Here is a 71,942-nt window from a genome sequence, read left to right on the forward strand (position 1 = left end):
CAGAGAAGGGGCTACCCTCCCACCACCACTGAGCTCTGCTCGACCCTGCTGACGTTTTCTTTCTGTTCTTGTAGACGTTAGCTTAAGAATGGGCTGGGATGGAGAGGGAATGCACTAGGGAGGGGACCCTTAGTGGCCTTGAGGACTCCTTGCATTTATAGAAAATGAAAAAAGAAAAGAAACTGGGTCCTTTGTGAAAGGACCCCCCTGAGGCGGTAAAGAGGCTGGGACGGCACCCTCCCCGTGCTCTGCAGGCCGAGTGTGTTCTTGGACATGTGATGAGAGCTAATTTTAGAAAAGTGATTCTTGAAAGAAAATGACTCCTGAAGGCTATTAAGATCCATGAGTGCCTCACTATAGCTCACACACTAAATCTTCTTTATTATTATTTCAGAGCTAAAACAAATACTTAGATTTAACTGAGACAACTTCTATACACAAAAAAAGGCACGAGTGTTTCTCCAACCAAGAGAAAAGCTGGCCAGGTGGCAGTTGTAGCAGACGCACCAATCAACGTGTGTTAAAAAAAAAACTACATTCAAGAAAACCAGTGACCAAGCTTGTCAGCCTCAGGGTGTAGGAAGGACATCATTCAAACGGGGCAGCCCGGAAGTAACTTCCTAACCTTTAACGAAATGAGAAGGTATTAATCCACAGCTGCATCGTACGTAATGTCTGTCTGTGGTGGTGCTTACATTTCATAATTTCATTGGACAGCTTGTCATAAATTGTGCCTTTTGGGGAATGTGATTTCTTTCTGAATGACTTGAAGAAACGCTTAAATGCTCTCATGCTCCTCTAACATCTGTGCAGCAGTGGGACGCGTTTCTTTGAGAGTTAGTAGCTAAGATTTGGGCAGCGGAATTCCGGAGCAGGTAGAACCATCAAAATGATTTCTCACAGTGGGTCACTTTTTTGTTTTGTCTCTAATCATTGTCTCTGTGTTACCGTACAGGCTTCCTAGAGGCTTGGCTAGAAGGGCGACAGAAAGTGGGAGAAAGGTGCGATCAGAGAAAATTGGTTCAAGTAGGCAGAGACCATCCACTTGAAATCTGTGCCCTAGCACGGCCGGGCGGTAATGTTGGAATTGCTATGGGAGAGAAGAGAAAGCCACACGGCACAGACGAGGCATCTAACCTTGCCAGTCCTCTTCCCGGGAACCTGGCAGGACCTCGGAAGCCTCAGTCACTGTCTTCATCCCCGACGAGGCTGCATGAACCCGTGATCGGGGGCCCATTTTCATCATCGCCTGGGGGCCTCTGTTTGTATCTCCCTGATGCAATTTATGTCCCCCTGCTGATGACGGAATGGAGCGGCAAGGGTAACAGATGCTACCTGTTTGAGCTGTATCATTACAGTATTTCAGATGTACTGTGCTAGTGGGGAAAGGTGTGTCTTTTCTGTTGTTTATCCAACATGTCTTCCTATTAGGCTCTTCGGTTATTTTAAGGAAAAGACTGGTCCACGGCTCGGACTTTGACGGCATCCTCCACCTCTCTGTGTCCTGGATTTTTGCAAAGATGCTGGTGACTGGGGCCACGATACATGTCATGATTCCTACAGCATTTTGCTAGCAGAGGATTTGCGCTGCCTTGAGATTTCCTCGTTTGGGAGGATGTTCCCGTAATTGACAGGAGAGGTTTGCAGTGACAGAGGGTGCTGCTAACAGTTGAAGCCTCACCCGGAGCGGGGCTGCGAGCCCACGCCTTCTGTTATTACCGAGCACCAGGCAGGTCTCACCTGCTGAGAAGGCATCCTGTGCCTTGGTATGCTGTTCTTTTCTCAGCGTTCAAGGCCTCACAGACCCTGCCCTTTCCATCTCTCAGGGCACCAGGTGGAGGGGACCCCGTCTCCCCCAGAGTCCTGGCCCCTCACAGCCCCATCCGTCCTGCAGGGCTTTTCCTTTCCTCCCTCTGAGTCCCCGTACCTCCTCTCATTACTTCGCTCCCTTTCATGTCTCTCATCCCCCACGAAGGAGACAGCTTCTCGAGCCTTCGGCTGGGAGCCAGACGTTTCCGTGTAAAGCAGGCTCTGTGTGTGAGGCTCTGAGCCCTGCCCTGAGATGTGGCGGGTCCCCTCCCAGCCCAGTTCCCGTGGCCTCCTGACCCCACTGAATGGAGGCAGCTGGGGGTCGGCTGGCCTAGGGTGCGCTGGCCCCCAGCTCCTCCCGGCAGGTCAAGGCTTCCCCCACCGCAGCCCTGGGTACACGCCCCACTTTGAGATTTAAAAATAGTCTCTCAAGCGAATGCTGGAATAAGAAACCTCTGTTTCCTATTCTTTAGTGATCCACCAGGATGAGCCTCAGAGCTGTTCTCAGTGCAGGCAGCCAGGTAAGAAGGATTCCAGCCAGAAAAGACTGCCTTTTAAATTAGCTACTACAACCTTGCTGTGCTGTAATGATTTCGTCTTTGTCCCAGTTCTAGGGATGGAGCTTCTGAAACCCTTGAATTTCCTGACTTACAGGAGTGTCTTTGTCATGCTACTGAAGTGACTCTTGGTGACCCCCAGGATGGGGGCCGATCACCAGAAAGGCAAACCCTGTGATGAGGGGCTTTGGGCCAGCCTGACCTCTGGGGATGGGAGGGGAACTGGAGTGCGAATTCAGTCACGTGGCCAACGATTAGCTCCGTGATGTGCGCCTAACGAAACCCCAGCATAACTCGGGGGTCCACTGCTCAGGAGAGCTTTGTGGTTGGTGAACACATTCATGTCCCAAGAGGGTGACGTTCCTCCACACCAAGGGTAGAGGACATGGAATCTCTGCCCTTGGGATGAGCCCCACCCAGACCTTGGACTCTGTGTAGCCCTTCCCAAAAGACTGTGATCATTCGTTTAGCGCTTTCCTGAGTTCTGCGAGTCTTTTTAGCAAGTTTTCAAACCTGGGGGTGTCATGGGGAAGCCCCCAGATTGGTAGCCACACAGTCAGAATGTTACCAAGTCCGAGCTCACTGCTCACTGCACAACAGGCCCATGAATCGGAGACGAGGTGCCGAGGCAAGGAATACGACTTTATTCAGAAAACGGGCAGAGCGAGAAGATGGCAGACCAGTGTCTCAAAATAACCATCTTATCGGGGTTTGGATGCCAGTTTCTTCAATAGAACAGAGAGGGGGAGAACATGAGGAAGTAAAGTGAAAAGGCCGTAAGACTTGCAGATATCCCCTGGAATGGCCAGCCTCGGGGAGGCTGTGTTCATTTGTGTTCATTTCTTCTTTCTTGCCGCCATCCGCAGGTGGACAGGGTCCGGATGCTTCCCTGAACAAAGGCACTTTGGTTTAACCTTCAGGCAGAGGGGCGGGGTTCCCCAAGGCAGGCCACTGTGTACAGTCTCCTTTCAGTGAACAAAGGCAGCGGAAAGCGAAGGTGAAAGTAAAAGAAACAGAGCCAACATGGAGTCAGATTTGACTCTTCCCCGTTGCAAGAAGCGCAGGTGGCCTGGGGACCCTGCTTCAGGCTGGTGTCGGAAGTGGGGGGCAGTCTCTTGGGACTGAGTCCTCTCCCCGTGGGGTGCCCGCTAACTGCAGTGGTTGGTGTCAGAGCTGTGTTGCACGGCACTCAGCTGCGGAGGAAGCAGGATAACTGCTATTAAGTGTAATTTTGTGCTTTCTAATACAAATGTTGAAATCCTGGAAACAGCTTTTAGATCGTCAGGCTGGAGCATCACAGTTTGAAGCACTGGCTCCTCAATGGACAGGTTTAGGAAGATCATTTAGCAGGTTCTGCTCAAAGTGTGGTCCCCAGGCAGTGCCCGCCTGCATACTGCTCATTGATGAGCTACGGACAGAACTTGGTGAGCCCTGAGAAGCTTTCCCAGCATGGGGACATTGCCGAGACGGTCAGGAATGGAAATGTGAAAGTATTCAGATTGCGACAGTGTAGGGCGAGAATGATCCTTCCCCACAGACAGCTTAAGAAGGCGTATTTAGAATAGATGGCCTCGTCTGGCACAGTCAGATGGAATCAGAACTTAGTGTTAAAAGTGTGAGCAGATGGGGCTTCCCTGGTGGCGCAGTGGTTGAGAGTCCGCCTGCCGATGCAGGGGACGCAGGTCCGTGCCCCGGTCCGGGAGGATCCCACACGCTGCGGAGCGGCTGGGCCCGTGAGCCATGGCCGCTGAGCCTGCGTGTCCAGAGCCTGTGCTCCGCAACGGGAGAGGCCACAACGGTGAGAGGCCCGCGTACCGCAAAAAAAAAAAAAAAAGTGAGCAGATGGGTTTTTATGTGCTATCTGCTGCTTGTTATCTCTGTGGCTTTGGGCAAGTTACTTAACCTCTCTGGGCTTCAACCTCCTCATCTATAAAATGGACATCGCAGTATTTCCTACCTTACTAGGTGCTGGGAAGACCAAATGAGATAATCCAGAAAAAGTATTAAGTGAGCACAGGGTCTGGCACGGAGCAAGTAAGCTGCTGGCATTCTTTCTTTCTTTTTGATTTATTTATTATCTATTTATTTATTTATTTTATTTTTGGCTGCATTGGGTCTTTGTTGCTGCACGTGGGCTTTTCTCTAGTTGCAGCAAGCGGGGGCTACTCTTCATTGCGGTGCGTGGGCTTCTCATTGCGGTGGCTTCTCTTGTTGCAGAGCACAGGCTCCAGGCGTGCTGGCTTCAGTAGTTGTGGCACACGGGCTTCAGTAGTTGTGACTCGCGGGCCCTAGAGCGCAGGCTCAGTAGTTGTGGCTCACGGGCTTAGTTGCTCCGCGGCATGTGGGATCTTGCCTGACCAGGGCTCGAACCCGTGTCCCCTGCATTGGCAGGTGGAATCTTAACCACTGTGCCACCAGGGAAGTCCCTGGCATTATTTCTTGTACGTTCTTTTTTTGGCATCGTTGTTTCTGGCTTCCTTCATGAGACCACGTTCTGTATATGGGTTTGATGTCTGACTGCGAGGGAAATCTACAGGCTTGCTTTCACGTGACTACGGGGTAAAGCAAACACTTGTTAAGTAGCCACAACTGAAACAGGTCACTGAATGTTGCTTTCACATAACCCCTCGGAGGGGCTGGACTGTTGGATGCATTCTGGGTTCCCCTCATCTGGCATTGCTCCAGTCGTCGTTTCTGATGCAGCAGATCAGCTCAGACTTAGTGGCTCAGAACAGCGACCTGTCACGATCACTCCTGGTCCTGTGGGTTAACTGGGCTCCGCTGGGTTCTCACTTGGGGTCTGACGTGTGGCTGCAGCCAGAGGCTGGCCAGGGCTGAAGTCATCTGAACGCTCCACTGGGCTGGACTCCGAGGCACTGAGAGGCTGGGGCAGCTGGGCAGCCCGGGCTTGGCTGGACCTCTCTCGGTCCACGTGGCCTTTCCCACGCAGCTAGCTCGGGCTTCCTCACTGCATGGTGGACTCGGGTGAGAGAGACGTCTGTCTTTGCTGGTGGCTACCTCCCCCACCGTGAGCGTTTTAAAGGCAGGACGTGGAAGCTGCTGCACCTGGGCCTGGTACCCGGTCAGAGCCCCTCCCCTGCTCAAGGCGGGGAGACACAGACTCACCTCTCCATGGGAAGAGGGCAAAGGACCCATGTCCGTCTGTAACAGGCATGTGGGCTTCTCACTTTCGCACATCTTCTTTTCCACCAGAGACGGTGTATAGCGTCCCCAGGTGACTACACTGCCCTAGGGATCACCCACTTTGATTTCAGTTCTTATGTGAGTAAAACCCCTGCCCTTGCATTACGGTCTTGTCGTCACCTGCCTCCTGGTTTTCCTGGAGGCCTGGAGGTGGGGGAGGGTCCCCTCTACGAGCCCCTCCCATCAGACGGGCTTCCGGGGTGTCTGCTTGTTGCTGAGGCCCCCCTTACTCCACTTCCTCCCTCCTTCCTCCCTGCCCCCCACTCCCCTGAAAGCCCCTGCCACCAGCACCTCACACAGCACGTGGCCCCGACTTGCCAGTAGGCCCCCATCCCCACCCCCAAGGCTGGAAGGGCAGCTTCCCAGCCTGGTTTCCCCCCAAATGGTCTCCCCACTTCTTCCAACACCGTCACCAACACACAGCTATGCACACCTGCAGACACACAGCTCCCACCCTCGACGCGCGCGCGCGCACACACACACACACACACACACACACACACACACACACATCATTCTTTCAGCCAGTACTTATTCAGGGCCGGCCTGTGCTGCGCTCTGGGCTGTCCAGCTTAAAGCTCCCGCAGCTCACTTAGTATTCCTTATGTTTGTCCTTTTCCAAGGCTTTGCTTGCATTACTATATATGTAGATCAATATATAATAGTTTGCATCTAATAACCCCAGACTCCTAATCCTTCCCTCCCCGTACCGCCTTGACAACCACAAGTCTATCCTCTATGCCTGCAAGTCTGTTTCTGTTTCATAGATAAGTTCATTTGTGTCGTATTTTAGATCCCACATATAAGTGATATCATATGGTATTTGTCTTTCTCTTTCTGACTAACTTCACTTAGTATGATGATCTCTAGTTGCATCCATATTGCTGCAAATGGCATTATTTCGTTCTTTTTATGGCTGAGTAATATTCCACTATATATATGTACCACATCTTCTTTGTCCATTCATCTGTTGATGGACATTTAGCTTGTTTCCATGTCTTGGCTATTGGGAATAGTGCTGCTGTGAACATAAGGGTGCATGTATCTTTTCTAAGTAGAGTTTTTCCTGACAGGAGTGGAATTGCGGAATCATGTGGCAACTCTATTTTTAGTTCTTGAGGACCCTCCATACTGATAGGAGAGGCCCCCTGTGAAGACTGGCTCATATAGGGACGGGGGAAAGAGCGAGGGCCACTATGACGACTCCGTGATCTGCTCTCAGCCGCGTTAGGTGCGTTTCTTATTGATATTTTGTTGTTTCCTTTAGCGCCAAGCACTGTGCTTGCTACCTGAGTAACAAAAAGGCGATCATCGTGGGCTGAGCCACTGAGTGGAGAAGAGGGTCCTTCTCTCTGACTCTGTTGTATCTTGTCCTTTCATCTCAGCCTCCTTCCTCACCCTTTCCCAGCTGGAGGCTCGCCTAGCTCTCTCATCTCCTCCCTTGTTTAGAACTTTGACATCTGTCCCTTTTACTCCATCAGAGGCTCATGGTGAGGGCGATTATCTGGGGGCTGCTTTGAGGTTCACAGACACCTCGACATCACCTTCCCCTGCAGCCGCAGTCCCTGGGTCATCGCTTACTGGGGCCCTTCTGGAAGTTTCCCGTGAAACGCAGAGCCCGCCGTGCTGCTGTACAGTATCTGAGCTGTGAGCCTGTGGTGGTCTGATGAGAGGTGCGAGAGGGCGGACTCCGCTGAGCCCTCCGGCCTGCTTCGCCAAACTGGAATCTGTAACCCAGCTGCGGGATGGGACTTGCTGGGATGGGCCCGGGTTAAGCAGCCCTCGGTGGGGAGGTGGACACATCACTGAGACGCCTCCAGAGGTTTTCCAAGGTGCACCCACCGCGTCTCCCCTCTCCCAAGACCCTCAGCTGAGGTGGCGGTGACCTCGGCTGGCCTCGGCCGGCAGCGGCTTGAAGCAGGGTTTCGGTTCCCAGCCAGGGATCGAGGTCGGGCCGTGGCAGTGGGAGCACGGACTCCAAGCCACGAGACCTGTGGTCAGTGACAAGGCCCTGGCCCCTCGGCTTTGCAGAAAAGAATTCCCACAAAGACAGAAGGTAGTGAAACAAGTAGAGTGTTTATTAGGAGGAAGAGGGTAAAGTACGCGTGGATAGACACACGGGCGGACTCAGAGAGAGAGTCGTGCCCTCGTGGCAGTTGGGATCACTCACATGGGGCATTTCTTCCGGGTTTCCTTTGGCCGGTCATCTTGCTTTGCCTGGCTCTGAGTCCGTATCTGGTCTATCTCAGGGTGCTCCCCGTGTGTGTGTGCATCTCTTAGCCGAGATGGATTCTAGTGGAGAGGCCTATGGGTAGACTTGACATCACTCCCTTTTTGACCTCCAAAGAGCTTTCTAATCAGGGAGGTCTCCTGACTTCCAGAATGAGGAATCTGTGGTCTCTTCCCTTCTCTCTGGGCAGGGCCCAGCCTCCTGTCTCGATTGTCCTGCTATTCTCGTCTGGGAGTATCGGGCCCCAGGGGACAAATCACTTGCTTACCTTGGGGGGCGGCATCTACGTCCTGCCTCAGTGGGACCCTTTGTCTTGCAGATGTGAGGGTGGGGGGCGTGTGACCCCCGAATGTGGCCGAAGCTCCGGATGACCCTGGATTCTGATGCCCCTTCTAACCCTCCTGAGACCCTCTAAAGAGACTGTCCCCAGCGCTGTCCCGCGCGCCTCACCGTGACACCCGGCTGTTTTTCAGGTCCATCCCGCCTCCCGCCGCCTCGGGACTCCAGGTGCTGACCCCGCAGACCTGCCATGAAACCACACTTGAAGCAATGGAGACAAGGAATGCTCTGCGGGATATTCGCTTGGGGTCTCCTCTTTCTGGCGATCTTCCTGTACTTCACCGACAGCAACCCTGCCCAGCCCGCGCCCAGCTCCTTCTCCTTCCTGGAGACCAGGAGGCTGCTGCCCGCGCAGGGAAGGCAGCGGGCCATCATGGGCGCCTCGGAGGGCCTGCCCGAGGGCGCGGACGCTCGCAGGGGGCTGCCCCGCAGACACCCGTATGGCCCCCTGCACGCGGGGCCAGGCGACCTGCGGGCGTGGGCCCCAGACGGCTTTGAAAATGAAGACGACTTCCTTTCGCCCCAGACGGGGAGAACATCGCAAAGCGCTTTGCCGCCGGAGGACGCCGCTCCGGGCACGTCGGGGGGCCCGGAGGGAGCTCTGTTAGCGCGCCGCGCCCGGGGGCGGTGGGCGAAGCGAGGGGCCCGGAGGCAGAGCCGGAGCGCGGCGCCCGGGGTGGGCGAGGACGGGCAGCGACTGTACTCGTCCACGTCCCGGGCGCTCCTGCGCCGGCTCTGGAAGGGCGACGCGTCGGCGCGGATGCTGCACCCGCGCCTGCAGAAGGCCATGGGCGCCTACCTGCGCGCCAACAAGCACGGCGTGAACTTCCGGGGGCGCCGGGCGGCCGGGCGGAGCCGCGCGGAGCTGCTGTGCGCCCTGCGGGGCCGCGTGCGGGTGCGCACCCTGGATGGCAGCGAGCCGCCCTTCTCGGCGCTCGGCTGGCGCGCCCTGGTCCCCGCCGTGCCGCTCGGCCGGCTGCTCCCGCGCGGGCTCCGGACCTGCGCCGTGGTCACGTCGGCCGGCGCCATCCTCAACTCGTCCCTGGGCGAAGAGATAGGTGGGTCCCCGCGGCCCCCCGCCCCCAGGGTGGCCGCTCCTGCGCTGTGTTTCCGGAAAGTCTTAGGTCTTCTTCCTTCCCTGGGACTGAATGACCCCCGGCGGGTGGAATCCCAGCAGAGGTCTCCTTTGCAGAGACTCAGAGCAGAGACGGGCATCCTCCCAGGAGCTGGGGGCCCGGGAAAGGGAAGCCCGCGGCCCTCTCACCGGCCCGGTCTCAGGACCCACCTCCTGCAGAGCCCACGTTGTGCACTGACAGCTCCCAGCCGAGCCTGCACCCCTGATGACCCCTTAATGTGGCAGGAGCAGGAAGGAGCGCAGGGGAAACCCCACCGGGCGACGAGCCTTAAGGGGCAGCTCCAAACAGGAGTTTGCAGGATGATAATTGTCACTCGTTCAAGGACTAAATCCCTGTCCCTGGGCTCTGCGGAGAGCCCGACAGCTGGTGAGAGCATTGATCTGGTGGGCACCGTCACCTCCAAGGCTGGCACACACCCAGCCTCTGGGCCCCAGCTGCAGCCTGGGCTTCCATCTTCCCTTCTGTACTGTCTTCAAATCCATTCCTGAGCCCTGGAGAACACCCCTGTTAGTCTGGCCTCTCGAGGGAAACAGACCGGTGGGATCCGTGTAGAGAGAAAGATTTATTTTAAGGCCTTGCCCCTGCCGTCCTAGCGGCTGGCAGATCTGAAGTCTGCAGGGCAGGAAGGCAGGCTGGCTGGAGATGCAGATGAGAGTTGATGTTGCTGCCTGAAGCCCCACATCTGCGGGGCTGGCAGCTCGGGAGGGCCCCTGCTTCCCCGGGAACCTGCAGTCTAGCCTGATGCCCCTGAGTCCCCTCAGTGCCCAGCCCACCCTGGTGCTGCCCTCACACATCCTCACAGGTGGCTGACCTGGACGTGACCTTCAGGGGGCACTGCCCACTTGGTAGAAAGGAATCGTTGTTCCGTGTCCTCGAGGAGTAGCCGATACTCCAGAGCCGTCTTGAGATGGGGCGACACCCTTATCATCAGGTTGCACAGCCCAGACCTCCTCCCACTGGCTCTTGGGAATGAGGCTGAATGCGAAATTTTTAAGAAGTTGGAAAAACAAGGCCCAGGTCTGGACTCGCAGCCTGGGGTGTCAGTGTCCCCGAGCTGACGTTAAGTAGACTCGTAATCACGCTGTGTGTGTGTCACACAAGCTTGCGGCCAAGCCGAGTCGCGGCTGCTACCAATTAGGAAGGAGCATTGGTTCAGAGGCCCCCAGGGCCAAGTAAAGCCACACTTCTCCCTGGTTTTCGAAGACCATGATTAATCATGACAGAAGGAATTTAAGCAGCTTTAGAGCAGGTGGTGACTTGCTTTGGGATTTTTTTTTTTTTTTTGCTTTGCTTTGCTTGAAGCCCCACTGCATCATAGCTGCACATTGCCTTGCGCTCACCTGCCTGGGAGAATTCCCTTGCTCTTTATTCTGGTGTAAATACCCCTGACCGGAGTCTTGTAAACTCTCCTCTATTCAGAATTTGGAAGAGAGTGTGAAAGAGACTGGGAGTTCCCCATTTCTGGGGAACATGACACGTCAGTTATCTTTGTTAGTTTCTAGTATCCGCATTTAATTGATAGCGTCTGCACTTATACAGAGGTTCACGATTAGAATCGTAGAAAGGTAACTGAAGAACAAACACACTCAGAAAATTTTTTAAATTCTCTATTGTTTTGCCTCAGTTCCTTTGAGTCCAATTTTATAGCCATCGATACCTTTTTAAGAGTATGTAACGTAACAGTTCAACCCGTAAAGACAAGAAGTCTCGCTTTTTTAGAAGCTGGCATCTCTCAGCATCAGCCCTTGTGCCTGCCATGTGCTGACATTTCTCCTTCCGACTCCCCTGAACATACAGAGGCTTATCAACACACAGTTGTTAACACCTCTCCTAGTGAGAACAAATTCACAGAGCAGAGTCCTTCAGGAAACTCAGAAGCGGGCATGCTGTACTATTTAGCTAACTCTGTCTTCATCCCTAAGCATCTACTTGTGAATCGGCTAAGTGAAGATTAGAAGTCTTGCACGAGGTTGTGGTTTTATGAAAAACTGAGGGCAGAGCTAGAAAAGTTCCTGCGGGTTGCCCCATCTGCCCCCCCTACCCTCCCTGCCTGAGGGCTCAGCCCCTGCCCCCCCCCCTCCTGCCAGGGGACCAGGGAAGCGCCAGGGTTGCAAGTGGCTCTGCTGGCTGCTGCCTGGGCAGTGCCGTCCTGTTTCCCAGTCCTGTTAGACTGAGTCATACGTTGTAATTGTTTAAACACCTCCACTTTGAATATGTTATTGGAAAGCAAACTGAACTGTTTTGGAAACATGGAACATTCTTTTCTAGAATGGTGAGATGATCTTTTTTCAGCCATTCCTGTAAATAATAATAATTTGGTAGTGAGATCAGTAGCAGCAATCCCGTGGAAACACACTGCAGATGAGAAAAGTACTCTGAACTTACAGCTGTCACCTTGAATGGGAGGTCAGGATCTGTTACCTGAAACTAGGATTCTGGGAAGTGTATGGGAAATGGGAGGGTAGGGAGGAGGCTGTGTAGGGAGGGGGCATCTTCCCGTAGCGAGCTTGGGATTTGGCGTCCTGTTACCTTAAAAAAGCAAGAAAGCAGATCATATAGTCATTCAACAAGCATGGGTCCCCAACTCTCCACTAGATACTGTGCTCGCCACTAGTGATAGAAAGATGGATGAGGCCCATCCCTAACCCTCAGATCCTCAGCTTGCTAGTGGGAAAGACAGACTGTAAACAGACAATTCCAATATCACGGTTAGAAGGACAGAAAGATGCGCAGACAGACAGGGAAGACATGACCGCGGAATCCCACCCCACCGCGAGGGCAGACGTCTGAGGAGGGGAATCCAGGCCAAAGGCCAGCAGAGCAGTTGGATGAGAAACAGCACAGTGTGTGGGTGATAAGGGCTGGGGACCACTATGGGCTGGGGGTAGAGAGCAGACAGGTAAGTTGGACGGGTGGGCAGGAGGTCAGCCACTTCATGCTCTTGGATGTCATTCCCCAGAAATTAGACTTCTCATAATGATTGTAATAATAGATAGCACTTAGAGGGTGTTTACTGCAGGGAAGTTCTCATCCTCAGTGCTTTTATCTATGAACAAGCCTTGCGATGCCAAGTGACAGACACGATTATTCCTGTTCTATGGGTAAGGAAACCAAGGTACCCAGAGACACAGAGGGTAGAGCCGGATTTGAACTCCAGTCTGGGTCCCCGAAACTCCAGCTCTGGCCCCTTGGCCTCGCGGTGCAGAGGTACTGAAATCTTTGGAGCAGAGGAGTGATGGGTCAGTGTTTCATTTTGGAAAGATTGCTCCAGAGCCTAGATTGGAGTAAGCACGTTGCAGGAGCCCCAGTGAGGTGAGACAGACCAGGGCGGTGGGTTTGGGGGAGAGGAGAATCATCTCTTGGGCAGGCCATTCCCCGTTCCCCAAAGACAAGGCGCTGGCTGCCCTTGCAGATTCCTGCGCTCGGGAAGGGAAGGGAGCGGTGGGGACGCAGTGCCCAGGACTGGGCAGGGATTTCGTGCTGCTGTGCCTTCTGGCTGGCTGCTCCTTGCAGGGTTTTCATCTTTCCTCAGTGATGCTCTTAGCCTGGCTCTGCTCTCAAGGTCAACGGGAAATGGCTCTAGCCTGGAGATGCCGTCTCCAAAAATGACGCTTTGCTTTCTTCCCCTGTGCTGGCTGTCTGATCATTCCTCCCTCTCTAAATGTGAACGGACAGCTTAGTTTCGCAGGTGGTTACCTGGGAGAAGCACGCCCAGGTGCACATTTACGAATGTGTCCATGTGACGGGCTCTCTCAGCTCGTCGTCCCCACACGCCCCCTCCCATCCTGGTCCCTCCTTCTCCCGGCCAGCTGGGGGAAGTTCAGTCTCGTCCACAGCAGCCCCGTCCCTACCTACCTCTCTGTGTCCTCCATGAAACTGACCTTTTAACTCTTCAGCCTCATGCGACTTCCAAAGGAGTGAACCTAGATTACCTTTCTGCGCCCTGTCCTTTGTCAAGTTGTTCTAAGGCTTAAAACACACCTCGGTGTAGAACACCAGCTTTTAAAAGCTGGGACATTGTCCGGGGTGATACGATTCATTAGGAATTTCTACGTAATCAATTAGAAATGCACCCACTGCTTGGCAACCTCAGTTTGTTCACCTTACCTCTAGACGGAGGCTGTATCTAAGGGTGGCGTGGTTCAGTGGGAGCACTGGTCCAGCAGTGCCAGCATCCTGCTTCCTGCCCTGGTGCTATCCTGGTTACCTCTGAGTGCCGGGAGGCCCCCCTCACTCCTTGCCTATGGGAGAGTTGCCCCAGGTGAGCAGGTCACATAGTGTCTGGCCTTTCGGGGGCTCAGAAGGTGAGAACAATTTTCATCATAGTACTCGGAGGTCTTTTTAACTGTTGACATCGGAACGGATGATGCAGGAGCAACAGTGGATAAAACTGCTTCTTAGCACAGATCGAGGCAGTGGTACCCACTATACTAGTCCTCACGGGATGTTTTCCTGCCAAGCTTAGCAGTGAGAGCAAAGCATGCCAGCTCCACGTATGGATGTCCTTAATGAAGCAGTACAAATGGTTAGTTTGATGAGAGTTCAGCCTTTGAAGTACATGTGTTTTTAAGACCAAATGGGAAATAACATGAAAGCATTTCTGCCAACCAACCCCCGACGGAAGGGCACCGATGTGATTGAGCTGTGAGTGGCACTAGGCGCTTCTGTCACAAAACACAACCATACTTGAAACAGACTGACTGATGGACGCACTTAAATTAGACTTAGGCATTTGGCAGGCATTTTCTCAAGAAGGAAGGAAGGAAGCCTCGACTTTCAGGAAAATAACTGACAGTGTTTGTTGCCAGTGATAAAATTAAAGCTTTCAACCCTGAGCTTGGAGGCTTCCCAAACTTAAAAAGTGATGAGATCCGTGGCGACATTAATGATATTTGATACTTTATAATGAAATGCTTCAGTATTTGAAAGATCTGCATTACTTACTGAACTGATAGCTTCCAAATGACCGCTGCACAGTGTTACAAAATACACATGGATGAATCATCCTTTATTTTTTTAATTGAAATATATTGGGTTGGCCAAAAAGTTCGTTCGGGTTTTTCCATAACATCTTACGGAAATTTTTGGCCAACGCAATAGTTGATTTACAATGTTGTGTTAGTTTCTGCTGTACGGCAAAGTGATTCAGTTACACATACATATATATATATTCTTTTTCAGATTCTTTTCCATTATAGGTTATTACAAGATATTGAATATAGTTCCCTGTGCTATGCAGTAGGTCCTGGTTGGTTACCTATTTTATATATAGTAGTGTGTGTATGTTCATCCCAAACTCCTAATTTATCCCTCCCCCACCCGTTCCCCCTTTGGTAACCATAAATTTGTTTTCTGTCTGTGGGTCTATTTCTGTTTTGTAAGTTAATTTGTATCATTTTTAAAGATTCCACATATAAGTGATATCATATATTTGTCTTTCTCTGTCTGACTTACTTCACTTAGTGTGATAATCTCTAGGTCCATCCATGTTGCTGCAAATGGCATCATTTCACTCTTTTTATGGCTGAGTAGTGTTCCATTGTATATATGTGCGACATCGTCTTTATCCATTCATCTGCCGATGGACAGTTAGGTTGCTTCCATGTCTTGGCTGTTGTGAATAGTGCTGCTGTGAACATTGGGGTGCGTGTGTCTTTCTGAATTAGAGTTTTGTCTTTTCCAACTAAATGGCCAGGAGTGGGATTGCTGGGTCATATGGCAACTCTATTTTTAGTTTTTTAAGGAACCTGCATACTGTTTTCCATAGTGGCTGCACCGACTTAACGTTCCCACCAAACAGTGTAGGAGGGTTCCCTTTACTCCACACCCTCTCAGCATTTATTACTTGTAAACTTTTCTTTTTTTAACTTTTGGCCGTGCCGCACTGTGCAGCATGTGGGATCTTAGCTCCCTGACCAGGGATCGAACCTGCACCCCCTGCAGTGGAAGCACAGAGTCTTAACCACTGGACCACCAGGGAAGTTCTTATTTGTAGACATTTGCATAATGGCCATTCTGGCCTGTATGAGTGGTACCTCATTGTAGTTTTGATTTGCATTTCTCCATTAGCAACTGTTGAGCATCTTTTCATGTGCCTGTTGGCCATCTGTATGTCTTCTTTAGAGAAATGTCTGTTAGATCTTCTGCCCATTTTTTGACTGGGTCGTTCGTTTTTTGGGGTTTTTTTTGATGAATCATCCATTTTAAGAGCAAGATTAACTAATGGATTTTTTAATGTAACAGCACAAAAATTGATACTGTTTCACATTCCACACTGCCACTAACCTTTCAGAAACTAGCTCTTGTGGAGTTACGATGAAGTATCAGAGGAGAATATTCCTAGTCATCTGGAAAGACTCTTGAAATACTCCCACCATTTTCAACGATATATCTTGAGTCTTCATATACTTCAACTAAAGCAATATATTGCAGCAGATTGAATAGAGAAACAGGTATATGAAACCAACTATCTTCTAAAAAGCCAGGCGTTAAAGAGATTTGCAGACATTTAAAACAGTGCCCTTCTCACTATTTTTCGAAATGTAGTTATTTCTCATAAAAATGTATTTTACAGATAAATTAATAAATAAACATTTACAAGTTTTCTGTTTTACTCACTAATGTGATATATTCTGAAATCTGTAATCCAGATAAACAAAAGGCCTCTGGGTTGTCAGTAATTTTCAAGAGTGTAAAGGTGTCCGGAGACCAAAAAGTGAGAACCGCTGCTTTGGGTGTTTGACGAATCAGAGATACGTGATCTCACTTCTCACTCTCTCACAGACGGGCTTTCTTGTTTGCTCCAAGTTAAATCAGGAACGTGCATGGGGTTTTTGAAGCTGAAGAAATCGCATAGAAATTCCCTATCGCTGATTTAACTCTGCTTTCAGCCCTGTTTCTGGGAAACACATTAGACTCCACAAAGCAGTCTAGATACACACATATGTCTCGAAATTTCCTGTGTAAAGCATGTCTTTAAAGACCGTGAACACATACCAAGTATCTAACTATAACTTAGAGGATAGAGGGCCACTTGTAACGGATTGATGTGTTTTTATGTTTATTTGCCCCCAGCCAGGATCTCATCCTAAGTAAATAGGATGCCAAACAGTGTGTGTGTGGGTATCTGAATCTTGTTGGGGTCTAGTTAGCTTCAGGTATTGAAAGGTTTGCTTTAAGATATTTTCCTAGATTATATGCTGATTTTTATGCAGAGGGAAAAAAAGAAGTAAGTTTGTCACTTATGTGCCCTCAGATTCCCACGATGCAGTTTTGAGATTTAACTCTGCTCCTACACGTGGCTACGAGAAGGATGTTGGAAATAAAACCACCGTCCGCATCATTAATTCCCAGGTAAGATGGGTGGACTGTTTTATAGGTAAGTAGCTTAAGTGGGTGAATGAAGAGAAATCAGCCAGTTATCCATGACCACGACCTTGCTTATTTCTAAAAGTCTTGTAATTATAAAGAATTAGGAAAAATGCAGAGAAATGGGAATTCGTGTGTGCTGTGAGTAGCAAAAAAGAGTAAATAAGATCAAAAGGAAAAATCAGAGTAGAGGTACAAATATATATGCATATTGCATTTTGTGAACTGAGGAAAAGAAAGGTAAACGGAGTAAATCATGGGGATGGAGGGGAGAAAAGCAAAGGAACAGAATTCAAGGGTCAGAAGAACAGCTCAGAAACTTTACTTTGTTATTGAACATTTTAAAAAGGAAAATATGTCTTTTTTGTATGTTCTCAATGTTTTCCAAAATTCATAGCAAAATTAGCCTCAGAACAAACCACAATTTCTAGAGTTTCAAACGGTATAAAAAAATGGGGTGATGAGCGATTTAGGGTGCGTTTGTTGCAGAACCAAAGATCAACTTTCTTCGTCGGGCTCTGGGCTCACAGCCTACAGAGGTGAGAAACAGGCCCCGGTTTCCTGAATTCAGAGACGCCACTGATTGAAGATTCCTCATCTGTCTGATAACAGCTTTTAAGACAGGGGAAGATAAGCCCCAGCAAATTAAAATACAGGTCCCTTGTGAGATACTCCCTAACTTCAGAGATACTAAAATACAGGTCCCTTGTGAGATACTCCCTAACTTCAGAGATACTAAAATACAGCTCCCTTGTGAGATACTCCCTAACTTCAGAGATACTAAAATACAGGTCCCTTGTGAGATACTCCCTAACTTCAGAGATATTAAAATACAGGTCCCTTGTGAGATACTCCCTAACTTCAGAGATACTAAAATACAGGTCCCTTGTGAGATACTCCCTAACTTCAGAGATACTAAAATACAGGTCCCTTGTGAGATACTCCCTAACTTCAGAGATACTAAAATGCGAAGCAAAAGAGGGCATCTCAAACAGTGTGGGAAAATTCCATCTTAAAAAGGAAGCAAGTCAAATGCATCCTTTTCCCCCCAGACTATAGTTGACAAAAGCTGATTGGCAGGTGAGACTGAAGGACTCACTCAGGACCAGAGAGGGCCCCAGAGCGGGGACAGTCAGTCTCCTGGCCTCTGGGCCCAGTTTGTCCTGAGGTTGGCAGTCGGTAGGCCTTCCAGGCCTGCAGCTGTCGTTGGCGGGGGCTACTCAGCCGGGAGCTGCATCGGGAGCTGGGGCCTCTAGGTGACTCCAGGGCTGCTGCTGTTTTCGGTGGCGCTGATCTTAGTTCCCCGGCCAGGGATTGAACCCAGGCCCTCGGCAGTGAAGGCCCAGAATCCTGACCACTGGACCGCCAGGGAAATCCCTGGTTCGTTTCTTAAAAAAGAAAGCCCTCCTTTGTCTAAATATCTCCTGAGTGCCTTAGCATGTAAAGCCTGCCTCTCTCCCTCCCCCAGAAAGTCTGAGGAACATTTGTTTTTTCTTGCTCCAAAACTCCTTTTTAACATTTTTGCCTCTTTTTAAAATGTAATTGTGAAGGCCCAAAGCCTCGTTTTGAAATGATTCTGCTACGTATTTGCAGATTCTGACCAACCCCAGGCATCACTTCATTGACAGTTCATTGTATAAAGATGTCATCTTGGTGGCCTGGGACCCAGCTCCGTATTCTGCAAATCTTCACCTGGTGAGTACTTCCTTGGTGCCCCCACCCTTGAGGGTCAGACAGCGCCTTTGACCGATACATAATGGGAGTAAGTCAGGGATTAAACTTTGACGGGCAGAATGAAACCAATTGTGGGTGCGAATTAAATTCACATATGTTCACACGGTTTGAGTCCCGGTTGCAGTAGCACCCTTGCTGAGCGAAGTCCCTCTGATGCTAAAGTATTTTTCTGGAGGATTTAAAAAACAAAAATGTACAATGTCTAGATGTTCAGAAAGTCCTAGCGACACCAGAGCTTGGGCTGCTTAAACTCCGAATTTTTCCATTGTGAGATGGTTACATCACCTTTCAAGTAGTTACAAGACCTTTTGAAATACATGGGAAGTTCTTGGCAAGAAAGGCTAACCTCTGCGAATCCTTATTATTGAAATGGAACGTGTCACGGGCTTTCCCTGAGTGTGCCCCTCTTGGCTTCTGCCTCCAAATCTTTTTAATCTTATACGATACAGTGTAAAGGTTATTACTAGCCATCAACATATAAGCAAGTTACCGATACACTCACGGCCTCTCTACTTTTGGTGAAGCCTGGCGTGGAGAGCCAGCGCACTTGTTCTGAAAGGGGGCTGGGAAGATCGGTTAGTTTTGCCCCGTGAGCGAGGCTGTCAGCTGTGCCAGTGTCTGTGGACTCGTTCTGCCGTGACCCGAGAGGATGCCAGCTTCCTAAGATGAATGTGGGAACAGAGCTCACCCCACCAGGGGGTACCTATCCAGGAGAGCTTCCCACAGTCGATGGTCCCTCTGGAAGGAGCATTCTGTCACCATGCAGCCTAAGACAGAGGCTGGACACATACCTGGCGTGATTATGACTCTTCTCAGCCAGGGGTTCACATCAGCATCATCACTGTTCAGAGTATCCGTCAGAGCCCATTTCCCAGGAATCCAGGCATATCCAGCCTCCATGTGTGGGGTTTTTGTTTTTTTTTTAAATATTTATTCATTTGGTTGCACTGGGTCTTTGTTGCAGCAGGCGGGCTCCTTAGTTGTCGCATGCGAACTCTTAGTTGCAGCATGCATGTGGGATCTAGTTCCCCGACCAGGGATCGAACCCGGGGCCTCTGCATTGGGAGCACGGAGTCTTCAGCACTGCGCCACCAGGGAAGGCCCCCACGTGTGTTTCCGAGAGTGCTCTCTGGTTGATTCTCCTACACACCGTCTACTGAGAACCGGCATCAAGTGGGTGTTTGCACTTGTCAGCTTCCTTCCAGCCTGAGGTTCTGTGGTTTTAAGTTCTGACAGCTTTCTTGCTGTTGGTGGACCCACGAGAGGCTGTGGCTGCTGGCCCCTGCTTTCCCTCTCCCTGCCCCGGGGTTTGGGGGCACAGTGCACTAAAGATGATCTGGCCCATCCTTGTCAAAATTTTTAAAGCCACAGACCCCATTCAACCAGGGGCTGTGCCTTGGGGTCTTCATCCAAGCCCATCTTTGCCCGAGGTGTCTGTTTGAAAGGACTGTCAGAGCCCCGTGAGCTGAGCCTCTCCCCACACACCTCCAAACCCCATTTCTCGGTGGCATCTGAGACACTTCTGAAGCCTTGTTTTTTAAATCAACCTTATTGTTTACTTTTTCCTTACAGTAATTTTTGTGTAACCGATGTAAGTGCACATTTTGATGGGTAGTAGCAAGTGTATACAGTCCTGTATCCAGCACCACAATTAAGGAACAGAATCTTTCTGCTGCTGCAGCGTCCCCTGCGCCCACCCATCCGTCTCCCAGACCCGACCCAAGACCCAGGCAATTACTGACATCTTTCTGCGCTAGAGATTAGATTGGGAAAACATATTTCTGAAACACAGCGATTGAAACTATGGCCATGGGCCATCCGGCCATGTTTTTTTGTTTCTTTTTTTCCTTCCTTTTTTTTTTTTGTTTTTTATTTTCTTCTTTTTTTGGGGGGGTGTGCCCCTGTTTTTGTAAATAAAGTTTTATTGGAACACAGCCTCGCCCATTCATCTTGTACCCTCGGTGGCTGCTTTCCAAGTAAATACACAGCAGAGCCCAGTAGTAGCAGCAGAGACTCTATGGCTCTGAAACCCTGATGTGTTTACTATCTGGCCCTTTCCAGAAAAGTCCAGTGACCCCGCCCTAGCCCTTCTCCCTCATTTTACTAAAGAATAAGGCACCAGTCCCCCAGGCTAGACCTCACCTCTGTACTCACCCCCTCATCCAGTGTGGAAATGCCTGCAGAAGAGGGGGTCCGCATCCCCTCCCAGCCCGGCCCCTCAGCCTCTAAATACCCCGCGACGTGGGCGCTGCCCGGCTTTTCACGGCGTGGTCCTCTGTTATTTTTTCCTCTTAGTGGTACAAGAAGCCGGATTACAACCTGTTCACTCCGTATGTTCAGCACCGGCAGAGAAACCCAAACCAACCGTTTTACATTCTCCACCCCAAGTTTATCTGGCAGCTTTGGGACATCATCCAGGAGAACACGAAGGAGAAGATCCAGCCGAACCCGCCGTCCTCGGGCTTCCTTGGTAGGTGGATGCCGGAAGGTGGGATGGCTGGGCAGCGGGGTGAGGCTTAGGGGTTAACAAGTATACATTCATGCTAGATGATAAGAGCGCCTACAAGGTGGCTTTACAGGGAAAACAGATGAACTGAAAACAGCGCAAAGACACTGTCCCAGTTCCCAGTGGGTTGTAACACGCGCCCCAGCCCAACATTTCCAAGGGTGAAACGAGGACTGCTTTACCTTCCTTCGTGACGGGTGGGTCAGGATGGGCCCGGCTGGGTGACCCCTTCGTTCCACAGGCCTCGTGGGGTCACTTGCAGGTATTCAGCTGTGTCATGGGGTGGCCTCACTCCCCTGCCTGGCCCCTCGGCGGGGACAGCTGGGAGGCCGGCTCAGCTGGACTGGTGACCGTGTGCCTGCAGGCGGTGGCCTCGCGGGAGTTGGACCCTTGACGGAAGCTCAGGGCTCCTGGCAAGTGTTCCAATGACAGGAAGTCGAAGCTGCGGTTTCTCAGGGTGGAGGCCTGGGGACTCTCTGTGGGTCACCGAGAGACTCAAGGGCCGGAGACCCCAGGGCCACCTGGGACCTACCACCCACTTGCGTGCACATTGCTGACGTGGGCCCGGATGAAGGATGGGAGTTTGTGGCCAGAGGACCACACCCCAGACGTTGCAAGTTTCCTGGTAGGTCTGGGCTTTGCGTAGCCGGATTCTAGAGCCATGTCCCACTGTCTCCAGCAGACCCGCCAGCTGCAGTCTGAGAATGGACTTCCTGTAACGAGGGCATCACACTAGGCTCTTGTGTATTTTTCTGTAGCCAGGCTCCAATCCACAAGTTTGTGGTCTTAACCCACTTCTCTTCCTGTGTTTCAGCCTCTTGCCCCAACATTTCCTTGGTTTTACCCGAATAGGGTAATATTAAGGGAGGTCTTAGATCCCCTTGGCCATATGAAAGCTACAGTGGAACCAGAGGGTAGTAACTTTGTCCATAAACCACTGCTAATGTTCTCCACACTAACCGGTGAATTTACACCCTGCCCCTTAACTCGGGTGCACAGTAGGTCCCCATGACTAAAGGAGCGTTTGTGGAGGTGACACGGGGTGGTGAGGGATGCAAGGCGCCAGAGTATCCGAAGCGAGGCTTGCGGGTTTTGAAGCGGGTTCGAGGTACTATAATTGAAATATTTTACGCAGAATTCGAGACAGATTAACGACGCTGCGTGCTGTGTTCCTCAAGCGTAGCTCCTCCCACCCATTTTATGTCATGCCGTCAAGATGCTTTGTTTCCAAGTCACTTTGCGAAACCCTAAGTGCTGGAGCTTTTTTTGTTTTGTTTTGTTTTGTTTTTTGCGGTACGCGGGCCTCTCACTGTTGTGGCCCCTCCCGTTGCGGAGCACAGTCTCCGGATGCGCAGGCTCAGCGGCCATGGCTCACGGGCCCAGCCGCTCCGTGGCATATGGGATCTTCCCGGACCAGGGCACGAACCCGCGTCCCCTGCATCGGCAGGCGGACTCTCAACCACTGCGCCACCAGGGAAGCCCAAGTGCTGTATCTTTTGTGCGGTTTCACGGACTCCTGCGGACTTAGGGAAGCGCGTGTAACGGGGGTGGAATGAGGCTGAGACAGCATAACAGGACGCGGCCACCTGATCAAGCCTCTTTCCCATCCGTGCCTCCCCGTGAATTCCTGTGGCCGATATCTGATTACAGCAGGAGCTTGGGAGACCAGTGAGGGCTGTCAGGTACCCTTACTGTCGACCTGCAGTTTGCAAGTTTCCACTGACATAGTCGCAGCTGGAGAACACTATTTCCTCACGTGTTGAAAGAAATCCTGCCACCTGTGGACAGCTTCCTTTCACAGCTGTTTGCTGAGCGTTTGTTTGGAGTTTTCAGGGGCTGCTGCTTGCCTGGGTGGCATCTTTTCCGGAATGAAGGGGACTGCGGTCGGATGTCACTGCAGGGGTGGCGGCTGGGCTGAGCGACAGTCCTTCTCTGCTGTCACTGGGTTTCCAACCATGGGCGAGTCACTTACTCGTGTGAAAGTCCCTGTGCTCCTGAGAGAAAAGGGAGTCACAACACCACCTTTCTATCAGGCCGTTCGCAATCGTTATTTTCCAGCACCGTCCTGTCCAGTATAGCGGCTACCAGCCACAGGGGGCTGCTTAGATTTCAGTTAATTAGGATTAAATACAAGGAAAACTTCTCTTCCTTGGTGCACGAGCCCCATTTCAAACTCTCAAAGCTACGTGCTCCCGGTGGCTCAGTCCTAGGCAGTGTAGACGGAGACCGTCTCCACCACAGGGAAGGTTGTAAAGGACAGCACCGCTGCGTCCTGCTGACCACAAAAAGATGAAAGGGAGCTCATGGAGAAGGTACCAGGGTCCCACTGGACACTGCCCTGTGGGTGGGGACACACGTGATAGAAGATGTTTGCTGTCATCAATCAGGTCTCCTGAATTTAAACTCCCAGCAGTATGAGTGCTGAGCAAAGGGTATGGCGTGTCGATCATCGTTGGGAAGCGCCGACTTACCGCTTTTTCTTTGAATTCTGACCAGAGGCCATATTTGTCCTTCCGGGCCACAGAAGGACAGCCTTACAATAGTAAGTGCATCAGAGACGTATGCCGTGAACCATCCGCTTCTCCAGAGCAGCAGTGAAGGGATTCTTACCCCTCTGGCACTGCACATGTATTTTTTAAATTAGAAGGAAGTAGCGCGGATCCAGGCGATTTCGATGCTCCGTGGGACCGGTTTCTCTGGAGCAACTCCTTCACGTTGTTAGGACCCTCACCCTTAGCCCGCTGGGAGCTGCTTGTTCACACATGAGGGACATTTCTCTTTCATCCCCAGTTGGATACTGGAGGTCTTCTCTCGTTCTTTGGTACTAGGAGGTGGGTTTTACCGCACCGTGGCCTGCATGAGGACAGGGAATCGTTTCCTTGGAATCCCATTGTTGCGGTGTAGCTCTCATGCAGACGGATGTTGTCCTAGAAGGTCCGTGAGCTCGTCTGGGGTCCTGCAGCCTGGCCGGATGGTTTTGCCACCTGAGGTGGTGGGGCCTCCAGCCAAGCAGGAGGCCCAGCTTCACCCCCCGGGGCTCGGGGCTGAGCGTCGTCAGGCAGACGGGCCTGGTGCACCGGCCCGACCAGCAGCATAGAGCAGGGACTCCTCTAGCCTACAGGTGACAAGGCCTTTATTGTACAAACCACCAACGCCTCGTCCTGCCTCTACTGATTATATCATAAGTGATGTTTCCAGAATTCACCGATGCAAACGCTATAATTTCAGCCTAGTTAATACATGCACAAGAATAATATGCTTAAAAACCAGTCATAACTTCCTTTCCTTTCCATTTTATTTTGAGTTTGGGGTTCTAATTTTCCGATATATCATCCAAACTCAGATGTTAACACAAAAGAGTAACACATTAACCCAAACTAATAAGCTACTTAACATCCATATTTGTGAGTGTGTCAAATCGATCACATATGGTGCTCAGGAAGTTTATTAGTTACATGTTTTACATTTAAATTCACTATTCACATTAAACAGTGAATCCTGATCGAATAATACAATATAAATGAGCTAAAAGCTTGGCTTTCCAGTATTATTTACACATTATATGATTTTACTTAATATAGTAGATGCTTCTTAAATTATTTTATTTCATGAAATGCAAATTTCCAAACCAGCTTTTAATTACAGATATTTTCTGGAATTATCACTTAAAATGTCATTTGTGCTCCTTCAATAATCTTAAATATAGTTCTCATAATTTTCCATCTTATGATGAATTTATGGGGAAACCACAGAATACCTGCTAGATTTCCATTAGATCAGCATATTCGATACGCTTAACCTTTCACCCTCACCCCTCATTCAGAAACATATTTTGCAGTGTTTTATTGGACAGTCTCAGAAATTTCTAGTTTACCTCACATGTGATTATGTTCAAGTGTTACCTGGAATGGATGAAAGCCAGTATTTTTCCCGTCACTTGCATTAGGTTCTGTTTATATCCATAGCTTATTTTGCTCCACGTTAAAAGGATCCGTTCATCAAGGAAAAAATTCTCTTACCGTGAATGATTTGGGGTGTTGTTACTTTAAATATTTTGCCAGGTGCAAAGTAAGACAATTTTCGTTTGAGCACAATCAAGGTAAAAGGCTCAATGATTAAACTCTGCTGGACTCTGACGCATATCAAAGGCATCTCTATATGTGCACAGTAGAGTTTTAGAGGGAACCTCATTCATTCAGGATCTGTGATCATCTGAACATGGGTGGAAGTTTGCTTTTTATCCAGGTTTTGGACAAATAAATGAGTGTACATACTGCTTGTTATGCTGAGTCATAGCATGTGACATTTTATTAAGACCAGTGGAAATGCTTTTTAATTGGTTCGATAATTACATTGAATTACACAATATTTTAAAACCCATAATTTGGCAAATGAATGCCTCTTGAGTCATAATTGCCCAGGAAAATTTGCACTTTTTTTCTTCAAATGAATCCCTCCTCATTTGTAAAAACTTAACATTAACTGAATTATGTTCAAAGATTTTTAAGCACTGGCTGCACACCCATTTTGATTGGCTTCGAAAAATACATTAGAAAGTGTCTCAGTATTGATCCGCCCATCAAAAAGTCCGGCTCCGCATTGAAAGCAGTAAAATTTTATTAGTGATGAAAGCAGTTACTTTTTGGTAGTCCATAAACAAAATTATGTAACATAAAAGTTCCTTAAGTGATGGTTTAAAAAATCCTTTACTGAATAGCACAGCCTTAGATGGTCTGTATTCATTTCGCTTTCTGGGTAATCCTGAGCAGTCCTAAGAAAGGAAATGAAAAACACACAAAAAAACATTTTTAGCATAACCAGCTGTGAATTCCCCGTGTCGGCTTGGCATGGGGAAATGATTAGGAGCTAACGTGATACTGTGAATTTCCAGGTATAAACGGCATCTGTGCAGAAAAGAGCCACCATGGCAGGCCTGACTGCCTGCAGGGTTGCGGGGTTGGCCCTTGGCTGGCATCTGGGAGCCTGGGTTTGGGGAGGCCCCCTTAAGTGCCAGGGTGGGTCACTGTGCCCAGATGCTTATGCGGCAGTGGGCCCACGCCCAGCACCTGCTTCCTTCCAGAGTCTGGAATGCTGGTGTGCGTCCGGCACAGCAGGCCTGTAAGAAATCATCGGCTGTGTGCTGCGTCTGGTGGGGCCTCCTAGCGAATCATCAAACCCAGAAGTGAGCTGGGGCCTCCCAGCACGGTACCTTGTCAGTGTACCTCAGAGAACATCTGAGGACCACGTGTTGGTGTTGACGTCACTTGTGGATGACAGGGCCCAACATCACAGCACGTCAGACGTTGTTCTCAGTACGGTAGTTAAGACGCTTTCTTCAAGTTGTCCTAAGAACTGTAGGCTATGAGCTTGCCACCTACTGTGAAACTTAAAGTTTCATTCTTTAGTTGGATTTACTTAGTTTTTTCCTTAAAGAAACTTTCTCCAAATTCCCAGTTTTCAGCACTGTGCCCAGTTGAATACACGTGTGAGTTTAACTGAAGAGGCTTCTAACCGTGCTTGACAGCTCTGGTCTCTCCCGGTCTGGTCCCAACCCTATCGGTCCCGCAGTCTCTCCTCCCCATACACATGCCCCGAGCTGTGCCAGGACTGTTACACCCCTCCTGACACTGAGGTCTGCCTAGGCCCCCTTTGCAATACATGAAGAAGTTTCATCTTCAGGATTCTGTGTGTGACTAAGTACTCTTAACTCCTAGGAAAAGTGATGCGCAGATATAACCACACTTAATAATGATTTTCAGTATTTATTAAATGGCAGAGTCTGAACCTACACTCGAGTTTATGTGTGATGTCGGCCTTAATAGATTAATAAGCAGAGCACGCGTGTGCCAAATGCAATGACCACGCCGTCCACAGAAATGTAAATAAGAGAAAATATCCTCCACCTTTGCGTCCATAAACCTTGTCCCCCTTTCACATGGACCCATGAGCTATAAACTGATTTCCCTTCCCTTTGAAGGCGCTGCCAGGCCGATTCTGCTGTCAGTACCGCAGCTGGCCGTCACGTGATCACTTAGAGCAGACTCGGCTCTAACTTAAGTTTTAGGATGCTCTGGACCAAGGCTAATGGTGATAGGAGCCCACAAGTTCATACGGAAGCACAAAATGAGATGCAAAAGCCAGGAGGATGCACACAGATGACTCAAAATAAGACACTTCCTGAACCTCTGTCGGCCTTCAGTTTGGACGGCTGTGCACTACCTAGCAAATGTCAGTACTTCTGAAGCTCTAGTAGTCACTTTAAAATATAAAGTATATATGAAAACGCAAACATATACCTATTTACTCACAGTGAAACCATAACTTTTTGCCCAGTCATAGGACAAAATCTATATTGTCTATTTAATAAATACGTGATTTAAAATGTATTGATAGTAGTTCACTAGCAGTAAGAGGAAACGTTGTCTCTGGAAAACTTTCCAGAAAACAGTAACCAGATTCGAGCACTTAGTAGACCTTTGAGGCCAAGTAGATGGCAAGGACGCCTAGAGAAATTACTCAGACTTCTTACTTGGGTGGGAGTAGCAGTTCAACTCCAGGTTAGTTGTCTAACATGCAGAATGGTCAGCTACTAAGGAGACACTTCCGGGATCCTTACAGCAGAGTTTTTCAAAGAATACGTGTGTGAGACCATCCCGGTCCTCCAAGCATGGTAAGCAGACCAGCACTGGTCCAGGAACGTTTGTTATTAGTCTACGACTAGATCAGTGTAGAAACTGAAAGTATTTGGAAGGTTTTATAGCAATTTGACATAGCATGGCAACCTAATATGTGATCATTCTTCTCGTAGTTCATTGTTCGCGTATTTTACAGAAGTATTGGTCTGTGATGGATGGGAATTTTTTTAATGGCCCTTCACCACAGGTTGCTTAGGAATGCTTGTTAAAAATTCCGTTTCCGGGGCTTCCCTGGTGGCACAGTTCGTGCCCCAGTCCGGGAAGATCCGACGTGCCGTGGAGCGGCTGGGCCCGTGAGCCATGGCCGCTGAGCCTGCGCGTCCAGAGCCTGTGCTCCACAACGGGAGAGGCCACAGCAGGGAGAGGCCTGCGTACCACAAAAAAAAATTCCGTTTCCTTGGGAGTTCCCTGGTGGTCCAGTGGTTAAGACTCCGCCCTTGCAATGCAGGGGGCATGGGTTCGATCCCTGGTCTGGTCGGGGGAACTAAGATCCCACATGCCACGTGGCATGGCCAAAAAAAAAAAAAAAAACCCCATTTCCTGTACCCCAACATACACCAGGGAACCCAGGTCTCTAGGGACGGGGACAAGCCCGGGAATCTGCATTTTAACAAGCTGCCAGGTCGTCCTTTCACGCTGAAGGCTGAGAACTGCTTTCGAGGAAGGATAACAGCATCTCTCAGGAATGACAGTGGCTTCTCCCACTTGGAGACCAGAGTTGCAAAGGCGACGGCTAGTGCACGCAGGTCGCAGCCCCCGTGGATGAGGCTGTGTTCTGGGCTGACAGTAACGGGAGTGTGGTTTCCAGACACAGTTCCACGCTCATTTATCAGAAGCTTTTGTGCAAAAGACACCCTTGAAGGGGACTTCCCTGGTGGCGCAGTGGTTAAGAATCCGCCTGCCAATGCAGGGGACACGGGTTCGAGCCCTTGTCCGGGAAGATCCCACATGCCACGGTGCAACTAAGCCCGCGAACCACAGCTACTGAGCCCACGTGCCACAACTACTGAAGCCGGCGCACCTAGAGCCTGTGCACTGCAACGAAGAGTAGCCCCCGCTCTTCGCAACTAGAGAAAGCCTGTGCACAGCAATGAAGACCCAACGCAGCCAAAAGTAAATAAATAAATAAATTTATTAAAAAAAGAAAAAAAAAGTTACCCTTGAAGCCTCTTCACTGCGCTACAGGAAAACCGTTGTAATAAATATATGGAGGGAGGACGTTCAGGGATGAATCCTTCATGAAGGATTCTGGGATGCTTTGATGTGGTTCCTCGGGCACAGCTGGCCACACGCCACGCCCAGGGAAGGGAAGGGAGGGCGGGCGGCCAGCGCGAGCCCTGATGGGCAAACACTGAAGCGTCCTCAGCTCCACAGACACAGGCCTGTGACTCTCACCCAGAGACACACGTGGCAGAGGCGGCCTTGCTCATCAAAGGTTTAAAGTCACAGGAATAAACGAATGTAATTCTCTGGGCACGTGGCTTTCTCATCCACTGTGTCAATTCCTCATGGGTGATTTTGTGATGATGAAGAGAAACGTACACAGAGCAGGGATACCAGGGGGGAAGGAGGGGGCAGGATAGTTCGGGAGTTTGGGATTGACGGGTACACACTGCTATATTTAAAAGAGATAACCAATAAGGACCAACTGTAGAGCACAGGGAACTCTACTCAGTATCCTGTAATAACCTAAGTGGGAAAAGAATTTGAAAAAGAATTTAAGAAAACAAAAGAGGCAGAGATCTTATCGCCTGTGCGAGGCTGGGCTGGTGCCCACCCCCTCGGTGACTTGAAGCAGGCGCTGGTCCTCGGTTCTCTCTTGGCTTCTCCTGGATCACGGTCACGGTGGGCGGGGCCCACGGACGCGGGAGGGAGAAGGGAGCCCGCAGAGCTGGGAGGAAGAGGGGGCCTGAGCAGGGGCTTGAAGTTTCGACGCAGCTGTTGGGAACAGCGTCACTTCCTAGCCCTTGACCTGAAGAATCTGTCTCTCGTTAGGGGCGTGGTTTACTCTGAGCCACAGCAGCTCCGTGGCCCGCAAGGCGCATCCTAACGTCTTCTCAGCAGGACCCCAGGGTCCCCTCTGTCGTCCTTTCTGCTTCCCATCCTCTTCTTCCCCCCACCCCGCCCCGCCCAACATGGTGTCTGCGGCTTCAGGCCTCACCTCCCTGGGGACCTTTCTGGATCCCCAGGCAAACCAGGCCCTTCCCACTGCTCCCCTGGGCCCCTCGTGCCGCACTTTCTCCAGCTGTGGGGATTTCCATGCTGCATGCACAGTTGATTAATTAGAAATACAATCGTCCTCTGCAGAGAGGCCTTGTCTGTAACAGGAGCTGTGTGACTTCACGTGTTTTTCATAACAAGGGATATCCTCTCATAAAAGGGCTAAGCGTTACTTTCTTCTTTTCTTTTCCTCTTGGCGTGTTTTTTTTTTTTTTCCTTTGGCTGCACCACGCGGCATGTGGGATCTTAGTTCCCCACCCAGGGATCGAACCCACACCCCCTTCATTGGAGGCGTGGAGTCTTAACCACTGGATCTCCGGGGAAGTCCATATGTTTTTTAAGTTTAAAGAATGTTAACAAAGATGATGGTGGAGCTAGGAAAAGAAAGCTCTTTAGTACAGATCCAGAACGAGATCTGCTCAATGGTCATATGGTTTTATGGCTATCTTGAACATTAAAAAAAAAAGAAAGCAACTTTAATATTGACAGTTCCAGTGAGAAAAATAATTTTAATATTAATTTTGAACTCTGTATCTCCATCTCTTTCCGTTGAAGCAACTATTTTTGCATCTGTTTTTTTATAACATGTGTTTCTTTGTTATATCACAGTCCTGCTGCACATTAGTTGGACCTGCATGTCGAAGGTGGTACATGATATTCTGACTTGGGGATGCAGATCTGGCGCTGACCGTCCTTTCCTTAAGTTTGATCACTTTGTCTTTTCTTCTCACATTCCTGGGCCCCCAGCAGTCAAGTGGACGAGTGAATGTTTCATAGCATCACGTCTTAACACGCCCCCAGCCCCCAAACCGCACGCACGCCCCTCACTGGAAGTTAGAGCCACAAAGTGAAGCCGACAAGGAAGGGGGCACAGAGCAGGAATCTCCTGCCCCAGCCGTGCCCCTCCGCCCCCGCCCCTTCAAAGACGTCCCCCACCTCGTTACCTTTAAAAAAGCAAGAAAGCAGGTCATATAGTCATTCAACAAGCACGGGCCCCCAACTCTCCACCAGATAACTGTGCTCGCCACTAGTGACAGAAAGATGGATGAGGCCCAGCCCTAACCCTCAGATCCTCTGCTGTCTGGTGGGAAAGACAGACTGTAAACAGACAATTCCAGTGTCACGGTCAGAAGGACACAGAGATGCGTAGACAGACAGGGAAGACACGAGCGCGGAATCCGGATCCTGCGTTGCTCACAGCTCCGGTCTCTCCTGCAGGCATCCTGCTTATGATGAGCCTGTGCGGCGAGGTGCACGTGTACGAGTACATCCCGTCCGTGAGGCAGACGGACCTGTGCCACTACCACGAGCCCTACTACGACGCGGCCTGCACGCTGGGCGCCTACCACCCGCTGCTCTACGAGAAGCTGCTGGTGCAGCGGCTCAACACGGGCGCCCAGGGCGACCTGCACCGCAAGGGCAAGGTCGTGCTGCCCGGGCTGCGGGCCGTGCGCTGCCCACCGGGAGCCTGAGGGGCTGGCCGGGCTCCGAGTCCTGGAGATGCTGGAAGGTGCCCTGGAGGTGGCGCAGCGTTCGGTCGCCAGCTGTGACTTCGTGATGGCCACGGGGGTCCTTCCCTTTCTAAGCCATTGAGTATTTACGACTGCTTTGAATATAGAAGTGGAACTCAAAGAAATAAACTCAAGAAAGTTGCAAAAAACTTTTGTAAAGAATAGCTAGGAAAAAAGCAAATGTATAACAAATGGGTAAATAGCTCGAAAATGTTAGTCTTCTCTTTACTAGGGCTGGTTTCAGCAGGTGTCAGGGATACACCTGATAGATGACACAGTTTGTACCTGGAAGCACCCATGCTGAGGGACAGCACATGTCCCATCAACTGTGCCACGTGTACGTGCACTTGTCACGAAAGAGCCTAGAGTTGCTGACGAACGTCTGGATTAGCGCCCAGGCATGCTTACACTAACAGCAGAATCCGCGGTATATCCTTTGAGGGCTTTCTGACCCTCGGCATCCCCATCTCTGCTCCCAGCTGCCACCGAAGGCTTTGCTCTTTGTGTATCAGACACATTTCTAAAACCATAAAGCCTTCCTCCTGCGCAATCCAAGAAAAAGCCAACCCGCAAGAGCAGCACAGGGGAAGCACTTTGTTTTCCTGCAATATTTCCTTTCTTGACTAGGAACGCCCCCAGGTGGACAGGAACATCCCTGGCAGGTAAATGCAAAATCGGGAGCTGCAGGGTAGCCCAGGGCAGGACGGCCCCGGGCCGCCACTTCTCTGGCCGCCTCACCTGCCAGCCCTCCCCATAGTCTTCTAACCACAGGTGCTGACGGTTAGGACACCCCCGGGGGGAGGTGGGAGGTGGCTCCAGCCTCTAGCTTCACCCTGTGCTTCTGGGGATGCACACCTGTCTCTCTCATGCTTTTTTCTTGCAGGTTAATATCAGCTATTGGGATCCTGACGGTGATACACCGGTTTTTCACTAATTCTTCCTACAGACAGATGTTTAGGAATCCCACCCTTGTTTTCACCTACCTGTTTTATGTCAGCAACATAACAAAGCCATGTAATTAAATACAGTTGTGTGAAAGCATTGCTCTTTAACAAATAGGAAAATAAGTATTAATACACGCTTCAGAGGGAGAGGCAGGGAGAGGGAGGAGTGTCATCCCAGTGTGTTGGCTGGGTCAGTTGCTTTTGTTGTGATCTGAACTTTTGTCACTGATACATCAAAAAACAATTTTTTTTTTTTGGCTGTAAATGTAGTGAAACAGAAACGCTTTGGAATACCTTTTAGTGAAACATGCGATTTCAATCTATAACTAAAACCTATCTGAGTGGTACAGTTAAGACTTCTTGGCCATGACGAGAGCAGCTTAATTAAATCTGTCGTCTTTCGCAGTTGTGTGAACGTCAGGAGAGTTTACTGCGCAGGGTTTTCTGTTCCAGGATCAGTTTTTTTCCTGAGCAACCGTGGCTGACAGAAACCAGACTCAGCAGCAATCGGGTTGGGTCCCAAGCATCTCCTACAGCTTATTGTTACAGTGAAGGAGGGTGTCACTGAAAAACTTCAATCGTGACTATATCCACCAAAGCCCACTTTGCGAGCTTTGCTTCTGGATCTGTGAGGAGGGATGGTAATTCTGTTCAGCACGTTGGCTTACGTCTGAGATGTGGCCAGGCCACTTTTCTTCCTGGTTTCCTGAAAGAGCGTGCTCCTGTCCAGTGTCCGGTGAGTAACATTTCAGTGACTCTGGGCACTGGGAAGGGGCTGATACGGGGTGAGCAGTCCAGCCACCCTTGTTCCCCCCCAGACCCTCCAGGCTCTGCCTTCAGAGGCCCATGACGCTGAAGGTTCTGTAATAATCTTCCTACTGGATTTCCCTACCGGCCTCCTTATGTCCAGGGCAGCCCCCTCTGGTGGCATGAGATCATGGGTAGAAGAAAATTTATGGGGGGGTCAATGTAAATATTCAAGTTCAAAAGCCCCAGAAAACACTGCAAAGATCTTTAAGTATTGATACCCTTTGTGACACATGTACTTTTAAAACGTACTTTCAGTGTCACCAAGGTTACAAGGTTGAAGAGAGTAAAGAAAATTTTATTAAAAGTTTTGGATTTATTATGGCCTTAAAGACCCTTGGGAACCAAGGTCTGCTGAACATTGAGAAAATGGGGTACACGTATTAATACAACGCGGGCTGGGCATTCTCCTATTTAAAAGTTTAAATTGTTTAACTCCTTAAAAGTGTTAGGAGGTTTTAGTTGATGTGCCGGCTGCTTCTAGAATGAATGAAATCGGCCCTAAGAGGCAGTGTTTTCCCAGACATTGACGAAGCCCTCAAATGCCACGAACGGCAATAAACGCCCGGCTTTCCGCGGACCAGTTACAGGGAACGGCGCCCGGCTGCGTTTCTTCCAGGCTTCGCCTCTTCCAAGGCCCTTCACCCTCTGCTGAGGAGGGATGTTTGATAAGCCCAAGCCGTTAGGTGGCCTTCACTCTCAGGACGGAAGGAGGTCACGTTGCTTCACATCTCGAGGCAACTTCACTCGATCTTCTGTTGCTGCTACTGCCACAATGAAACAAACATGGACCAAGAATAACAACTCGCCTGCATCCAGGCCCTTCCCCAGCCCTTGCCCAGGTACAAGCGGAAGGTCTAACAGATGTGCGCCCTCACTGTCCCCAGGGACACCCGTGCTGGTCCTGTGTGTCACCTTACAGGGCACAGGGCCCGCGGGTTGGCGGGTAGGAGTTGCAAGGAAGCATCCTCTCCCCTCAGAGCCCGCGCGGGGCTCAGGCTCACCTTTCGGTCCGTCCCGGGGTCTACCCTCGTCTGCGGGACGCAGGGCTCAAGGAACCTCGGTCCCCTCCTCCCCACGTGTCCCTCGCCCTCGGCCGGCAGCCCGACCTTTAAGCCCCCTGGGCTCCCCAGTAATCCTCTGTCATGGTAGCCGTAGCATCTGCACAAGGCAATGCTGAAACGAGCGTTAGCCTTTTCCAAATCGGGAAATGAAGTCAAGGGTTTAAAGCCGCCCCGGGTTACTCTGTTACATGATCATGAGCCGGTTCATTCTGGTGGAACAGATTAATACCTGCTGTTGTGGGCTGACCCTTCCGGGCAGGACCACTTACAATCACTGAATTAATTAGGTCCCATCTGGCTGCGGAAGTGGGATCGGGCTCACGTGAGTAATGGTAGGTGATGGAGGGATTTCGTGTGCACAAATGACATAATGAAAGCGCTCTCTCTCCAGCCTTTCTCTTAGAGATCAAGGCACCGTGCGTGGCTGAGACCGGTAGCCAAAGTGACCTGGTCTCATTGCTGCTTAGCTGTGGGAAGAAACGGAGCTGGGAGGTGGGGTGACTATCGAGGAACACGTGACTGAATGCACAGGCCAGATGGGGTCTGAATCCATTCACTCAGGTTGTCTGTGTCGACTTCTCACTTTCTGATCCTTTAGGACTCTTGCCCAGTGGTTCCACAGCTGACGAGGGCAGCTGAGTGTAGGAATTCAGTGCTTAGGGAAAGTGTACCTGAGTCCAGGCTCGTGCTTTGTACTCCAGGTATTTCCTTTGTGAAATGATTCTGCATGTTTCTATCTCTCGGGCATTATTTTACACAATTGGTAAATGAAAGGTATTTATCTTTCAAGGAAATAAACTGTAAGTTCTGATTCTTGCTTTATTAAGTGAGTGAAGACTTTTTAGTAAGAGGAAATCCAACAAATTTCTCTACAGGCTTTGGGCTAATGGAATTTAAAGAATTAAAGACGTTGATAGAGTTCTTACTCTTGTTATAGAAAGTGTGCATGTAGATATAGTTATATAATTGTATATATACATATCTACACACATGGCTGATTTTATATTGTCTTTTTCATCAAACTTTATTTCTGAAACGTTTACAATAAATTTTGTTTTAATTATGCAAACACCAATTTTTTAAGAGAGGTAAGCAAATGTTACATGTCCTTCTGTCAAACAGAAGTCCAGTCTTCCCACGCAGTGTCTTTCACACATTCCGGCTGCGTTTAAAGGTCTGGCAGAAATATTTAACAGGTGCTGAGGGCAGAGCTATGACCTGAAGGTTGCATCATTGCCGGAAGTCTGGTTGAACTCTGACCTTTGATGGGTAATGGGTGTAGAGTTCACGGCTTTTGCAAGATTAGGGGAAGAAACACTTATTTGGTTCTATGGAAAATAGTCTTCTTACTTGGTAGGTTTCACACAAATTAACTGCATCGGAACTGTTAAAACCTAACATTTATGATACCACACAGCCTGTTTTACTCTAGATAAAATCCTTATGAAGCTTTTCCGGTGGAAACCAGTGAACTTTTTTAACAGCTTAGGGAATTTTTTTGTATAATTTTTAAAATTGAGATGTGTACTCTTCAAACGAATTAAGGCTTGAGGTTTTCCAGGAGTCACCTTTTAAAAGTGTTTGTACACATTTTAACACTTTGATATTTTCTAGTTTGGTTTTGTATATTTTTACGTGTACACAGTGTACAGACTTTTTTCTTGTAAATAAAACGTTTTCATTTGTCTAGAAGTTTCTGTTTTAATTTGTAGAAGTTGCACAAAATAATGAGCCACCCCTAGAAAAAAAACGGCACAAAGTTGAGACCTAATTGGAAGACTGTAAAAAAGAGTAACACCAGGGCTTCCCTGGTGGCGCAGTGGTGGAGAGTCCGCCTGCCGATGCAGGGGACACGGGTTCGTGCCCCGGTCCAGGAAGATCCCACATGCCGCGGAGCGGCTGGGCCCGTGAGCCATGGCCGCTGAGCCTGCGCGTCCGGAGCCTGTGCTCCACAGCGGGAGAGGCCACAGCAGTGAGAGGCCCGCGTACCGCAAAAAAAAAAAATAATGCTGTCATTAAACTAGTGGACCCTTCGGCATGTGCTGTGAACACAGCAGCCACAAGCCACAGGAGGATACTGAACAGCTGAGTCTCATCAGAACTGAGACGTGGAGTGTAACATACACCCTGGATTTCTAAGACTTAGTGTGAAAAAATGAATGTAAAATATCTCAATAATTTTGTTATATTGATACATTGAAATGAAATTTGAGATAGAAGGGGTACTCATGGTTCCGAGAGACTGGAAGGCAGAATAACTTAATAAGAATTAGAAGGCTGGTCCATGACAGGACCACGATCTAATCCAAGCAGCTGGTTCCACAGCCCTTACTCATGTTGCTGGGATGCTTCTGTGTCACTGGCTGCTTGAAGGAGGCCACTAGGGCCCCACTAAGCTGCCAGGCCCACTGGACCACCACACTTAACGGTCGTCATGAGACAAATAATCAGACTCTGAAAGCCAGCCACCCTCACCCTTCCCCAAGGAAAAAGAAATCTGGAAAAAGGAATCAGCACTGAAGCTGGCGCTGAGCGCCCGCTGTGTAGCAGATTCTGGGCCAGTGTGATCCCGGGAATCCTCAACAACACCCTTGGGAGGCATCCTCACCCCCACTTGATACACAAGGAAACTGAGGCCCCAGGAGACTTTGGACGAAGCTCGTCGTGACAGAGCAGGGTTTGAGTTCAGGTCCTCTCAACCCAAAGTCTGTAATTGTTTCACCTAACCTTTCTGTCTAAGGAACAAAATGAATTCCAAGGAAAAACACTGGGGCTTGCCCTATGCAGAAGACATGGGGACATTCACCATGAATTCACAGTATTTCCAAGGAAATGTCCTTCACTCTTCTACAACCCAACTTTGCTGACACACCATCGAGTACAAAGCCTCAGGAAATTCCACACAGCTATGAAAACCACGGCTAAAAACACAATAAGATAGGAGAAAGTTCATGGTATAATGTTAAGGTCAACAAATAGGACAGAAACTGTATATTATAATTAAAATCTTTCTCATGTATGTACACACACACGCATATATTACTTACACATTTATATACATATGCACATATGAGCCATACGTAAATACACAGATGACTTAAAAATACTTTAATATGCCAAAATAAGTAGAACAAGCGATTATCTCTGCATGGTGGGAAAATGGGTGGTTTATATCTTATGATCTTACCTTACTTATCTTAATTGTGCTTAATTTTACACATTTTTAAAATATCTATTGAATATAATTACAAAAAGCAAATTTTAAAAGTATTTAGGAGGTCTTGTGCTCTAGTGGGAAGAGACGGGCTTTGACAGAGTGGCTGGGCAGAGAAGAAAATCCACGTCCTGCTTTGTGTTTATTCGTTTATGTGCTCCAGGTATGCCAGGGGGTCAGAGCCCCCAGATATTCGCAGCAGTACAGGCTGGCTCAGGGCCCGGCACCCAGCGCTGTCAGCGCCAGCCGCCATCACGCCCTGTGGCAAGCACCTGGGGTCACGTTACTCATTAGAAAGGCTGTTTGGAAACTATCATCAGCTATTTTGAAGCTGATGATATATGTCAATATTTTAATGTCCCGTAAGTGGATAAAAGAACAGAAGGGAGAAAGACCTTTACTAATAAAGTTACAAGGGCTCCTACAAGCTGCTCCCCGCTCCCCCTGGATTCAAATTCCCACAGACACCTGGTTGTATATCCCAGAAGAATTTAGCAGAATGAGTGTGAAAAGCACATATGTGATGTTTGAGATGTTGGCAAAATGACTGGGGTTCAAAACCAGATCAGTTTGACTAAAAAAGAAAAAAAAGCCCAATGACGAAACAAAACACACACACACACACAACTCGGGACCTTTTTAACCATAACATATACAAAGTTACTTCTTTCATGTTATTTAATAGCTTTAAATATCTCAAATTCAATTTTGCAAACATAAACTGAATTTTTTCCAATATTCAAGTTCTGACCTTTGATTCCTCAGCCCAATAAGACCTTCTGCAGGAGCTCCCTCATCCTTGAGCCACACTGGCTAGAAACGCCCTCAGGAGACGAGTCAGACAAATGCGATTTTCCTCTTTCAAGCGTCCTAGTCCCTCTGATTTTGGGGCGGGGTGGGTGGGGGGAAGAATGCGTGGGAAAAGGAAAGCTCTATTAAGTGAGAAATGCTATTCCTAAAATGAAAAATAAAGCAAAACTTATTCTTGTGTGGAGAATAACTGATTTAGAAGAGAATTTGCAGATCTGAAGGATCATTCCAGAAGCTGAGGTAGCAGAATTACTCACTGTTGCCTAAAATCAAAGTCAGCTGACATCGTCAACCTCATCCTTTAGGGATAATGAGTTTTTAGAAACCACATTTCTATATGTTAGCAAATAAAATATGAGGTGCCTCAAAACCCACTAAAAAGTTATCTTCACACAATCGGAACCGTGTAGAGACGCAGAAGGAAACACGATACCAGAAGGTCATCGCCCTTCCTGTGGGCTTTTTTAACCAGAAGGAAAATTTCCAGGTGGACTTGAAGAACGTCTAGGCCATTGTCTTTGTTACCTTTTTCTCGGACCCTTTCCAGCTGTGATGGAATAAGCGGGTGGAGGTGGAGGGAGAGAGACAGAAAGACAGTTTTCAGTTTTGAGCTGACACCATGGTCCCCACTACTCTGTCTTTCTCCAAGAAGTTGTGAAATGGGCATCGAGTAGAGGAATGGAAAGTCCTTTCCCCAGTACATTCTAGATTTTCATTAGCTCTCTCTGCTCACGTAGAGCACTAATCACAGTTCCAGCCTGCCTGGGCCAGTGGGGGAAGGTGACAGCGTCGTGTCTTCAGAAGGAAACTTCCACGGAGGGACGCTGTCCAGAGCCACTGCCTGGAATGTCAACGGGGATGGAAAAGTCTTTTTCTCTCAAGTCCAGCCTCCATCTTGTTCTTGTCCCTAATCCATCCCTCTTCTCCTGGGCCCACAACTGCACACACTGATAGACTCAGTATTGACGCGTGATGGGAGGTCACCTGCCGGTGAGCAGAGAGGACAGTGGATCCAGACAGGGGAGGAATGACACAGGTGAATCAGCCAGGGGTCATCGAGAAGACGTTTCAAACAGAGGCATTGAACTTTGTGAATCAGTTGCGCGGGCAGTGAAAGAGCTGAGGACCCAAAGCGTGGGTGGTCAGACAAACCAGGCGGTTTGTCCCTCCTTGGGCCAAAGGGAAACGGATGGGGTCCAGGATCCAGAGGCCAGAACTGCAGCCAGCCAGCAGGTGAGAACTGAGCCCACAGAGCCGGGGCCTTCCCGGGGCGCCCAGGCCCATCGAGGGGACTTGGTCCTGCCAGGAACGCCACAAAGCCGAGGGGAGGAGGGGAAACACCCCGGCATCACGCCCAACCCCCCACCTGCCCTCCAGTCTCGGGCAGGTGCCTCCCACTGGCTGAACCTGCATAAATGCCAGAGGCAGGGAGACCTGGGGAACATGATTCCCTGGGATGCAGAGCAGGGGGTGGCCCAGTCCCAGGGCGAGCAGGCAGAGGGCCAGCACATCTGCATTTGATGGGAAAGTTGGATGCCATGAGTTTGGACCAACATAGTGAAGACAAAGATGTGTTTGTGTCACTTTTCATCTTCAGTGGCTGCCCAGCATTTATAGCAACTGTGGTCAATCTTTCATCTTCTGTGCCCATTCTGACCAATTAGTAGGGGCTGCCTGGAGACACGTGTTTCAAAGGACTTTGAGGCTAAGACTGGGCTCAGCGGAAAGAGCTCTGTGATCTCTTAGCGTCGTTTGGACTTGGTGCGGGCTGTGGTAGCGGGTGTACCCTACACTTGCCATTCATCGTCTGTGCGTTAAAGCCTACACTTCCTGCATCTTCTGCCATCACTGCTCCTATTCTCAGCTCCTCAGATGCAACCCCCCAATTGGGATCTCCAGAACCCCGCGTCAAGGGTGACTAGCCATCAACAAGCCCCTGAATTCCCCTGATCCTCAACCTCTCCCTTCCTGCCTGTTCCCTGCCTCACATGGACCAGGTCTTCGGGAAAGACCAGCAGATGAATATGAAACTGTTTCCCCTTATGTTTCTCCCTTACATCTTTTGCCTGCTTTAAATTCTGCATTTGCATTTTCTCCCCCGAGCCTCTGCAGTCTAGTGCTCTTCATTCACCCTGACTTTGAGGGCTTTTCCTCTGTTTGAATGTTTGTCACAGCGAATCCCTAGAATTCTGATCTGAGCATATGAAGAAACGGTCCCATTAATTTAGGTGGGAAGCTTCAACTGAATTGGTTGTAAAAACATCTCAGAGCAATACTGAAATTTTCACTTTATTTCCCCTTTAATGATCAACGGAAGTTTCTAAATATTTTTTCTTCTCTCTTTATTTTTTCTTGTCTTTTGCCACTCTGTGCAGCTTGTGGGATTTTAGTTCAAACTCGTGCCCCCTGCATTGGAAGCGTGGAATCCTAACCGCTGGACCTCCAGGGAAGTCCCTCAATGATTTACTTTTACTGTAATTGCTAGTTTAAACTCAAAATCTTCATAATTTCTAGTTTCTCCTAATTATGAAACAAGCAGTTGATCTGATTAGTGTACTTCCCTAAATATATTCCATGATATCCTCCTGGAATCCTTTCACATCTGCAAAAGCCCTTTTCACTCCCGCCAGGATAGGGGGGTGAGGCCTGCAGGTGTGAACCCACTACTTTTTGGCTTCCGGTCCTGCAGATGCTTCCCCAAGGCCATTGTCCTGGTGAGTAACTTTTTCTGTCCAGATCTTTGTTTTTATAAGATTTTCTTTGTGATGCAGGATTTTCCAAAGAAGTTCATCCTACTGGGAGCTGATAAGCCCTTTCCACACGCCACCCCAAGTCCTTCTTTTCTCTTCTGGAACACTCAAATTCTAGCCAGTTCTTCTGAGTAACGTGAATAGCCTCTCCTGCATTTTATGAAATAAATCCTTTAAAAATCATGTGTCTTAGCTCGAGAACCCTCTGTTCTGACCTAATCAAACCCCCTGAATTGCTCCTGGTCCTTCTTGTTGCCCGAAAGCTGTAACTTCTTTACCGGCTAAGTTTCAGTGGCAGCCCTCCCCCCGCCCAAGTGCTTCACCCAGCCTCGCCCCTCTGATGGCCACATCTGCTAGGTGAGGGTTTTGTGCTTTTGCTTTTTGTTTCCCTCTTGCCTGCGTTTGGCTCTGTGAGTTCTTTTTTTTTTTTTTTTTTTTTTGGTGGCACTGGTGTGCGCCCCCAAGGCACCAAGTTTCCCAGCCTGCCTCAGGAGGGAAGGCGCCGTCCTGGCCGGCGGGTGAGAGTGGGAGTGCTGGGCGGACAAGTGCTGGCAGGTGCTGGCTCCCTACTCTTTCTACCAGCAGGAATGGTACCCGATGCTGCAGGCAGAGAAGCCACATTCTAAGCACAGGGAAAAAGCCCGTCACCTGCTCTGCGCAGGTCACCAGAGCAACGGAAAGAGCCTGAGTCTCTGATGACATCGTGAATCTCTGGGCTAGCTTTGGGATGCTGCCTCTGGTCGTGTCGTTACAGGGGAAATGTAACCCCTAATTGGTTTAAGCCGCCCTAGATCAGATTTCTGTTACTCACAGCTGGATGTAGCCCTGAATTAATAGTCTCAGCTGTTACCACCTCTCAAGAAACCAGCCAGTGCTGGGAGGCTAGGCGATTTCCACTCTACGAGCCGCAGTGGACAAGCCGGCCCGTGGGCAAGCGGTTGTCCCAAGCTGTGGGCCTCCAAGGAAGCGCCTCGGTGTCCAGTTCTCCCGTGATGTACGTACCAGCCCCGACCAGCCCGACACACCGACACACAAAGTACCACAGGCTCGCACAGGGAGGGGGCTGGAGGTGGAGGGAGCCTTAGGGATGAGCGCTCAGGCCGCCATCCACATCTAAAGCCGCACTTCTCAGATCCAGTGGCCTTGATGGTCCAGCTGGTTTTGCTATTTAGAATCACTCACAGCACAACTGTGAACCAGATCTCCTTCTGAAAAATTCTCTGTATTGAACAGTCCTGAATTCCTTAAGATTTCCCTGCTTCACATCAAAGCCACAGGCCCATCCTAATGAACTGCCTGGTCCTTTCAGAGACGAAGGGAACGAGCTACTTGATGTTTGATGTTCTTCCAAAAGCATAAATTACCAGCTCAGCCCACCTCTAGCACCCGAGTCAAACAGACTCAGGGAAAATGAAATGGAAGCAGACGAAACCTCATCTCCTGGCCCTCCACCAAACACCTGGAAAGTGGAGCAGGAAAAAGGCTTTCTCTGTAGGGGCTACGGTCTGAAGAATTCATGCAATTTCTTCCTTTTCTCCTCTGTTTTCTGAAGCCTTTTTTCCACTTCCTGGGTCAATAAAGAAACGCTGAGTGACAGCTGTTTCGTATCTTGCTCCTATAAATTGGAAATGGATTTTTAGTAACTCAGCAGAATTCTGTACCACAAAAATCGGTAAACCCCGCAGACTGGGGGAGAGGGACTTGACCTGTTTAGGGGAAGTGCTAAAGGATTAATGAAATACAGGGGCGCGCCCTAGTACTGGGCGTGCGTCTCTGGCTTGGCCTGCTCCACCTGCCTGTCCTGCGCAGGGACCCAGGTGGGGCCGCCTCTCTCTGTGCGGGCACGCGCGGGGCTGAGCTCTAATAGCTTTCACACCAGCCCCGCCCCCCATTCCCTGCATCTGTTCGGCGCTGTCCCCGCCTGAGCATCCCTCCCTCCACAGAGCCCCTCCCCCTCGGCATCCGGGTGCAGTGGGTGAACCTTTCCCGTGGCACAGGGCTGTGCTCGTTCCTCACCACCTGTCCTCTGCCTCCACTCCTGGGGTCCTTGAGGATGGAGATGACACCCCCATGGGAGCGGTTTTGAACTAATCACTTGAGTTCATCAGGATTGGCTGGGACAAGCACGCAGCCCTCTACTCACCTCCACGCTTTATCCATCTTGTTCCACATCTACAACACCTTCCCTCTGTTCTCTCCAGCTGCTCCAATACTAACCATCCGCTAAGAACAAGCTCAATTCCCACCTCCTCCGTAAAGCCCTCCAGGACTACCCTCTGTTGATTCTTTTCCCTGAGATCCTAGAGCACGCTATACCAACCAGTTTTCAGAGGAAAATTCTTTGCCTCTCCTCCTGTGTGTTCATCTTTTCTCTCCAACTCGACTATAGGGTTCTTGAACAGAAATCAGTATTACTGAGTGACTGAATATACTTTTCACAAGTAAGAAAAATCAACTTATGGGCTTCCCTGGTGGCGCAGTGGTTGAGAGTCCACCTGCCGATGCAGGGGACAGGGGTTTGTGCCCCGGTCCGGGAAGATCCCACATGCCGCGGAGCGGCTGGGCCCGTGAGCCATGGCCGCTGAGCCTGCACGTCCGGAGCCTGTGCTCCACAACGGGAGAGGCCACAACAGTGAGAGGCCCGCGTACCACAAAAAATAACTAAATAACTAAATAAATAAACTCCAAATTGAAAGCAAAAAAATTTTTTAATGGTTTATTTTTCTGACTGAAAATGAACAAAAAAGTTTATTTTTCTGAAAATTATGACAGTACTTCTCAGTTCAAGGCAAATGATAAATTTTGTGGGGGAATGAATTTGCAGGATCAGGATTACTAGTTTCAGATGCACAGCATAACGATTTGATATTTGTATATATTACAGAATGGTCACGACAATAGACCTAGTTAACAGCTGTCACTACAAATAGTTAGACATTTTTTTCCTGTGATGGGAACTTTCAAAAACGTATTCTCTTAGCATATCAAATATGTAAGATGGTATTAACTATAGTCACTATGTACATGAAATCCCCATGACTTATTATTTTGTAAATGGAATTTTGTACCTTTTTTTTTGTGGCACGCGGGCCTCTCACTGTTGTGGCCTCTGCCGTTGCGGAGCACAGGCTCCGGACACGCAGGCTCAGCGGCCATGGCTCACGGGCCCAGCCGCTCCGCGGCATGTGGGATCCTCCCGGACCGGGGCACGAACCCGCGTCCCCTGCATCGGCAGGCGGACTCTCAACCACTGCGCCACCAGGGAAGCCCCAGGAATTTTGTACCTTTTGACCCCCTTCCCCCAGCCCCTGCCTCTGGCGACCACCAATCTGTGTCTATGAACTCTTTCTTTTTTATTCCACATAAAAGTGAGATCATACAGTATTTGCCTTTCTCTCTCTGACTTGCTTCACTTAGCCTAATTCCCTCAAGTTCCATTCATGTTGTCACAAATGGCAAGACTCTTTCCTTTTTATAGTTGAATAATATTCATATATATAAAGAAAATGTTATATATCTACACATATGTGTGTGTGTGTTTTCAGCCACTGGTAGACACTTAGATTGTTTCTGCATTTTGACTATTATGAATCGCGCTGCAATGAACATGGGGGCGCAGAGATCCTTTTGAGCTAGTGCTTTTGTTTATTTCAGATGCAAACCCAGAAGTGGAAATGCTTGATCACGTGGTAATTCTATTTTTAATTTTTTGAGGAACCTCCATACTGTTTTCTACAGTGGCTGAAGAGTTAATTCAAGAGCAGAATGTGCAACACATGAAAGAGAGCCTCCTTCAGAGTAATCCGGATGGCGGAAAATGAGAAGTTCCCATGCACACACAAATACTGACACAAGACTTTGAGGGAAAATTATTTCTTTGAAGTAGTAAATGCCAAACCCTTTCTCTAACTAGAGCCGTCTTACAGACAAGCAAGGAGCTACCACAGTTTACAGATGATGCAAGAAGACACGAACTCCTGGGTCCAAGACAAACGATTTTATCACTGAGAGCACAGCAAGCAACGTAAACATTGGCCTACTCGCCTTTGTTCCCCAAACCCCGATTCTCACAGGGCCAGGTGAAGAGGCTCAAGTAATACCTGCATTCATCCCAGGATGCATTTCAGGAGCCCAGGTATTTTATGGTGGGCATGACACCTGCCTGAGCTTTGTCCCAGAGGGAGACATTACCTTCTGTAGTGGACACTGGACAGATCTGTCCTTGGCTCAGAGGAAAATGCTGCACCTTGCAAAGCTCTTCACTACTCAGTTCAGAGCAAAGGCAGCCAACGCCTCTGCCTGCAGACATGAGACATTTGAGAGAGCCGTAAGGAGCTGTCTCCCAACAGCTACTTCAATCTTTCTCATCGCTTAGAAAACCCACTCCCCTGACCCCCTTCCCCCTTCAGTCACCACCCCTCACTCTCCTTCCCCCGCACGTGACTGTCTCTGAGAGTTTCCCCTTGTCCACCATTCAGGCACTTCCCAGGACATTGCATCTTGGCTTTCACGGCGGCTCCTGAATGTTGGGGACCCTTTGCCATTCTCAGCCTGGCCCCTCAGCAGCCTTCACACTTAGGATGCCTCTTTCCCACTGGAAGCTCGCTCTTCCCTGACTTTCCTGAAATCACACACCTGCACCCTTCTTCCTGACCCTGGTCGCCCCCCCCCACCCCAGTCTTCTGGCTGATTCTCCTCTGGCCCATATGAAACTCTGGATTTCCTCCAATGCTGGACCTCTCCTGCGACTCTACACTCTGCCCCTGGGGGGTTTCATCCGCTACCACATCAGTGTCGTTGTCTAGGTGCTATTTCTTCCTATATCTTCATCTCTAACTGAATTTGAGTTGAATATATTCAATTGTCCTCTTGACTTTGCCACTGCACAATTTTAACAGATCAAAATTGAACCCGGGCTTCCCTGGTGGCGCAGTGGTTAAGAATCCGCCTGCCAATGCAGGGGACACGGGTTTGAGCCCTGGTTCAGGAAGATCCCATGTGCCGCGGAGCAACTAAGCCCGTGCGCCACAACTACTGAGCCTGCGCTCTAGAGCCCACGAGCCACAACTACTGAGTCTGCGCTCCACAACTACTGAAGCCCGCGCGCCTAGAGTCCGTGCTCCATAACAGGAGAAGCCACCGCAATGAGAAGTCTGCGCACCGCAACGAAGAGTAGCCCTCGCTCGCCACAACTAGAGAAAGCTCGCGTGCAGCGACGAAGACCCAATACAGCCAAAATTAAATAAATAAAATTTATTTCAAAAAAATTGAACCCAAGAACTTTCCTTTTTTCCAAAATTGTTCTGCCTCCAGTGAGCCTCACCTTGATGACCAGAATCATCCCCTTAGTTGCACAGATTTAAAAAGAGGTGCCCCTTGCACGAGACACTTTACTCCCACAATTGGAAACTTCCCATGATATATTAATTTTATTAGGCTAAAACACTACCTCCACCGGCTGGAAAACTCTTGTTATAAAAATAGGAAAATCCACGCTGTCAGTGGTATAAATGGCATCCTTTAGAAGCAACACCATCACTCGCTAAAGCACACCTGTCACCCTGAGGGACTGCAAGACAGGTGACAGCCCTGTGAAAATACTCTGCAGCATGTTATCCAGGCATTGGTCCTGCATGTTCACTTGACAGAATGAAATAATTAACCCGGCTACGTTCATGTTTATAAAAAAGGAAAAGACAGTAAGAAAAACGAGACCTTGTTAAAATCACACTCTTGAAAGCTTCCAGACATGAAAAGGAGCAGTGCCCAACATCCTTGTCACTGTGAAATTCGTCGCAAAGAAAATGAGGTCGTTTATCCATTCTCTATGTACTAGTTTGCATCTGCTAACCCCTAACCATCCCAGTCCATCCCTCCCCCACCTCCCCTCCCCCTTGGCAACAAGGTCCTACTGTAGAGCACAGGGAACTATATTCAGTAGCCTGAAATAAACCATAATGGAAAAGAATACAAAAAAGAATATACATATATATATATAACTGAATCATTCTGCTGTACAACAGAAATTAACACAACGTTGTAAATCAACTACACTTCAATTAAAATAAAAGAGGGGTCTCTGAAAAGAGGGTTTTATCTTCTCTCCTTTCCCTGCCTGTCTCTTTCAAATGTAAATCTTGACACTGCAAACACAAAGCTGACTCTGAAAAACAAAATAAAAAGAGAGAGGGCCTGAAGTGTTCCAGCTTGAAAGAGCAGCAGACAAATAGCTATGATGATGCAGCTGCACAAACGGTGATTAAAAAGGCAACTGGAGAGAGCGCAGCGATGTTCAAAGCAACTATTAACACTGAAGGCCTAGGGACCTTCGGATAAAGCATAGCTCGAATGAAAAAGTCTCTTCCTGCAAATTCTAGCTGGATGTACTTGAATCTTCAGGAAATATTAAAATGCAAATCTCAGCAGGCTTTTCTAGCATCTGCATCTGTGTCTCAAAAACTGCGGGACCTATTCTGAGTAACATGGAGTGTACCAGTGAAGTGATGCCATCTTTGGAACTTTTTATTGATCCATCTTGTCATCGCCCCAGAAATCAGATTCATATTCCATCCCTTTCAAATTTGAATACATCATTGATTTTTGTCTATATTAACATTAGGTATGCAATAGTACTTTATGAACATGTACGATGTCACTTAAATTATAATAGTATTATATATTATGAAACACAACTATCAAAGAGGAAATAGGATATATTGTAGCTCATCTGCAGAAGTTTGCCGATTTACACTTGGTTATGCTAAACCGCCACGTTCACGCTGGCCCTCTGCAAACACAGGAAATTGTTTGAGGTTGTCCAAGACCATTCACGACAGCCGTGCTCAGACATGTCCATTCCGAAAACGCACCTACCTTCCGCACTGACCGTGAAGAAATAACCACGCAGTAAGGCAGGGGTGGGTACCACAATTAAAGTTGCAACAACACATCTACAAGGAATTTAACTATGGAGTGAACAGTGGGAAATAAGCTAAGAAAAAAGAAGCCGCACCGCGCACCCTGTGGTCATCTCAGAGTTTAAAGAAGGAAACAAGAGTTACACAGGAGGAACCAAAGCTTCTAACGAGGACCAGTGGGACCTGACTTCAAGATGTCCTGTAAAGCTACATAATCGTGAACGGAACAAACAGATGGACAGGACAGGACAGAGAGCCTGGACACAGACCCAGTGACAAGCAGTAGTCAACTGACCCTTGAGAAGCAAAGGCAGCAGAATGAGAAGGCGGGGGTGAGGTGGCTTCTCGACAAATGTGCCAGAACAACTGGATATCCACGGACCAAACAACGATTAGTAAGTATCTAGACACTGCCCTCACACCTTCCACAAAATTTAGTGCAAAGTGGGTCACAGACCTACATAAAAATGCAAAGTTGGGCTTCCCTGGTGGCGCAGTGGTTGAGTCCGCCTGCCGATGCAGGGGACACGGGTTCGTGCCCCGGTCCGGGAAGATCCCACATGCCGCGGAGCGGCTGGGCCCGTGAGCCATGGCCGCTGAGCCTGCGTTTCCGGAGCCTGTGCTCCGCAACGGGAGAGGCCACAACAGTGAGAGGCCCGCGTACAGAAAAAAAAGGAACAAACAAACAAAACAAAACCCAGACTACGCAGTAATAAAATAAATCTGCACCGAAGTGGAAGAGGGATCACTATCTGCTGAGGCCGCACTAGGTCTTCACTGGAAAGACTTAGACGTGGGCATCAGAGCCCCGTGCCTGTCATTCATTGGTTGGATGTTACGGCTCTTGGCCAGGAGACACTGGCTTCAGCTCCTCCTCTCCGGCAGCCTCAGCCGAGCATCCCTGCTCTTCTCCTGAAGCGTTTCCCTTGTGTGACGGGTGGACACGTGGAACAAACACGACCCCCTAAAACCGCCTTCCAATCCCCTTAAAATGCAAAGGGCCTCGTGAAAGGAAGCCCCCTGCAACCACCTCCCCGCACCAAGAGGAACCCCTGGGGTCCTTTCTGCCTTCTCCCTGGAGCCAGCTCCCGCTCACTGGCCCAGCTGTGGGAACCGCACCGGGGGCCAAGGTGTGCCTCTCTGCTGAGCCCCCTTTCAGCTCGGTTCTCACCTTTGCCGTGAGACGCCCTTCTCAGACCTCACGTTCCCGAGTCCAAGCTCATACTGCTCGCCGCACGACAGGCCAATAAATCGAGAGACAAGTTACTGGGGAAAGGAGTAGTGACTTTATCCAGAAAGCCAGCAGACCAAGAAGATGGCGGGCTCGTCTCCGCAAAGAACCATCTTGCTGAGTCAGACTCGGGCTCCTTTTATACTAAAAGGGGCGGGACTAAAGCCAAGCACTTCCTGGTTCCCGGCAGCCTCCGGAGGGGAGGTGTTAATTTCTCCCTCCTGCTGTCATTCACAGGTGGGCCTGCTCAGGAGGTTTCCTGGGAGCTAAACACAGGTATTTTAGCTGAATGCTCATTACCTGGGAGGCAGGGGTCCCAGAGATGGGCCGTTATGGAGAATTTAAGCTTATAGGCAGCCTCGCCTTAGAGATTAACTGGTAACAGGATACAGAGGTTCTTCCCGATTACCGTTACCCACTGTCAACGTCCAGTCCACAGTTGTGGGAAAAGGCACAAAGGCTGCCCGGGCTATTTCCCACTGAACGGGGGCGATGGATGTTCTTTAGAATCTTTAGTTGGTAGTAAACATTCCCCATTTTTCGAGACAGAAATTCAAGATAAAACACAAACAGCACATACAAGTGCTAGCCTTCAGAGAAGCAAACGAACCAGTTCACAAATCGGGTCAAAGTCCAACAACTCTTTCCTCTCTCCAACAGGGTACACCCCACTCCAATACGAAACAAACTGGCTTGTTCCAGAGAAAAAGCCCCAAACGCCGCAAAAACAAAACAAAACAAAACGCCCCAAACGGAGAGGAATCAAGTTCCCGGCTGTACACACCGGAGCCACTTACCCTACCGTACGCAGCCCGTCGGCTCCCAAACGTCGATTCCTTCCTTCCACTGCCCAGCGCTGGGGCGGCCGGTGCTGCTTCAGAGAACTCTGAAGGCAGATCCCCAGGACAAGGGGTCCCGGCAGCTGCTAGGGTCTTACCCCAGAATTCCCCAGCCAGGGCTGGCAGGCCACGAGCAGCAAGGCTCCTGGGTGGCTTCATCAAAATTCGTTACCAAGTCCAAGCTTGTACTGCTCGCCACACGACAGGCTAATAAACTGAGCCGAGCTGCTGGGGCAAAGAAGAGTGAGTTTACCTGGGAAGCCAGCAGAGCAAGATGGCGGGCCGGACGCCCAAAGAACCGTCTTGCTGAGTCAGCATTCAGGCTCCTTTTATACTAAAAGGGGCGGGACTAAAGCCAAGCACTTCCTGGTTCCCGTCAGCCTCCGGAGGGGAGGTGTTAATTTCTCCCTCGTGCAGTCATTCACAGGTGGGCCTGCTCAGGAGGTTTCCTGGGAACTAAACACAGGTATTTTAGCTGAATGCTCATTACCTTAATCTCTCGGAGGCAGGGATCGGAGAGATGGGCCATTGTGTAGAAGTTAAGCTTATAGGCAACATCCCTTTAGTGATTAACTGGTAATAGGATACAAAGGTTCTTCACTTTACACTCAGAGCAGGACGGACACCGGCACCACTGTCCCATCAAGCCACCCAGCAGCGAACTCCAGCCAGACCCACACCCTGTTACAGGAGGGGGAACCATGGGAGCAACATGTCTTAAAGAACGCTGGCTTGACAAAGAAGCTCATTCCTGATGGGAAGGTGTACACTTCTCCCGCCCTCACTCAACTCCTGCATTCATTTGTTTGTTAAAAGGACGTTCAAGTACTCATGGACCCTCCTCAGAGTTCAGAAACAACAGACAAAACAGTGAACAACACCAGCAAAATCTTGAAATAAACAAAAAGGAAGCGCCCTCCCTTTTTTAGCAGCTAATGTCCTGATGAGAACTCTTGTCAGAAATGATTCTCAGGTGACCTTCTTTCCTGAAAAAGCCTTTATCCTGATAGTCAAATTCTGAGGCGCCTAAGCCTGTGGCTTTTTTGTTCTATTTGAAACATGGTAGGTTCCTTCCAGTTGAGAAATTGGGCTACTTTCAACTATATAAAAATGTTTGTATTATTTTTTTGGAAAAAATATATTTTCCTCCTTTTTGCTGTTCTCTTTCCAGAAATCCTATCACACTTTTGATCTTTGGTGTTGATGTCTTATCTTCTTTCTCTGATTTTGTACCTTCTCATCTTCTGGTCTGAGAGAGTTCCTTAAATCTACCTTCCAGGCTCCTACTGAATTTGGTTATTTGACCATTATATTTTTAAGTTCTATGAGTTTTCTCTTGTCCTTTCTTTCTATAGCGCCCACTGCTTACTGAATGGACATAATATCTTTTGGAATTTCCCTCACTCATTAATCATTTCCTTAAGTTCTTACTAGTTTTCTGCTTTTCTCTTTCTATTCGCTTTTCTCTCATTTTGCAGACCTCCGCCTATGTCTGGTGACCCTTGCTGTCTGTTCAGACATAAGAATGACCGAATCTGAAGAACACAGAGTAAGTAGACTGAAAAAACTGAACAAAGCCTCAGAGACCTGCAGATCGATAACAGAAAGTCTCATATTCATGTCATTGACGTCCCAGAAGAAGAGGAGAAATAGGTTGGGGCTGAAAAGCATTTAAAAAATAATTGCTGAAATTTTTTCAAATGTAATAAAAGCCAAAATCCTATAGATTCAAGAAGCCTAGCAATTACCAAGCAAGATAAACTTAGAGAAATCCACACAAGACACATCATAGTCAAACTTCTGAAAACTAAAGATAAAGAAAACAGTAAGAGAGAAAGGACCCCTGACCTATAGAAGAAAAGCTATTAAAATGACAGCAAATTTCCTGTTGGAAGCAACAGAGGCCAGAGGAAGAGGCACGTTTTTGGAAAGAATGACTTCCCCAATATGAAATCATTTGAAGAGTCTTATTAAGAAAATTGAATTCATAATTTAAGATACTAAAAAAGAAATTTCCTGGTCCAGATGGCTTCAATGAAGAATTCTACCAAATGTTTAAAGAAGAATTAACACCAGTTTTACATGATGTATTCCAGCAAAGAGAAGAAAAGGGAACACTTCTCAATTCATTCTGTGATGTGAATATGACCCTGATACCAAAACAAGACAAAGCAAGGGTGTCCGCTCTCCCACCCACACGCAACATAGGTCTGGAAACATGGTGAAAACATTTATGTTTTTATGTTATCTGTACACAAAGGTGTACAGATAAGAGATATCCATTTGCAGATGCCATCATGATCTGTGTAGAAAAGCCCAAGAAATCTACAAAAACTCATAGAACTAGTAAGTGCATTCATCAAGTCTTGCAGAAGATCAGCATATGCAAAACTCAACTGTATTTCTATATGTTAGCAATGAACATGTGGAATTTTAAAATACAACACACCTTATTATTGCTCAGAAATACTTAAAATACTTAAAAATACTTACCCAAACACATACAGTATTTGCATGCTGAAAGCTGTAAGGTACTAATGAAAGAAATCCATTAGTAATTTAGAAATCCAAATCTAAATAATTGGAAAGACGAGCCATGTTCGTGGATTGGAAAATTCAATGTAGTAAGGAGGGTAATTCTCCCCAAGATGATATATAGGTTTGATGAAATTCCTATCAGAATCTCAGCAAAACTTTCTGCAGATATAGACGAAATTATTCTAAAATTTGTATGGAAAGGCAAAGGAACTAGAACAACTAAATCAATTTTGATCTAAGAAGAAAGTATCCTCAATTTCATGACTTACTATAAGCTATAATCATCAAGACTGTGTGACATTAGTGAAGGGTATAGACACATAGATCAAAGATACAGAAGAGAGAACCTAGAAATAGCCCCACACAAGTATGGTCAACTGAGTTTTGACAGATGTGCAAACACAGTTCAACAGAGGAAGGATAGTCTTTTCAACAAATGGTGCCAGAGTAATTCCATCAGCACCAAAATGAACTTCAATACATTTTAGTCTTTATATAGAAATTAACTCAAAATGGATCATAGATTAAAATATGAAATATCAACCTATAAAACTAAAAAATTCCTGTAAGATAACATGGGAGAAAAGCTTTGGGACCTAGGGCTTAGTGAAGAATTCTCAGACATGATACAAAAAGAATGCTCCATTTAAAAATTCTGAATTGATCTTCATCAAAATTAAAATCTTTTGCTATGTCAAGACCCTGTTAAGAAGGTGAAAGAAGTATTTTCAAACCACATATCTGACAAAGGACTTGCGTCTAGAATATATAAAGAAATCTAGAAATTCAACAGTAAAAACCAAATACACAAACAAGTTGGAAAACGTGCAAAAGACATTAAAAGACATTTCACCAGGGGTACGTACAGATAGCAAATGAACCGTGTGAAAAGATGTTTAACATCTGGCCCTTAGTGGAATGCAAATAGAGACCATGACAAGCTATCCTACACACCCACTGAGTAGCTGAAATTAAAAACAGTGAAAGTGCCTACCGCTGGCAATGATGTGGAGAAACCGGACCTCTCACACCTTGCTGTTGAGGCCGTCCAATGGTACAGCGACCCTGGAAAATAGCTTGGCAGCTTCTTTAGTGATTAAATGTACACTTAGCACGCAACTCAGCAATCCTATTCCTTGACGTTCATCCTGGAGAACTGAAACATTAGGCTCCCACAAAATCCTTCCCAGAATGCTCACCACAGCTTTATTTGTAATTGCCCCGAAACTGGAAACAACTAAAACGTCCTGCAAAAGGTTAGGCGCAGTGTAGGACATGCATACCGTGACCCTCAGGAATAAAAAGAAACTTTTGTAGAAGCAACGCCTTGAACGAATCTCAAGGATAGTATGCTGAGTGAACAGCTAACATGGAAGGCTGCACAGTCAGCCTCCATTTCCGTAACATTCCCGAGATCAGAGTCACAGAGACGGAGAACAGATTCGTGGTTGTCAGGGTGCAGTGGGGACCACACACGGCTAACACAATAGAGTCTTGTGGTGATGGAATAGCCTTAATATAGTATAATGTGTAATCTAGTACAATAGTTGATTATAGCGACTACGTGAAACTAGACACGGGATGAAATGACACATTGTGCTAATGTCAACTTCCTGGTTGTGATGCTGTAACTACCAGTATTTGATACTGTTCTATAAGAGGTCACCATTGGGGGCATCTGGGTGAAGGGTACATAGGACATCTCTGTACTGTCTTTGAAACTTCCTGTGAATCTGTAATGATTCCAAACTAAGGTTTTTGGGGGTCTCTTTTGCTTTTTGTTTTATTGGCTATGCCACACAGCATGTGGGATCTTAGTTCCCTGACCAGGGATTGAACCCATGCCCCCTGCAGTGGGAGCATGGAGTCTTAACCACTGGACCACCAGAGAAGTCCCTAAAACTAAGGTTTTTAAAAGTAAAACAGTCAAACAAATAATGAAGACACAAAGTGTGCATATTACATACTCTTGGATTTCAGTGCACTGCATTGAGCGTGTGTCAACTTTGCTGCAGTCCAAAGAGCTTGTGTACAACCATTGAGTTTATTGTTACACAATAATTGAGTTTTGCTTCCTTTTTTTCGTACGTACACATTAGTAAGGATAACTGCTGGGAAAATAATGAGTTGAATTTGCTCACATTAATGGAACCCATTAAGTGTTCTGAATAATTAACTGTCATATATATATATATCTTTACAGTAATTCTGCTTGCAATACAAGTCACCACTATTTGACAATTTAATTTTGTATTTAAATCTTTCAAAAGTATGACCACTTAAAATGGCTGTTTACTAAATAACAAAGTAGAAGAAACAGATATAAAATATGTCATGTGATTGATTTTATGATTACTTATTAACGGGAATTTACTAGAACAAAGTTTCCTATAACGCAGTAGAGCAAAGAGCGATGGACCCCGGTGTTTTAAATCTATTTTACACAATTTTTCTGATTTCTTTTAACTTAGTAAATATTTGTTGAAGACACTCTCACAGACTCTGTCTGGATCCGTGCTCAGAAAGCTTTTCTAAGTAGGCTCTGAACCAGTGATATTTAATAGAACTTTCCTTGACAGTGGAAATCTTTCTCATCCGTGGTGTCCAACACAGTAGCTACCTGTTGCTATTGATACTTGAAATATGACCTGCTACAACTAAGACGCTGGATTGTAACTTTTACTTAATTTTAATTAATCTAAATTTAATTTTTGACAGTTATATGTGTCTATGGCTACCATATTGGACAGTGTAGTACATATTACCAAATAGACCAGAAGACAAGACGGCACAAAATTTGAGAAGACAGATAAGACATAGAGGATGAACACCAAAGATCAAACATGTAATAGGATTTCCAGAAAGAGAACAGCAAAAAGGAGGAAAACATATTTTTTCCCAAAAAAGTACAAAAAATTTTATAGAGTTGAAGTTATCCTTACTAATGTATAAGTATGAAAAAAGGAAGTAAAACTCAATTATTGTATAACAGTAAACTCAACGGTTCCACACAGCTCTTTGGACTGCAGCAAAGTTGACACACACTCAATGCAGTGCACCCCAAGTCCAAGGGTGTGTAATATGCAAACTCGTCTGTGAACTTCAGGCCCATTTGTGTTCATAAGCAGGAAGGTCCTGAGTCAGACTATTTCCAATGTCCACTCCTCCCTGCTGGCATCAGTGTGTGATATCAAGTCCAAACTGCCCCAGCCACCCTTGCAGTTGGGACACTGGCCAATAGCACAGGAAAGAGGGTCTCGTGGTGGATTTCTGAGGCAATCTTTTCCTCCCTGATAAAAGGAATTATAGTGAAGAGAAGGTCTTTTTCCTCTTTTTGATGCAGGGAGCTGCTGCAGCCCTCCTGTCACTGGCAGCCCTCTTGTCACCATGAGGGAACAGTGAAAAGAAAGAAGCGTAACCCTGACATCATCAAGCAGCTGAATTCAACCCTGGGTCCACCAACCTATGGGGTTTTAATTTTGTGAGAAAAACAAATCCCAATTGTTGAAGCCACGTTTCATTGGTATCCTGTTGCTTACAATCCTGTTTCCAAACTGAATGAGACCCTTAGAGCACCTGCTGGTGGACAAGGCTGTAGTGTGAGAAACAAGGGAGATAGGGAGCAGAGAGGAGGACGGAGGAGAGACGGGAGGTGCTTTAAAGAAAGACCAACAGTCTCCCAGCTCTTCCAGAGGGGAACTTGGGGGCTTGAGGCATGACAGAGCTCCAAGCAGGAGTGGAAGGAACTCAAAGTGTGGCTAGAGGAGAAGGGGGAAGGAGATGGGAGACTGGAGAGAAAGCAGAGGTCTACCGCAGACGGCCTGAAGGGACAGACTCAGGATTCTGAACCGATTCCAAACAGGCCATAGGGAACCACCGGCTTTAGGGAAGGAAGGGTGTGGATGGGGCAACACGGGAGGCTGATGGATCAGAGAGCACATCCTATCAGGAGGTTATGACGTCAGTACAAGTCAGTACCCATCACCTCAAATTAGAATGCTGTTGTCAGGTGTGTCCATGTTGAAAGATACGACACACAGGGTTCTTCGTGGAACTTGCCAGGTTAATGCTAGCAGTTATAATAAAGTTGCAAAATATGCCATGTCCTCCCTCAGACCAAGAGGGAGAACAAGATCAGAGAACTTGCCAAATACCAAGATGTATTAAAGCAATAGTTAAAATGGTGTCACATCAGCTTAGAGACAGAAAAATGGATCAGCGGCACGTAATGGGCACCAGGAACAAACTTACCCGTAACTAGAAACTTGAGAAATAAAGGGTGGCAGAAGAAAGTACTAACCAGGGACTTCCCTGGTGGCGCAGTGGTTAAGAATCCTCCTGCCAATGCAGGGGACACGGGTTTGATCCCTGGTCCGGGAAGATCCCACATGCCGCGGAGCAACTAAGCCTGTGCGCCACAACTGCTGAACCTGCGCTCTAGAGCCCATGAGCCACAACTACTGAGCCTGCGTGCCACAACTACTGAGGCCTGTGCACCTAAAGCCCGAACTCCGCAACAAGAGAAGCCACCGCAATGAGAAGCCCACGCGCTGCAACGAAGAGTGGTCCCCGCTCGCCGCAGCTAGGGAAAGCCTGCACGCAGCAACGAAGACCCAACGCAGCCAGAAATAAATAGATAAAATAAATTTATTAAAAAAATAAATAACGGAGCAACTAAGCCCATCACCCTGTGCTGCTGCCGAAAGGCAAGCATTACACTGAAAAGCCATTTTCCTCCTAGTTCCATCCTGAGGGCCTCTTGAACGGGTGCCAAAGTTTTCATGTACAGGAATGTTCATAGCAAAATTATTTGTAATGGAAAAAAGCCCTGCAAATAATCCAAATGTCCCTGGACAGGAGAATAAAATTGTATCGTGGTCATAAAATGTAATCTGCACAGAATAACTTATTTCAGTGAAAACAAATCAACAACAACTGTATACATTGTAGATGAAGTTGAGAGAAAAACATAAGCAAATGTAAACACACAGGGGAGGATGAATTGGGAGACCGGGATTTACATATATACACTATTGATACTATGTATAAAATAGATAACTAGTGAGAACCTACTGTAGAGCACAGGGAACTCTACTCAGTGCTCTGTGGTGACCTACATGGGAAGGAAATCCAAAAAAAAGGGGGATGTATGTATACGTATAGCTGATTCACTTTGCTGTACGGTAGAAACGAAAAAACATTGTAAAGCAACTATACAATAAAAATTAATAGAATCCAATAAAAATTAATTTAAAAAAAGGTAAACACACAGTATCACATCACTGATAGGGAGTTGAAATAAATTTGAAATGTAATGAGATAATCAAAGATACGACAAAGATAACATTCAAAATAGTGGTTGTCACGGCTGCCAATTCTTCAACCTAAGAGGAGCCGGGGCCAGTACTTTGCTGGCATGGTCACAGCTGCAGGGCTCATAATGGCCAAAAGATGGAAACCAGGCCAGTGTGCACCCACGGGAGAACCACTGAGTTGCAGTAAAGGCACAGAATGGAACAATATCGAATAATACAATTTAATGAACCACAGCTACATGCAATACAATAATGCAATGATGGGTGAAACTTGCAAATAAAACTTTAAAAGGAGCGAGATACACAAAATACATCTAGCATGGGTCCGCTTATAGAAAGTTCCAAAATAAACTATTTGGTTTCAGATTTATACATAGCTTATCCAGTTGTAAGCAAGAAAAGATTGCCATGAAATTCAGGACAGCAGTCACATCTAGAGGGGTGGGTGGGTGTGGTGACTAGTGAAAAGCACGTGGTGGATTTGGGGGGGGTGCTGGAGAGATTCTATTTTTTTTTTTTTGAGATTCTACTTCTTGACTTGAATGTATGCCTTCCCCCCACCCCAAGAAAAATGGGTATGTAATCCTTTGGGCTTCTAACTCAGGCCACAATTTAAATTTTAAACAAAAATATATATTAAACATTTAATATGTCACAAAGAAATATGGTGGCAATTTAACAGATAAAAAATAAATCTTTCACCCTTGGTGTAACGGGATATGCATAATTCAATGGCCCCAGCCAGAGACACAGCCCTAACACAAATACACACTCTTTCATCTTGTACCAGAGGAATGTTCTTCCTCTGAAGCCTTAGCACAGGGACTTCCCTGGTGGCGCAGTGGTTAAGAATCCGCCTGCCAATGCAGGGCACACGGGTTCGAGCCCTGGTCCGGGAAGATCCCACATGCTGCGGAGCAACTAAGCCCGTGTGCCCCAACTACGGAGCCTGAGCTCTAGAGCCCGCAAGCCACAACTACTGAGCCCGTGTGCCACAACTAATGAAGCCCGCACCTAGAGTCTGTGCTCCGTGACAAGAGAAGCCACCACAATGAGAAGCCCGCGCACCATAACGAAGAGCAGCCCCCACCCGGGGCAACTAGAGAAAGCCCACGCAACGCAGCCAAAAATAAATAGATAAAATAAGTTTATTTTTAAAATAAATAAATAAAGCCTTAGCACAATTAGAGCCCTGTTAAACATGAAGGGAACTCAAATACAGAAGAAATTGAGAAAATTCCTACATTAACAAGGTAGATTCTGTATTCAGAGCCGACTAAATTATTGGTTCAAGTGTCTATCTCACACACACACACACACACACACACACACACACACACACACAAAATGTCAATATAAGAATGCTTAGGAAAAAGAATGTAAAAGCAAACTAGAAGTACTATTTGGTAAATAAACAGGACTCGTTTATCTACTAGTTGCAAGTTTGTTGAAAATAAGTCCTGAAGGGCTAACACAGCGTAGTGATTACAGGCAACAATACTGTGCTATAGAGTTAAAGTTGCTAAGCGACTATATTAACTATTCTCACCACAAAAAAGAAATAACAGTTATGTAACCCCATAAAGGTGCCAGCTAACACTAAGATGTTAATCATATTGCAATATATAATTGTATCAAATTAGGGCATTGTACACCTTAAACCCACATAATGTTATACGTCAATTATATCTCAATTTTTAAAAAATTAAAAGAAAAGAACAAGCTATAACACCAGGGACTCCATTTTGTTTCAAGGTCTTAGAGGCGACTAAATTATAACCAATTCCCCATCCACCCACGAGATTACAAAAGAAAAGAACATACGCACAGCCAAACATGGCAATAAATAATCAAATAGTCACGTATCAAAGGATGGAAGGTCTATAACAACATGCTTCGTCAAGAGTCAATAAAATTTTTACAATTCTAGAAACTTGAGAGAAAATGTACCATACAGTCTTCCCCAACTGTCTGCTGAAAATATAAAATGATATTGTTATTTGATTGTCATTTATTTTCACTTTCATCAGATTCTTGGGCTCTTGTGGATAATTACAATAGGGTGCAGCACGGCTGTTTACTTCTGTTTTGGAAGAATGAAATGTAAGATAAGTACTCACACCTTTTATTACCTAAGCCGATTAGCTGAGCTATTCAAAGCCCAGTCTCTTGCTTGGAGTAGAATGAAGATAGTATAAATTCAAAACAGTCCAGTCTCATAACAAAGCCTTCGCTTTCCCCCATTTTCTTAATCTCTATCCATGCAGATGCTCACACACATACGGCTTCCCGTCCTTGTTAAGCCAATATAGTCACCACAAAAAGTTGCTAATCATCCAGAAGTGAATTCACTTCATTATTCTGCTGGAGAGTGAAGTCAACTATGTGTCTGGTCCTGTAAGACCAAGCCTAGAAGAAGTGGAGTCTCCAAACACCCTGGTATCGGCGACTCTGTGTGCGCGCTCTGGAAAGAGGCATCTAAAACACACTTATAGAAGCCTGTGGTTTGATAAGACTTTACACAGTGCCTAGAAACCAACAATTACAACCGCCAATAATCTCAAACTGATTTCATAAGATTTAATTACTCTACAGGTGTGCATTCTAAATAGAAATGGTGATGCAGCTACAAAATTCTGTTGATAAAACCAGGAAACTCCGGGACCGAACACCGTATTCTGCGCGACAGGAGCTTTTCACTGGCAATCTCTACCACCTCGTAAGGAAAGGAATAGTTGCTTCCAGAAAGTCCCTCAATATCTTTTACTCCTCATACTTCATATTTTGAGCCACTTCACTGCTTTTCAATTCTTTTGGTGTTTCTTTTCTTTTCTTTTCAGAAGGATATTTATTTATTTTTGGCTGCATTGGGTCTTTGTTGCTGCACGTGGGCTTTCTCTAGTTGCGGCCACAGGGGGCTACTCTTCGTTGCGGTGCGTGGACTTCTCATTGCAGTGTCTTCTCTTGTTGTGGAGCATGGGCTCTAGGTGTACGGGCCTCAGAAGTTGTGGCACGCAGGCTCAGAAGTTGTGGCTTGAGGGCTCTAGAGTGCAGGCTCGGTAGTTGTGGCTCACGGGCTTAGTTGTTCCAGAGCATGTGAGATCTTCCCGGACCAGGGCTCAAACCCGTGTCCCTTGCATTGGCAGGCAGATTCTTAACCATTGCACCACCAGGGAAGTCCTCTTTTGGTGTTTCTTATTTCACGATTCTCACCACAGCTTTATTCTACTTGGTCACTCCTGTAATGAGAAATTACCACTTGGACCGCGAGATGTACTTCTTTCTTAGCCCAGCTGCCAGAGTCCCAGCCCTCTCCCACATTGAGAATGTCTCATTATTTCCTTCCAAAGCAAGAAAATACACCCCAAAGGATCGTCTCTGCCTTTCATCAGGAAACAAGTAAGAAGGAAGATGTGTCAGCAGAAATCAATTTCTGGTCCCCACAGGAATCTAAAGCACTGTTGTGGGACTTCCCTGGTGGTCCAGTGGTAAAGAATCCACCTTGCAATGCAGGGGACACAGGTTTGATCCCTGGTCAGGGAACTAGGAACCCACATGCCGCATGGGGCAACTAAGCCCACACGCCGTACCTACTGAGCTCACGCGCCTCAACTAGAGAGAGAAAACCCCCACACCACAACTAGAGAGAAGCTCGCATGCCACAACAAAGAACCCATGTGCCGCAACTAAGACCCAACGCAGCCAAATAAATAAATATTAAAAATAAATTGTTGTGAAGGGTAATTCGGTTTTAGTACTTCCAATTCTATAGTCCAATCTAGTCTGGTTTAATAAGTCTTTACTCTAGTTCCCAAAACTTAACAACTTAATTAGTGTCTTTGAGTTAGCTGCGGAACCCAACAGCTTTTTATAACATTTTTGTTTTGGAAAAATACATGCTAAATTTTATACAAGTGATTTACAGACCATGTTTGGAATGTACCAGGTGTACCTATTCCGGCTTCTTTTTCATTATTGGATCCGTAGCTTCAAGTTCTTTACGTACACAGTAAAGATATATTCCTCCCAACTCATATAAAAGGCCCTCAAGAAAACGTATATACTGTACCGGTATACAATTATATACTATATTATAAAGGTGTGTGTTTATTATTAATAATAATGCATTAATAGTTATTAATGCTGCCTGCAAGAGTCTCACTTCAGGGTTAAAGACACACGAAGCCTGAAAGTGAGGGATGGAAAAAGGTATTTCACGAAAATGGAAACAACAAGAAAGCAGGAGTAGCAATACTCATATCAGACAAAACAGGCTTTAAAATAAAGGCCATAAAGAAAGACAAAGAAGGGCATTATATAATGATAAAGGGATCAATGCAATAAAAGGATATTACACGTGTTAACACATATGCAACCATTACAGGAGCACCTAAATATATAAATAAAGCAAATACTAACAGACATAAAGAGAGAACTTGACAATAAGACAATAATAGTAGGGTAACAGTAGGGGACTTTAACACACTACCGAAATCAAAGATCTTCCAGACAGAAAATCTAGGCAACAGTGGCCTTAAATGACACAGTAGGCTGGTTGGAGTTAATATATGTCTACAGGACATTACAACCAAAACCAGCAGAATACACATTCTTTTCAAGTCACATGGAATGCTCTCCAGGATAGATCACATGCTGGACCACAAACAAGCCTCAACAGATTTAAGAGGACAGAAATAATATCAAGCTTTTTTTTTTTTTTTACCACAACGGTATGGCACTAGAAATCAGCCACAGAAAGAAAAATGGGGGAAAGAACAGACCTGTGGAGACCAATTAACATGCTACTAAAAAACCAAGGAGTCAATGAGGAAATCAAAGAGGAAATCAGAAAATACCTTGAGACAAATGAAAATGGAATCAGAACTTTCCAAAATCTATAGGATGTAGCAAAAGCAACTTGAAGAGAGAAGTTTATAACGATACTGGCTTTCCTCAAGAAACAAGAAAAATCTCAAATGAACAACCTAACGTACCACCTAAAAAAGTTAGAAAAAGAAGAAACAAAGCCCAAAGTCAGCAGAAGGATGGAAATAATAAAGGTCAGAGGAAATAAATCAATAAATCAATATCTCTATTGTCTTCCCAAACAGGACAAAAAGGTTAGTAATAATTTCCCTCCATACTTCCCACACTCCTGGACCCCAACTCACATGATTTGTATTCTGTTATTTGTTTCTACATGGTGATACCATGGCCGGGTCCTGCACGGGCACAGTGGGGAGGGCGCTGGCTGGGATGGTGGTTTGGGAAATTCACATTCCACATTCTTGTAAAGTTCTTGGAAATTTACAAGAACTAAGTAAGAGGATTTGTTGCTCAAACCCAAGGAGCCTCTGGTTTCCCCCTTCGTGAGACAGAGGCTGTCTGGGGGAAGGGAACCTGCCCTGCTGTGTCCAGGGAAAGTCACGGGGAGCGTGCCCGCCACAGTCGGACCCTTCCAGGCTCTCCTCTTCCGCTGTTCATGTGTCCTCCAGCATTGAGTTTCCTGTCCTCCAGCACTGAGTTTCCTGTCTTCCAGCGTTGAGTTTCCTGTCCTCCAGCACTGAGTTTCCTGCCTTAGTGCCCACCCGGGTTTCCGCTTTTCATCTAAACCCTGGACTTTTGCTTTTGGATCACTTGCCCCAACTCAGACGTCGCTCCCTCTTCAGGACGCTGCGTTTAGAATTTGCGCGTTGGTTCCAAACATCAACCAGTTAAGAAGCCACCTCACTCACACCCAGGATATTATAGGCGAGGTCTCTCCATCATCTGACCAAAGCCTGTTTGGGGAGAGACACTGGATATCACTTATATAACGGGAATAAGAACAATAAAACGATTTCCCTCGATCTATTCTCCATTCTGCAACCAGAGTGATTAAAAAAAAAAAAAAGAAAAAACCAATTATGCCACGCTTCCAATTAAATTAATGCTTCTTCCTACTTTATGATAAAGATCGCCAGTCCTAGCAGGGCCTGCCCCTCTGCTCCCCAGCTCTACCTTCCAGCTGCTCCCCGCCCCCCCAGCCACACTGGTCCTTCCTGACCTGCGCTTTCGTCTGTCTCCACCCAAAATCTCTCCACCTTCTGCTCCTGGAGACCAGTGTTCTCTCCGTCACAGCACCTGGCTCGCTGCAACTTTATACAGATCAAGGCTTTTGAGTCAAGGGTGTCCTTGCGCTGAGACCACTAGTTCCCCTAAGTCAGCGAGTGCGTCTTTTCACCTACCAGCATGTCCCCGGACCTGCGAAGTAGCACATCCTCCATGGAACGTTGGTTTTAAAAAACACGTCTTTTTTGTTTGATGGGCAGGAGAACACTATTTCTAATGGGCTCACTCGGAATGACAGCTCATATTAGGTTAGTCATATAACATCAGTAGCACACACCGTTTCATTTGTGCAATTTTCTTAAAAAGATCGTTGATGCCTTCTAAAACAGCCCTAAAAAAGCCTTTAAAAGCTATGAGCTTTCATATCTTGGGGACACACTAATAAAAAGAGCAAAGAGTGAAAAACTGTATCTTTTCATTACAGGGATCCTAAAGGGCTTACCTGGGGCCCAGATGTCTTTTATTACCTCACAATCTTAACCCACACAATGGGGGCCAGCGCCCCACACTAGGGCCAGGGTTCCTGCCTGCAGCATGAGAGACACTTGGGCTGGAAAGTTCTTTTTCTTGGGGGCTGCCCTGTATGTTTAGCATCATCCCTGACTTCTATCCACTAGACATCAGCAGTGCCCCTTCCCCAGAAACAAACAAAAATGTTTCTAGACATTGTCACGTGTCACACGGAGGAAAGAGTTGGGACCGTCCCCAGTTGAGAAACACTGTGCTGACCAAGGAACACTGATGTAGACCTGGTGTCAGGCACAGGCTAGGGGCACAGTAAGGGTCCCCAGGAGAGCAGCTGGCTTCCCTCACCACCATCACCATCACTACCATCACTACCACCATCACCACCATCATCCTCACCACCACTGTCACCATCATCATCATCATGACTTTCCTACACCTCAGTGACCCTGCTCCCAGCCCCTCCTTCCATAACAAAGGAGTCCATCTTACCATCCCAGCTGCTTAGGGTGCTTATGCTGTTTAGCATTTTTGTCACACTCACTAGAAAGCACCTTCTGAACTCAAGGTTTCACTATTTCAAGTCATATGCTTCAGGGGGAAAAAAGACATCAGTCTATCTGAGAGACGATTCTTTGCAGACAGGGAGAATCACCCAGGGCGTTGCTTTCCAGAGCAAGGGTCAGCACTTGAAAGAAAAAAAAGTATATGAGACCAAGGGTTTCGAAAGAGTATGTTTTCTTCTGTATGACAGTGAGAAGATTCACCTCTTTCACAGGCGCTGGTTCTAGGAACCATCAATTTATACACACACACACATATATTAAAAAAATAGTAATCCAAACATGTATATATGAAATAATAGGCTAAGCAAAATTTAACAAAAATTTAAATTCACAGATACAGGATACAAAGTTTCATTATTTCAATCATTTTGATGAATACTGTGTAGCACCACAGATGATCACTTCAGTCTTTACCTGTTCAGTGAGACAAAGTAAATGGAAATGATTTATGCTCACCTAGACTTTACATCTAAAAATTGATTAAGTCTTGGAAATCAAATCAAAACCAAATTTTCACATTTGTATTCCTTTTCTTCTCTCTTGAGAATTTCTGAACATCTAAGCCAGAGCAGTTTTAAAAACGCTTACTACAGAATTAAGTCACCTGTAGAGTCTGTTGCTTCACAGATGGGAGTTTTTGTTTGCTTGTTTGTTTTGCTATTTATTTGTGGGGCAGAGGTTCACTTGGTTTTTAAAAGAACAGGGACTTATTTTGCATGTAAAACAACATTTGAATTTGCTATAAAAATAACTATAAATAGGGAAAGATATACACATTCATTAAATTTAAATATAGTTATGCCCATTTTTAAGGTCTGAGTTGGCTTTTGACATCTAAACCTTACTTACTTTGCCCAGTAATTCAGGTTGGGTGAATTTAGGATCGTTTTTGGTCAACCTTTAGAAAAAAGGCAGAACAATGATAGTAGCTACTATGTCCCAAGCGCTGTACTTTATTATTTTTTTAATCCTCATTTATTGAGTCCTCAGAGCAATCCTAAGAGATGGGAGCCTCCACTTAACAGATGAATGAGTCCAAATGCCAAAAGGTTGGTGCCCTAGCTCTGCAGCCAGCACGGCCCATGATAAACTGTCCGGCCAGGCACTCCGCAACTCTGGCTGGTATGTGTTTATCCATAATGAGGCCTTGTGACCTAAATGACGGGGCAAATAAGATTAGTATCACCTCACCCATCCTCCTTCCGGCCCCTACCTGCCCAATGTCAACACAACTGGACTTGTAGAAAGCCAGTCTCAGATCATTGACACACAAATGACTTTTCCTCTAAACTAGTAGTTTCTAGAGCCAGTATCTGTGTAGGAGGTGAGTCCATACTCTTCACATTGCTCAGGAGAAAATTCTTGGTCTAATGTAATTCTCTTTCTTTATGTCACTTACCCTCATTCTAGAAAGTGCTGCCCTGGGTAACTGTTCTTGGTTGCAAAGAGTTATCTGTCAGATTTATGTCTTTCTTCTCCCCAAATCATAAGATGATAATGACCTAAAATTATCTTTGCTTCTTAGAATAGCCTTTACTTTTTTCTCTGAAAACAGATATACTGAAAAGCAGCTAATACTGGGTTTGGCACAGACTTCCATGAGAATAGAAATCTCTCTGTCAATTCGCTAAGTATTTTCAGCATAAATTCTCAATTCCTTTAAGGGAAAATTCAAATTCCTTTTTTACCTTTGGATAGATTTTAATTTTATTTTATTTTACTTCAATATTGGGATAGTTATCCTGAAGAACAGTAACAACAACAACAAAAAAACCCAGTGCCTCTGAGCTTAAGAATTAAGGGTTCTTTTTCGAAAGATGGATGGATAAAGAAGATGTGGCACATATATACAATGGAATATTACTCAGCCATAAAAAGGAATGAAATTGGGTCATTTGTAGAGATGTGGATGGATCTAGAGACTGTCATACAGAGTGAAGTAAGTCAGAACGAGAAAAACAAATATCGTATATTAACACACATGTGTGGAGCCTAGAAAAATGGTACAGATGAACCGGTTTGCAGGGCAGAAATAGAGACACAGATGCAGAGAACAAACGTATGGACACCAAGGGGGGAAAGTGGAGGGGTGGTGGTGGGATGAATTGGGAGATTGGGATTGACATATGTATACTAATACGTATAAAATGGGTAACTAGTAAGAACCTGCTGTATAAAAAATAAAACAAAATTCAAAAATTCAAAGAAAAAAGAAGTAAGGGCTCTTGTTGCATTTTAAACAATGAGGAAATACGATTCCAAAATTAGCTAAAATTGAAAACATAATTGTTATTTTTAAGTGTCATCTCACTGGTCAATGATCGCTTCTAAAAAGAAAACTGCTTTTAAAAACACAACATCGCCACCTAGTGCTCTGGATAGAATTATGAAAAGATTAGGAAGATGGAAGAGTGGAAGAAATTCCACCTTAAATCCTATCTCCACTGGGCAGACGCTAAGAAACACATGTATACATAAATAGATAGGAGGAGATCTGCAACAAGGCAACGTCCCTTACATTACAAAGCTGAGGGTAGGATTGAATAAACCGATAAGTCTTTCCATACTATGAATGGCCTTTGCTTCTCGTTGCTTTTGTTATTATAATCATACGTAATGGCCTGCCTCAGGGAACCCTGCCCTCCTGTGAATGGCTGCAGAAAAGAAGACATTAACACATCCCCTCCCCGAGGCTGGTCATTCCAGGTGTTTTGCAAGACTGGTGGCCCTTTTACTTTACTTCCTCACCGCCTCCCCCTCTCTGATTCTATAAAAGAAACTGGCATCCGGACCCCGGTAAGATGGTTTACCGGAGACACTAGTCTGCGATCTTCTCCGTCTGCCAACTTTCCGAATAAAGTCGTATTCCTTGTCTCAGCACCTCGTCTCCGATTCATGGGCCTGTCGTGCGGCGAGCAGAGCTCGGACTCAGTAACGAGGAGCGTCCATCCCCTTACTTTCAAGTGTCCCCTACGACCTTTTTTGGCCAAGGTCAGTTACCGAGTCAAAATAGATGAACTTCGAATCAAGTCTTTATCATGCTAATGTTGATATCTTAGTTTTGTAATTGTTCTACAGGTAGGTAAGATGTCCACATTAGGGAAGTTGGGTGAGGGATACATAGAAACCCTCTATTATTTAGGCTTTTCTGCAAGCTTAAAATTAGCCCAAAATTTAAAGATTTCTTTAAAAGTGAGTCCAAGCACTGTTGAGCGGATAGCTGGAATGAATGACGCTGTGTCCATTCCAAGATCATTCTTGCCTTGTTCATTTTAAAAACCAGCTTGAAAACTTGTCTTTAAGTCACGTAGTCCTAAGGGCGCAGTCAGGGTCCTGAATTAGACGTTCTTGAAATTCCCGCTCCCACACCACTGCCGTCCACCACTCGCCCCATTACCATATGCTCTGATATTCCCTTCTATGAACTGTGTTCTCTGCTCCCTGTTTAATGGTCTGCTAATTTTACAATAGGTTGAGGGGCTAAATCCCATCTTATGGCTTGCCTAGCAGGGTACTAATGTTTTCTTTTCTGCTGCCTAATTCCAAACAACCACAAAACAGCACTTTCCTCCCCATAAGTTGACACCAGTGCAGAGATAATTCTTTGCTTGAATGTCCGAGACGGAAGCAGCTAAGGGGTGTGAGTTTCCACGATTCAGACACTCACTCTCTACAGGACGGAGAACATTCCATCCCAGCAGTGTCTGCCCTAGGGAGCTCTCTGCAGGGAAATCACCTTTGCCTAAACTTTTTAATTTTTTTTGTAGTTTTTAGTGGTTTTTATTCTAGGAGTATGGAATTACTCCCTGTTATGAAACATGATGGCATCAGCACCTTTAAGATTCTTTTCGTTTTCTCTTCCCAAACTTGCAAATTTTCGTTATTTTATGTTGTCAAGATTTAGAAGTTCGCCTAACACTTCTGAAGGAATTTCATGGTACACTTGGGGAAGGGACATGAGGAGTCACAGGGAAGAGGGCTGAGGATATAAGATTTAAGGAAATATATCCGCACAACAGGCTTGCACACAGATTGAATTTTACAAAGAATTGCCCTCTCATTATCTCGTTTGATACAAAAAAACTGTGCAATTTGTCAAACTTCTTATTGCTGTTGTCCAGACAAGAAGACAGACCTTGAGAAAATCTAGGGCGCATTTAAGAGGGCTGCTCAGAACAGAAAGCAAAGTAATACGGAGCCAGGACCAACATCCGTTTTGACACAGTCTTGAATTCCCCTATCACTAATTCCTCTTGTTTCGTTTCTTAAAGAAGCCATCCCCCTCTGCCCCATGATAAGCTCCAGGTGCCCACGATGCTGGCCCTCTTCCCAGTGGAAGTCACCTCTGACCGCCCTACTCTCTCTGCAGGCTCAGTGGTTACATCCTCTGGGGCCAAAGTGAGTGGCTGGCCACATGCTCAGAGAGGCTGCACGGCCAGGAGCAGAGGAGAATGAACCCAGACCTGAATCCTGGCAGAGGAGATGCCAACTGGCTTTCCAATTGATATAGAGATGATTTGCCAAACCACACCGTTTTTATCAGTCAGATGTACGCAGCCCCGCAGAATGAAAAGCCGCACACCTGCGTCATCCCCGTCCTTGGGCTGCACATTTGCGTGGGCAAATAGGCGTCCTTTGGATGGAGGTATAAGTCCATGAAATGTCATGAGACCCGCTGGAGGCACAGCACCCCTCCAGCTGCCAGGGAAAGCGCAGCAGAAGAAAGACGTTGCCCGTGGATCTTATTTGAGAAAAGAGGGCAGACTTCCTGGGGTCAGAAGGGCGAGAGCCCTGGGTTTAAAGAGCTTAACTTGTATAACCACAAACCAGGGGACTGTCCTGGGTTCACCTCTGTCTCCTCCGAGGCTCCTTCTTCCCCAGAGACTGGTGCAAGGCTTAAAGGAGACAATTTACAGAAACAGAAAACGAAAAAGAAAACCCCTGTTTGGGCTTAAACCATTAGCCTATGCTTATCCTTACTAGGGCCTGCTTCCCCAGATTACGTATCAGGTCGTGTTTGTGTAGATACCAAGGCCAAGGTGCGGGGGCAGGGGAGGCCTAGGAGACACCCAAAGAGAAGAGCTGCCCTTATTCCCTCCTACTGCAGACTGTCAAATGGCGTCTATCGACTACAGTTCTTCCAGGCAAGCCAGAGGCTAAGGCAACGATTGTCTCACACATCCGGCCCTTGCTGCTTCCGGGCTCACCGTAAACTTCTTTCACTGTGAAAGCATGAGTGAAAACAGGTGTGCAGGAAGCAGAAACGTGTGCTTTTTATGGGACTTTGAAAGCGCTGTGCTCCTAGTTTCTGAGTAATTACCTCTGTGCCATCTCCTCCCTGCAGGTTGGGCATCTCAGTGTTTCACCATGAAGATGCTGGTTGTTCCATTGTGAATACTAATGACATCTGACTGAATGTTTTGTTTATCTTCAACATAATCATCTAATGATTTTGATTTGAAAATGCGTATACAGATAGTTTTATACATCCCAGGGAAAGGAACAGAGTGTGTTTAAAAACTTTTTTTTAAAAATAATTTCTAAACAAAAGCAAAGTGAGAAGTGTCCTTTCTCCGTGCTGTCTGGATATGCAAGCTCGCCTATTTGGGGACAAGTGGGATGCTAAGGAAAATCAAACTCGAAATCAGAAAATATAGGAAACTGCCCATAGATTAGCAAATGTTTTCAGGTAATACGCAGTGATAAGGAGGGAAATGAAAGAAGTAGGTTTGCCTCTTGGTGGCAGAGCTGAAAATTGGCACAACCTTTTAGGGGAGTGATATGGCGGGATACCCCAGTACCCCTAAAACTGCTCTTCCTCTGCACCTCGTCGTTTCATTTCAGGAAATGTTCTAGAGGAATAACCCTAGATACAGGGAAAGGCTCTAGACACAGCAGGGCTTATCACAGCATTCTTTCTCATAGGAGAATATTAGAAATGACTAAGCAGGGCTTCCCTGGTGGCACAGTGGTTGAGAATCTGCCTGCCAATGCAGGGGACAAGGGTTCGAGCCCTGGTCCGGGAAGATCCCACATGCTGCGGAGCAACTAAGCCCGTGCGCCACAACTACTGAGCCTGCACCCTAGAGCCCACGAGCCACAACGACTGAGCCCACGTGCCACAACGACTGAAGCCCGTGCACCTAGAGCCCGTGCTCCGCAACAAGAGAAGCCACCACAGCGAGAAGTTCGCGCATCGCCACCAAGACTAGCCCCCGGTCGCCACAACTAGAGAAAGCCTGCGTGCAGCAATGAGGACCCAGGGCGGGCAAAAATAAATAAATAAATTTATTTTTTTTAAAAAAAGAAATGACTAAGCATATATGGGAGACAGACATCATCAAAACGGCAGAGTAGGCATTTTCTAACATTTTCTCCCCAAAGAACACAAATTGTAACAATTACCCATTGATGACAGGACCTTTGTGGGAGTCAGGCAGAGAAGTTCCAGCGCACCCTTGGTGCAAAAATTGGGTACAGTGGGCACACTGAGTACGAGGAACAGTTTCACTTTACCAAATCACCCCTTCCTCAAGGTGGCACGCTCTCTCCCAAGGGAGAAGGGGAGCATATGCGTGAGTGCCTGGGCTCCACATGTGTGCACAGCACCGCCAGAGGGGCCCGTCTCTTTCTTTTGTGTCCCTTGCAGACACCAAGGTGTGCTGCGTGATCGAGGGTGAAGAGAGGCTGGGAGAACAGCACCCAGAGCTCCCAGAGAGCGTCAGGAGGGTGCAGACCCTACTCTCTGCCTGGCCAACTCCAACAGGAAGCCTTCCCGTGAGCCACGGGGGATACTCTGCCTGCAGATCCCCCCAGCTTGTCCACAGACACCCTCCGCACTCCATGTGCCTTACCCACACAAACCCACACCCCGAGGCGGGCTCCCTGTTCATGTCCCCAAGGGCAGCAAGCACGAGCCTTTGCAGACAGCTAGTGAGCACACACAGAAAGCCAGCCAGACTCTGCAGGATTGGGAGAAAACACACAGACTTGAACATTCACCACCACCAGAGAGAAGGCAGCCAGTTCGGTTCTGTAGGATCTAAAGAACACAATCACAAG

At 47.2% G+C, this 71,942-nt stretch overlaps 1 protein-coding gene across 1 annotated transcript; it reads left to right on the forward strand.

The window, feature by feature from the left end:
- Nucleotides 1-8,284: 8,284 nt before the first annotated feature.
- On the forward strand, nucleotides 8,285-35,808 carry ST6GAL2 (ST6 beta-galactoside alpha-2,6-sialyltransferase 2). Its single transcript, XM_019931294.3, has 5 exons — nucleotides 8,285-9,197; nucleotides 16,531-16,628; nucleotides 18,237-18,338; nucleotides 20,673-20,847; nucleotides 31,017-35,808. The coding sequence occupies exons 1-5, from the start codon at nucleotides 8,330-8,332 to the stop codon at nucleotides 31,268-31,270; spliced, it is 1,497 nt and encodes a 498-aa protein (XP_019786853.1). The 5' UTR covers nucleotides 8,285-8,329; the 3' UTR covers nucleotides 31,271-35,808.
- Nucleotides 35,809-71,942: the final 36,134 nt, after the last annotated feature.

This window comes from Tursiops truncatus, chromosome 14 (assembly GCF_011762595.2).
Source record: "Tursiops truncatus isolate mTurTru1 chromosome 14, mTurTru1.mat.Y, whole genome shotgun sequence".
Lineage (NCBI taxonomy): Eukaryota > Metazoa > Chordata > Mammalia > Artiodactyla > Delphinidae > Tursiops > Tursiops truncatus.

What these genes read in the sequence shown, in the direction of transcription:
- ST6GAL2 (XM_019931294.3), top strand. Translation starts at nt 8,330, where the DNA reads ATGAAACCACACTTGAAGCAATGGAGACAAGGAATGCTCTGCGGGATA. An exon ending in TCCGCATCATTAATTCCCAG is followed by an intron (nt 16,629 to 18,236) that starts GTAAGATGGGTG and finishes ACGTATTTGCAG; the next exon opens with ATTCTGACCAACCCCAGGCA. An exon ending in ATTCTGCAAATCTTCACCTG is followed by an intron (nt 18,339 to 20,672) that starts GTGAGTACTTCC and finishes TTTTCCTCTTAG; the next exon opens with TGGTACAAGAAGCCGGATTA.